At 35.5% G+C, this 72,089-nt stretch overlaps 1 protein-coding gene, 1 long non-coding RNA gene and 1 other non-coding gene across 3 annotated transcripts; 1 reads left to right on the top strand and 2 right to left on the bottom strand.

Annotated features, from left to right (window-relative positions):
• Nucleotides 1–31,000: 31,000 nt before the first annotated feature.
• On the bottom strand, nucleotides 31,001–31,130 carry MIR5030 (microRNA MIR5030). The gene has a single exon (NR_048811.1). It is a non-coding gene; the product is annotated as a microRNA MIR5030 (primary transcript).
• Nucleotides 31,131–31,895: 765 nt separating this feature from the next.
• On the top strand, nucleotides 31,896–57,463 carry LOC100795634 (uncharacterized). Its single transcript, XM_006576618.4, has 14 exons — nucleotides 31,896–31,973; nucleotides 32,084–32,400; nucleotides 33,215–33,292; nucleotides 34,636–34,793; nucleotides 47,425–47,488; nucleotides 53,036–53,103; nucleotides 53,740–53,998; nucleotides 54,184–54,318; nucleotides 54,450–54,556; nucleotides 54,631–54,681; nucleotides 54,787–54,870; nucleotides 55,666–55,829; nucleotides 56,430–56,579; nucleotides 57,085–57,463. The coding sequence occupies exons 2-13, from the start codon at nucleotides 32,088–32,090 to the stop codon at nucleotides 56,575–56,577; spliced, it is 1,629 nt and encodes a 542-aa protein (XP_006576681.1). The 5' UTR covers nucleotides 31,896–31,973; nucleotides 32,084–32,087; the 3' UTR covers nucleotides 56,578–56,579; nucleotides 57,085–57,463.
• A 997-nt stretch (nucleotides 57,464–58,460) lies between these two features.
• LOC102667291 (uncharacterized) lies at nucleotides 58,461–60,022 on the bottom strand. The gene is made up of 2 exons (XR_413556.4): nucleotides 58,995–60,022; nucleotides 58,461–58,745 (listed from the first exon to the last, which is right to left on the bottom strand). It is a non-coding gene; the product is annotated as an uncharacterized lncRNA (long non-coding RNA).
• Nucleotides 60,023–72,089: the final 12,067 nt, after the last annotated feature.

Below are 72,089 nucleotides of genomic sequence, written 5' to 3'. Positions count from 1 at the left end.
CTCTTTTCCCCTATTTGGAAACCTATAGGATAATATCTAGGGGTCTCTAATAACTACTCCCCAACAATTCATAACTCACAAGGCTGTTTTCTAGAGGTATCATCACTCAAGATAATAATATTGTGGCGGTATGGAATACCAGCGACAACACATTATAAAGAGAGAAAGCTCTAGACGAGGTTTCACTATTATCAAGCAAGTCAGAGACCTAGCATGATGATAGATTCACCTCCACTCCTTAAATTCCCATGAACCCGGGTATAGGGCCCCTTTTTTACTCAAACCCGTGGGTGCTTTAGAATGCAGTGTAAAGAATGCGAAATAGACAACAGTTATTTACATTTTACACAGTTTCAATAAATGCACACACAAAGTTTCACAAATCCACAATTCCTTAAAATAGGCCTAACTCACAAAAAGGTCCCCAGTGGAGTCGCCAGCTGTCGCAACGTGCCCTTCACGGGCGAGCGAGGGCGAGGCTCACGGGTGCGCCTCCCAAAGGAGGAAAGATGCGCGGAGTCGCCACCAACATTTATTTGTGGAAAACATCGGGAAAACCGAAGGAAACCGGTCAAAAAGAAAATTCTAAGTTCGGGAGTTGTATTTACGCTTGAGGAAGATATTAGCACCTCTTACGTTTGTCTCGAAAGACAACAACCTATTTTTAGAATTGTGGAATTGTGTTATCTTAACTTTTATTTCTTTTTATTTTTTGAGGTCGACAAAAGCGGGGCTTTTGCTCCTATGTACCCTCCTTTGGAGAGGAAATCAGACCTACGTAGTTCTTTCTTATGCGTGAATCAAGTGGTTCTTTTTACTTAAAAAGTGATCATTTTAAGGCGTTGGACCTTAAAAATGATCCATTTTACTTGGTAAGAAAACTGAGATGATAAACTTTCAAAACCCTATTTTTTGTGGACAAGCTTGACTAGGCGAGTTGATTTTAGCCTTAGTTTCACTTTAGTTATTAGTCAATTCAATTAAGAATGAGAAATCCCAAAGAGAAAACGTCCGATTGATCTTTCGCTTTTATTTTACTAAAAGGTATTTTTTGATTATTATATTATTATTTTACCTCTTTTTATTTCCAACGTGGTTACGGCACGACCGAACGGTCGGAATTCATTTTAACCAAAATTAACGGATGATACAATTCAAACGATCGGTGGAAATTTATTTTATTTTTAGATTAAGCGAGAAATGACTTAAATAAATGGCTTAAGCACGTCAAAAGGGGGTATAAAAAGCGAATGAAAACGAGAATAAAATACACAAAACAAATGTGGACCACCACGGGTACATAGAATGAATTGAAAAGCTTGGTTTGAGGTACTTACCCGTTGAAGACTGAAGAAAATGAAGAACGAACGATGAATCTTGAAGAACGGTCGAGAATCTTCGCGTAATTACTCACGGAAACATTACGGAAACGTTATGGAAGCGCCTCGGCTTGGATTTTCTTCACGGAACTAATTTTTCTCAGCTATTTCGAGAGAGAGAGAAGTGCCTAAGGGGCTGAACCCTTTTCTTCTTCACTTCATCCCCTATTTATAGCAAAATAGGGGAGAAGCTTGCCGCCCAGCTCGCCCAGGCGAGCAAGGTTGCTTCCTCCAGAAGCAACAGCCTTCTGGAGGAATCTTCTGGAGGGCCCAAGTGGGCCTGGTTGCTATTTGCATCCCCTTTTTTTACTAAATGCACCCCCCTTCTATTTTTTGTAATTCTTTTTCCGTAACGTTACGAAACTTTACGAATTTCGTAACGATACTTATTTTCCTTCTGTAAGGTTACGAATCCTTATGGATTATGTATTTACTCTTTTTTAGCTTTCGAAGAAGTTACGGAAACTTACGGATTGCGCAAAAACACCTCTTTTCGACTTCCGCCATATTACAGAATTTCACGGATCGCGCAACCCTGCTTCCTTTAGATTTCTAAGACATCTCGGGACTTCATTTATTGTGCAACAAAGGACGCCAAGTATCTCAAAGCGGCTAACCAAAGGTTGCATGTCATCAAGTAATAATCCCCGGACGAAATTAGGGTATGACACTTAGCCCTCGTACAAGAGGAAGAGAACCACCAGCTCCTTATCTACTTCACCAACCACATACTCCATGATGCCGAGAAGTGCTACCAAATGATAGAAAATGTGGCGCTAGCACTCATTACCTTAACCCGACGACTCACGCCCTACTTCCAGAGTTATCAAGTGGTAGTCAAAATGAACTACCCCATGAAACAAGTTTTGAGAAAGCTTGAACTTGCAGGAAGAATGTGGGGATGCAAAGCTTCATGATGAATCAACAATGATTCAAAGGTGTTTTGATGATAACAATGATGACAACAAAAGATGATGACAAAGGTGATGAACAAAAAGCTCAAAAGATCAAAGAACAACTCAAGTGAATCAAGAACAAGTCAAGAGTTCAAGAATCAAGAAGAATTCAAGACTCAAGAAGAAAGTCTACAATCAAGAATCAAGATTCAAGATCTCAAGAATCAAGATCAAGATTCAAGAATGAAGAAAAGACTCAATCAAGATAAGTATTAAAAAGTTTTTTCAAAACTTTGAATAGCACATGAGTTTTTGACAAAACCTTTACCAAAGAGTTTTTACTTTCTGGTAATCGATTACCATATTGTTGTAATCGATTACCAGTAGAAAAATGAGTTTGAAAAAGTTTTCAAACTGAATTTACAACGTTCCAAATATTTTCAAAAGGCTGTAATCGATTACAATGTTTTGTTAATCGATTACCAGTGTCCTTGAACGTTGAAATTCAAATTTAAAAATAAAGAGTCACATTGTTTCACTCAAAAGCTTTGTGTAAGCGATTACACTTATTTGGTAATCGATTACACTTATTTGGTAATCGATTACCAGTGTTTGTTTCTGAAAAATCTAAAGATGTAACTCTTCAAAAAGGTTTTGACTTTTTCAAATGGGTTTTAAGTTTTTCTAAAAGTTATAACTCTTCTAAATGGCCTTCTTGACCAGACATGAAGAGTCTATAAAAGCAAGGCTTTGTTTTGCATTTTCAATCAATCTTTCTAACAACAATCTTATACAATCCTTTATAAGCTTTCAATCTCTTTGAATCTCTTTGAACTTCTTCTTCTTCTTTGTACCAAAAGCTTTCTGAAGTTTTATGGTTTTCTAAACCTTGAAAACTTGTGTTATTCATGTTTTCATTCTCTTCTCCCTTTGCCAAAAAGAATTCGCCAAGGAATAACCGTCTGAATTCTTTTTGTGTCTCTCTTCTCTCTTTTCCAAAAGAACAAGGGACTAACCGCCTGAATTCTTTTGTGTCTCCCTTCTCCCTTGTCAAAGAATTCAAAACGACACAGTCTGAGAATTCTTTTGATTCTTCCCATTCCCTAATACAAAAGCGTTCAAAGGTTTAACCGCCTGAGAATTCTTTTGTATCCCCATTCACAAAGTATCAAAGGTTTAACAGCCTGAGATCTTTGTCTTAACACATTGGAGGATACATCCTTTGTGGTACAAGTAGAGGGTACATCTACTTAGGTTTGACTGAGAACAAGAGAGGGTACATCTCTTGTGGATCAGTTCTAGTGGAGGGTACATCCACTAGGTTCGAAGAGAACAAGGGAGGGTACATCCCTTGTGGATCTTTGCTTGTAAAAGGATTTTTACAAGGTTGAAAGAAATCTCAAGGATCGCAGGTCGCTTGGGGACTGGAGGTAGGCATGGGTTGTTGTCGAACCAGTATAAAAACTCTTGTGTGTTTGTTTCCTTCTTCCTTACTCTTTTACTTTCCGCTGTGCATTTAATTTCCGCTTTTACTTTCTGTTAAGTTTCTCTTCTACTCCTCATTCTCTTAACAATTTAGTAAAAGCCTTAAAAGAGTAATTTTTAATTAGTAAAGGTTTAGGAATAATTAATTCAACCCCCCTTCTTAATTATTCTGAGGCCACTCGATCCAACAGAATGGTGGCCTAGTTTGTCAAACTTTCAAAGTTCAACTTTTAGTAAGAACCACATGACCACATGAAGACACAATTCATGGCTAACTTTCTAGCTGAATTTGCTTTAAACGACACAACCACCCCAGACTGGTGGACCCATTATGTTAACGGTGCGTCCAATGTAAAAGGAAGCAAGGTAGGGATCATCCTTGAAGGCCCTGACAATATCACTCTAGAGCAAGCGCTCAATCTCAACTTTAAAGCCTCAAACAACTGGGCAGAGTACAAGGTTCTCATTGCAGGCCTGAAGCTAGCAAGAGAAGTCAAAGCTAAGAAGTTGCAACGTTACACAGACTCGCAACTTGGACAGGTTGCCAACACATACCAGACCAAGGAAATAGTGTTGCTTAAGTACTATCACATTGTGAAGTCTCTCATCGATAATTTTGAATGTTTCAAATTATATTACATCCCCAAGGTAGGCAATACTAGAGTAGACTTGCTCTCCAAGCTAGTCAACACCAAGAAGGCCGAGCACCTCATGACTATCATCCAAGAGACGCTCCAAACTTCCACCATAGATGCTGAGGAAATTATGTCTGGAGAAGAGGAGGACCCAAACTGGATGACCCCATACAAGAACTTCATAATTCGGGGGGTACTGCCACCAAACGAGGACGAAGCCCTACGCCTCACACAGAAGGCCAACTACTATGTCATTTTTGATGGTGAGATATTTAAAAGAGGGTTGACAACACCCCTACTCAAAATGCCTAAACAGTCAACAGGCAGACTACGTCATGAGAGAACATCATGAAGGGATCTGTGGTTTCCACACCGAAGGACGCTCCCTAGCCACCAAAGTGGTGCGAGCCAGCTACTACTAGCCAACACTCAGGACAGACATCCTCAACTTTACCATGAGGTGCAAACAATGCCAAGAGTTTGCAGACATCCCACGCACTCCTCCCGATAATCTTTATAGCCTGAGCTCCCCTTGGCCCTTCATCATGTGAGCAATGGACATATTGGGACCACTGCTAAAGGCCCTAAGAGAAATCAAATACTTACTAGTCGTCATTGACTACTTCACCAAGTGGATAGAAGCAATACCACTGCAGGAAATCATGACCAACGAGGTGGAAAAATTCACCTGGAAACATATCATTTGCAGGTATGACCTCCCATATACCATTGTCACGGACAACGACATTCAATTCAAAGCTCAAACTTACGAAGACTTCCTAACAAGGCTAGGCATCAAGCACCTAGTCACCTCTATCGAACATCCTCAAACTAATGGATAGACAGAGGCAGCTAACAAAGTCATCCTCAAGGCCCTACGTACTAGACTCGAAAGGTCTAAGTGCCTATGGAAAGAAGAATTCTACAACATACTCTAGGGTACCACTATTCACCCCAGACAACAACCAATGAAACTCCTTATCGACTCACATATGGCACAGACGTCATGATCCCAATTGAAGTCGGGGAACCATCGACAAGGAGACTATTGTTCCAGCAACAGCAAAATGAAGAAAATATGAGGGTGGAACTTGAAACCATTGAAAAATTCCAAGAAATAGTGAGGATTAAGGAAGAGGCTGCCAAACTCCAAGCAGTGAGAAGATATAATACAAAGGTTCAACCACGAACCTTTCAACCTGGCGAGAAAGCTTGGCCCCAACTAGGAAGGCCCATTCAGGGTCATAGCCAACCTTGACAATGGAGCATACAGACTATAAGAACTGGATGGCAAAACAATTCTTTCACATTTCTCTTATCAAGACAAGAGCATCCATAATCGTAGCTCCGAGGCTCTTGAAACCCAAGGTCAGCCCTTGGTAAGCCCTTCTTCTAGCACTATGTCTCCAATATGTGCCACATTATAAGAGGCACATATGCAAGAGCACAACATTATGTCTCCAGTACGTGTCACCTACGGTGAGTGACATGTGTGCACGAGCATACTACTAAGTCTCCAGTATATGTCACCTATGGCAAGTGACATATATGCACGAGTACACTACTATGTCTCTAGTACGTGTCACCCACGACAAGTGACATGTGTGCAAGAGCACACTATGAAGTCTCTGGTATATGTCACACACGGTGAGTGACATATATGCTCGACCACACTACTATGTCTCCAGTACATGTCACCCACAAGGAGTGACATATGCGCAAGAGCACACTATCATGACTTCAGTATATGACACCCACGACGAGTGACATATATACAAGAGCATATCGTTATGTCTATAGTACATGTTACCCACGACGAGTGACATGTGCTCATGAGCATACTACTACGTCTCCAGTACATGTCACCCACGACAAGTGACATGTACGCAAGAGCATACCACCATGTCTCCAGTACGAGCCAGTTTGTAAGAAACACGTACGCTAGAGCACACCCACACTGCCAAGACTATATATGCCACCCACGGCGAGTGACATATACGCAAAAGCATACCACCATGTCTATAGTGTGTGCCACCCACAGCGAGTGGCATGCATGCAAGAGCACAGTGCCCAAAACCCAAGTCAGACAATTTCCTGATCAATCCTCCAAAGGGCTCGCAAAACCTAAGGTTCGCCCTTAGTGAGTCCCACTGATTCACACCATGATATCTCCAGTATGTGCCACTTTGTAAGAGGCACGTATGCAAAAGTACGTCATTACGCCTCCAGTACATGCCACCCACGGCGAATGCCATGTATGCAAGAGCACAACACTTGCATTACACACAAGACTCATCAAAATCCAAGGCCCGTCTTTAGTAAGCCTCGACACAGCTCCGTAGGCTTGACAAAATCCAGGGCAAACACGTCCTTGGTCCAAGGCTCGACAAACCCAAGGTTCACCCTTGGAATACAAGTACATCAAAAACCCAAGGTCCGCCCTTGGTACACATTCCTCCAAAACCCAAGGTCTGCCCTTGGTGCATACTTCTACAAAACCCAAGGCACCCCTTTGGTCTGCTCACTTGTAGCAACTACAATGACCACCGTCCAAGGTCCAAGTTCATCAAGACAAACTACCACCACACTATTTGGCAAGACCTTTAATCAGATCAAAGTCATGCTTACTCCTCATAACCATCAGAGGAGTAGCTTTGTAAGTCAAGACGACCCACCACTAGATTGCATGACAAGACCTTCTATCAAGTGCAACTTATACTCATTCCTCATAACCATCAGAGAAAGAACTCTACAGGTCAAGCAATGTACCCCTTGACTAGTTGGCAAGACCTTCAATAGGGACAAGTCAAACATACTCCTAACAACCATCAGGGGAGAAGCTCCTCAAAACACATAAATGCCCCACCAGATGGGTGATAAGACTTTTAACCATGTTGAAATCAAACCTAAGATGGCTTCATGTCATTCTACTTTTTACAAGACCACCATGGACCTACCTTTACATCGATAAGGTCTTACTTCCTACGCTATCAAACATTCTACATCACAACGACTTATTCATACAACCACAAGTATGGAGCGTTCCAATGACAAAGGCGATATACATGACATACACACAAGGCATACATATATAATGAAAAATTCACCATCAAAGGAAAAGTTTGTGCATTGAAGAAAATTTAAAAATTGTCATAGTTACAGGGCCTATACGGCCAAATCCCAACAAAGAACAAAAAAGATAAAGACAAAGGCAACCTAGACACAGGCATCATTGCCTTGTTCTATAGCAGACTGGCCTTCATCAATGACCTCCTCCTCAGCAGCAATGTCTTTCTCATCAAGCAAGACACCATCCTTCAGATCCTTGAGGGGATCGAAGAAACCCAAGTCAAGATCCTTTGGAAAGAAATTAGGCTCCCTAACGGCTTTCCGAAATCCTTTAACATGCTGCTCCAAGACCTCTTTCTTGTACTAAAGCAGCTCTTCCTCAAGCTCCTTGTTGGCTTCCCTCCCCTTGGTATCCCGCAACTCAGACTCATTCAACTTGGACTCTGACTCCTTAAGTCAGGCCTTTAAATTAGTAACAACCTTGGCAAGCTCATCCCTCTCAACCGCCACACTCTCCACCTAGCCGCCTAGGTCCTTCTTCTCTACCTACAACTCCTTGCAGTGTTTGAAAATTTTATCATCATCCAACCAGGTGCGCAAAAACTTGGCCATTATACCACTAACTTTGGAAGATAATTGGCGATTTGACCTTACGGCCTCAACAAAAGCAACAGTGGCATTGGCCACCTTAGGGCGATCCATTCCTCAAAGAGTACGAGTAGCAGCCCTTCATTTGGCGACCTCCGCCTCCAAGGACGCCACCTTATGCACATAATCTTGGTGTCGCTATCCATTCTCCTCCAGAATTGCCAAACTCCTTTGGAGAAAGACTTTGGCAAAGTCAGTAGCATTCTACACCCCAGTTGACCTAATAAGATTCTTGTCAAAGGCTGACACAAAGTCAACCAAGGTCTTCTGCTCCAGCTTATAAGTTGCATCCCACAATGAGTCAGCATCACTAGAGGTGTACAAGTGATAAAGGGAGACGCGAGGGCGAGAGGACGTAGAAGGCGATTCCACGGCCACCAAAACAGTAAAGGGAGAAAGCATCGAAGCCGACGAGGAAGGAGGCAACATCGTATGAGCACCAGTTGTTGCCACACTGGCACTCAGCAAAGGTGTCACCACGGTAGGCGACGACCACAATAGAACCAACCAAAGTAGCTGGTAGGAAAACTTCAACATCAACCGATTGAAAATTTGAAATTTCTTGTCCAAATCACTTCCCACAAAGCCCAAACTTCATCTTTTTCCATTCTCTTGCATTTCAACCATTGAAATTTTGAAAAATCTTTCAAATGGTTGAACCATCAAAGAAGCGCAAAGGTTCTTCGAGTAGAAGCCAACGACACTCCAAGCCTCAGGATATTCCAATTCCTTCCTCCATGTCCTCCTCCTCATTGTTCTCATCAGAAGAACAATGTATACGATACACAAACCTATTCTCCTCTCGTTCTATCATTGACCCTAAGTTCATAGATATGGATTTCTTTTCTGATGAGAGTTTCGAATGCATTCAAGCATTTCAAAACTCAAATCTCATTCCCTTTATGTCTCTGAAATTGCCTGTGTATTCTGAATTGGTAAAAGTTTTTTATTTGAACCTTGAAATTCAAGAAAGTACCTTGATTTCAGAAGTTTATGGGATAAAGATGGTCATTGACCAATCCCTCTTCTATGATTTGACCCAATTATCTAGCGACGGTGTACCATTTGAAGGTACATTGGACAATGATTGGAAGTTTGATTTTTCTGTGCATGATGCCCGTCGGTTGGTTTGCACCAACCAAGCGGATATGACCGGAAGGCTTCTTGCCGGTTCATTGGCTCTTGAAAGCCGCATCCTTCATTATCTTATTGTTCGCATTTTACTTCCAAGATCTTCAAACCTTGCACAGGTTTCTGAAGAAGATCTTATTGTCATGTGGGCTTTTCATAACGACCGACAAATTGATTGGGCATACTTAGTCCGATATCGCATGCATAAGGCATTGCGATTAAATGCTCCTTTACCATATCCACATTTAGTCACTCTTTTCCTTCAACATTTCAACATCCCCTTGATTCTGAACCTTATGTTCCAATCAAGAGATCTTTCTTGATCGGTGCTGTTGTGGTTGCATCCTTTTGGTTACCGCAAAGAGCGTGATGGCTCTTGGGTAAAAAAGGGTACTCAACCAAATGATGATGAAGGACAATTACCGATTGAAGGAGACTCTTCTCTCCTTCAAAGTATTTTGGACAAGTTCGATGGACTCCAAACTTATGTTGGTGAAAGGTTTGATGCTTTGGAACAACAAGTGCACACACGATTCAACAAGATGGACTCAAGGATCACAAAGGTTGAAGAAGATGTCACCTTCATTCACACGTGCTTTGATCTACCACCACCATTGTCTTAGACTTTATTAATTTTTAGTATTATTAGTACTTTGATTTCTAGCCATGTATTTGGCTATATTATTATGACATTTGAACACTTAGTATTTCTTTTAATATTTGCTTAGTATGACTGAACATTTATGAATTATGTTATATGACTACATGGTTTGCATTTTAATTTGGTTTATTCATGTTTTTTTCATGATTGGTTTAGAATCTTTTATGTTTATTTTACAAAAAATGCTTTGTGTATGTTTTTTGAATTATGTATGTTTTATACACTTTGGCCTTTTTGATGTTGCCAAAGGGGGAGAGAAAAATGGGTATTTTAGAAATCAAGATATTATATTTTCAAAACTTTAAAATTAAGCATAAATTTAAAAAGAAAGGGAGAGAAAGGGATGAGTGAACAGTAGAACAAAATTTGTATGCATTCTCTTGATTTTAGGATTGACATCATTAAAAAGGGGGAGATTGTGGAAGCAATGTCTTCCAAGGTTATTTTGATGATGCCAAAGAATCAAGAGTTAAGCAAAGTTTCAAGCAAAGATTCAAGAATCAAGTTTCAAGTTTCAAGATTCAAGATTCAAGAATCAAGAATCAAGATTTAAGAATCAAGATTCAAGAAAAATCAAGATCAAGATTCAATAATCAAGAGAAGACTCAATCAAGATAAGTACTAAAAAGTTTTTCAAAACATTGAGTAGCAGATGAAGTTTTCACAAAATCTTTTACCAAAGAGTTTTACTCTCTGGTAATCGATTACCAGAAGGTAGTAATCGATTACCAGTAGCCAGCATTGTTTTTCAAACTGATTTACAAAGCTGTAATCGATTACCATAATCATGTAATCGATTACCAGTGTTTTAAAACGTTAAGATTTTCAAAATTCAAAATGAAGAGTCACATTTGTTGATGTGTAATCGATTATACCTTAATGGTAATCAATTACCAGTGACTGTTTTAGAAAAACTCATTTCCAAAAGTCACTATTCTTCAAGTGACTTGTTTCTGAAGATTCTTTCAAAAGTCATAACTTTTTAAGTAATTAGTTTTAAAGGAATTGCTAAGAGTTACAAGTTTTGACTTGAGTCATCAAGAAATTATAAATATGTGACCTTGGCATGAAACAAAAAAATGATTGAAAAATAATCATCTATCTTTCATACTATCTTTCAATCTTCTCTCAACATCATTCAATATATTTCAACTTTGTCTACAAAATTTTCTGATTCTTTTTCCTCTTCATCTTTCTAAAAGTTTTTGTTCAAAACTTTCTCTTCCAAGAAAAGTTCTTTGTTCAAAAACTTGTGTTATTCATCTTTTTCATTATCTTCTCCTTTTGACAAAAGAACGAAGGACTAACCGCCTGAATTCTTTTGTGTCTCTCTTCTCCCTTTCCAAGAGAATTCAAAGGACCCCACCTGAGAATTCTTTTGATTCTTCCCTTTCCCTTAAACAAATGATCTCAAAGGACTAACCGCCTGAGATATCTTTTGTTTCCCCTTTACAAAGATTCAAAGGACTAACCGCCTGAGAATTCTTTGTCCCAACACATTGGAGGGTACATCCTTTGTGGTACAAGTATAGGGTACATCTACTTGGGGATTGTTATACTGGGAACAAGAGAGGGTACATCTCTTGTGGATCAGTTCAAGTGGAGGGTACATCCACTTGGGTTTTCAAAGAGAACAAGGGAGGGTACATCCCTTGTGGATCTTTGGCTTGTAAAGGATTTTACAAGGTTGAAAGAAATCTCAAGAACCACAGGTTGCTTGGGGATTGGATATAGGCACGGGTTGTTTCCGAACCAATATAAAATTCTTGTGTTTGTCTTCTTCTTCCCTAGACTCTTTAATTTCCGTTGTGCACTTTAATTATCGCTTTTACTTTTGATTAAGTTTCTATTTTTGTTCTTTACTTTCTTAACTTAGTAGTAAAAGCCTAATTAAATCTAGTAACATTAAGAAGGATAAGTTTTTTAATTAGTAAAGGCTCATTAATAATTAATTCAACCCCCCTTCTTAATTATTCCGAGGCTACTTGATCCAACAAAGACTACTACTCCGGACACCAAACAATCTCCCTCAACACAAGACAAACTCTTTAAGCACTAGACAACCTCTTTCGCCCGCAAGCCGGCTCAGAGCTTAGGGGGCTTATGTATTGTCCAGGATCCAAAAAATACACGTGGCATCCTACATGGCACTTTGAGACACGTGTCAACCTTCCACGTCAGCCCTGCTATAGGAATATGGACATTCGACCCTCAACAGTCGGGCTCCCCAATAAACAAGTTACCTCTAACCTATTAATATTCAAATGTATTTGAATATCTTATCTATTGGAAGGTAATTAATCATCTATGAGGCTACACATTATCTAAAAGGTATGATTATCTTATACCTTTTATCTATAAGCAAATATTTATCTCTAACATTATCTATAAGCTCTCGACTATTAACTACAAGTCAGAAATTATCTGCAAATACTATAATAGTCGCTACAAACAAGGACCAACAGTCATGCTCCACTACTATAAATATAGGTTCCATTGAACCCTCTACACATCCCATCATCTCTCATTCGCTTACCCTTCAAGCTTAAGCATAGTTGCTCTCATAAGCATATTCCTCATAACTCACATTCTAACTTGAGTATCAGTGTCCTTTGTTTTGTAAGTCTCTCCCTCTTGTCCTCTCAACAAAGGTCATTCTTAAAGCCAACGTATGAAGTCTGGGACTGTACTCCAGCCAAGTCCCCCCTAATGTGTCACGGTTTCGAATTTTTGTAAGAACAAGTATAATTTGTTTTTGTTTGTCAAGAAAAAGTATAATTTGCTTTTTTTTTTTTTTGAAAAATAGCTTTCTATAAGAGTAAAGGGAGAAGAGAAACTTTGGAAGGTGGGTTTCTCTTTCTTCATTTTTTTTTCCAGAATTACTCGAATAGAAAGCATTGCTAATTGATTATACGTGCGTTGAATATATTTATAAAATGTGGATATTAATAAAATATTCTTTGATTTTGTTTGATGCTCAAGCTCTGCCATATGATGTAATGAAAATTGAGTTTCATTTTTAAGTTGTTTCTTATTATACAAGTCTGGTTTGATAACTTTATAAGTTGAGCTTACAGATTGAAAAGGCGACAAGCTTTAAGTAAATTTTACTTAAGTTTTCCAAATTTGAAAAGGATTGCAATGACAAAATGTAATAACAACACAAAAAAATACAATTTATTATGCATTTTCTCGTTTTCAAGTAGTGTCCCAAGTTGAGACATTTTTTTCCATTTATAAAAGGATAAATATTCATATGGGTCTCTAAAAGTATAAGATGACAATAGATTTGTCTTTGGTAGATAAAAAATTAAATTAAAATTTTGAATATGCAAAAAGTGCGACAAATTTATCTCATTATTAGATTTCATCCGTTAATTCAAACATTTGTGTCTTTGTGACACCTGTGGCCCTACTTGTAATACTAGAGAACGTTATGTGTGTTGTTTAATTGATGAGACTAATTTGTCAATGTATTACCAATGAACTAATTTGTCAGCTTTGAAAATTGTTAATTTTTTTTAGTTGTCTTTGGATTTAACAACTTGTTATTTTAATCTCTAAACTTAATCACTTGAACTTAGCTGAGTTTGTCATTTTGGTCCCTAGATTTATTTTTTATTTTTAATTAGATAACTCATTGCATAAATTATTAGCCTAGTCATTACCATATCCCCTTACTTCAATATCTCATATTTTTCACGTTCCTCTTCCATATTTTGAACTTCATCTTAACTTTTATATCCACCATTTGCATATAAAGTTCGACATTTATTCAAAAAACATTAATTTTAATAGGAAAATAACACAAAAACATCTTTAATACTATTTTTTTCATAAGAAACATTATCTAGTTTTTTAAAGAAGTTACGTGTTATTCAATTAAAATTTTCAAATAGTTTATTCAACACTCTCAAGTAATCATTACATTTAAAATTATTTGATGTCTATAAATAACTTGCGGTAGTAATTCATGGAAACATTTTTAGTTGATTACATGTTCTTATATGTTTGATCCTTTCATTTTGATTATTGAATGTGTGTCAATTGATCACATGGATCTTATATCACCCCTCCCACTTACAATTCCTATCCTTAAAACTTTTCACTCTCATAAATTAATTTCATATTTATAGTAAAACTTAAATGGTAGAATTGGTAAGCGGAAGATGAAAAATATGAGGAATAAAAAATAGAAATGAAAGAATATGACAATTTCTATGCTAATAATATACATAAAACATGGGACCTAAATGAAAATTTGAAAGTATTTTCATAAACCAAAATGTCAGTAAGTGATTAAGTTAAGGGACTAAAATAACAACAAATTGTTAAGTTTAAAGACTAAATTAAAAAAAATGTAACAATTTTTTAAACTGACAAATTAGTTCATTAACAATATGCTGACAAATTAGTCTCACCAAGTAAGCCTTACACGCAACATTCTTTTCTATGACAATTGGGTCCAAAGGTGTCACATAGGCACGAACGTTTGAGTTAACGTATAAAACTTAGCGGTAAGATAAAATTGTCACACTTTTTTCACATTCAAAAACTAAATGAATATTTACTCTTTATAAAAAAATTAAGACCAAAATGAATATTTACTCTATAAAAATTAAGACAAGTGTGTTTTGGTGAATACATAGACTAATTAAGAATCCATCTAACCAAGGAAATCTAATTCAATTGTTTGAGCAAGGTGTATGAATGTTGTAAACCCCCTGATATCGTATTCAATTCCTATGAATAAAAAAAGAATCTCGTCTAAAAGCAAAAATTAAATTTAAACAAGAGTTGATGTCAAAAGAAACATACATTTAAAGAATTGTTTGGGATAAATAATCATTTTTAGTTTTTAATTTTAAAATATTCTCTCTGTCCTATAACAATTATTGTGTAAAGAGAAAAAAATAAGTTCCAAAACCTAAGACAACAAATTTTGAGAGAAAGGGAGTACCACAATCATATGATATTAGCCATATAACATTTGAAGTAGGTTATATCTTCCCCAATTCATATAATACATTTTTTTTCTCTCTTTTTCTCCTTCACATTATTGATTACATCTTCTATTTTTTTTCCCATTTCCATTTCTTTCCTTTTTTTATACAATTTATTATACAAATAATATTTATCTATTCCATATTGAGGTTGCAAAATAGATTAGTGTTAGAGGTATATAGGTCTAAATTTTGCATGCTAGTCTATATAATCTATGTTTTGTCTAAAGATTTGAAAATGTAAGTTGATTTAAATGTGAATGTGAGTTATATTTTTCCTAATTGTTTAGAACGAAATGAATGCTTCACATTGATATTCACATATTTAAGTACATAATTTGTATACAAGTAAAGCTTTTTTTAATAGAGTAAAACCTAGATAAAAAAGAATATCGATAATTTCTAATTGATCCTACAATTATGGTAAATAGAAAAGTTTAAATGGTTATCCTAATTTTAGTAACTAGGACTAATAATGATTATAATAATTAAGGAAACAAATAAACAATAAAGACTAATAAATAATTATAATTAACATTTCTCCTTAGCTAGAGCATGCATGTCACATCATAGTTGTTAATACCATCATCGTGGCACGGAGTGATCGACCCCTCTAAAGTGGGATAAGGGATGGTTGGATGATCGCTATTTTAATGTTTCTTTATAGATGTCCAATAATGAATAAATGGGAAGGACCCCAAAAAAAGTTTAGGTTTGATATTAAAAAAAATCATTTTTACGTTTCCCATTCACCCACACACTGTCTTGGCTTCCTCCTACTTCAATGCTTCTCATTTCATTTCAGCTTCCCATTCTCAACAACACAACCTTGAATTTCAAGCACCAATTTATGAGCAATTCAACATTGAATTTCCATCAAGATTTGAAACTAGCTCCATCATTTTCTAGGTTGTGGCAACATAAACAATTTTTGTGGATAAAAGAAATGAAGAGTCCACACCACCACTCCGGTAGCTTACACCTTCCTCCCCATTTCTGACTTCAACAACAAAGGTACCCACATTGACATGGTGCACCTCCATTCTCGTCTCCACAATCCACTTCCACCCCTAACACCCAAAATTTGATCTGGGTTATAGTACATCTTTTGCGGCATAAAACTCTATTACAATTAGAAGAGAGAACACACACAAAGGGTCAAGGGTGTTGCATTATGGCTTTAACTTTTCCATTGTTCTCTCGCTTTGTCTATTACCCTTGGCTTCTATTGTCACAAAATGGTGACTATGGCTCACTTTGAAAGTTTGAATTAAAATGGTTTCAACTTATTTTCACTTTTCTTGGGGTCTTGCAGTAATAATGTCCAATTGTCCATTTTTTTTCTTTTGAGCAAAAGGGTAATATGCTACCATTGTTTACAATATTATTATATTACTTGTAATTGTATGAGGTGTTGTTGAAAATTGTTTGCATTCTAACAAATTGAGACCTTTTAGTCGAGACTTTAGAGTTATTTTTATAATTTCTTCCTTATTAACATGATTAGTTGTTGTGACTAAATTTTTTTATCAAATTATTTTTGTCATGTTTACAATGTTAGACATTAGCTTTTGGAATTAGCTAAGCCTATAACGGTGTGAGCAAATACTTCAACTTTGGCTTCTACTTCCATGTGCTACTTTTTTTTTTGTGTTTGGGTTTGTGAATTGACTAATTGATTTATCTTTTATAAGATGTTGTATAAAATACATTTATCAGGAAGTGAAAAAATAAAAAGAAAAACAAGAGGAAGAGTTAATAAAATCACAGTGAGGGGCTATTGATAAATTTGTTCTTAAAAATATAGGTTCTCACGAAAATTTAGATCAATCAAATGAAAATCATGTGAGTGAGACTATGAATGATGGAGTTATTGATTTAAATAGGCCTAATGATTTACCGAATGCATCTAATTATGAAAATTTTGACATTGATGAAGAATAACTAATTTCTCTTTCAGATTTTTATGATCCTAGAAATTGGGATAATTTGGATAACAAAGCAATAGACCATTTAGTTGAAAATGGGCCTATAAGAGAAATGAATCTTGTTTTTTCCCTAAGGATAACACTTCTAGGCATTTTTCATATGCTTACTATTATAGAAAATTAAGCAAATGTGAGACTAAAGATTGAAAATGGTTGGTTTACTCAAAACATGTTGACAAAATATATTGCTTTTGTTGTAAGTTGTTCAAATATGAAAGTAACAAAAGTTTTTTTTTAATCGAATGAGGGCTTTAGAGATTGGAGACACATTAGTGAGAGACTTAAACAACATGAGAATAGTTTTGAGCATATGAATAACATGAAAACTTGGAATGAATTGAGAGAAAGATTGGATAAGAATCAAACAATTGATAAAAACTTGCAAGAAGAAGTTATGAAAGAGAAAGAACGTTTGAGACAAGTTTTAGTTAGAATATATGCAATTGTGAAATGTGTTACTAGACATAATTTGGCATTTTGAGGATTAAGAGAAAAATTAGATTAAGATAATAATGGTAATTTCTTAGGATTAATTGAAAGGATTGTTGAATTCATTGTGATAATGCAAGATCATGTTAGGTGCATTCAAAATTGTCAAATTCATTATCATTATCTTAGGCATAAAATTTAAAATGAGTTGATATCTCTTTTGGCTCATAGTGTTAGAAGTTCCATCATAAAGATCATTAAAGAAGCAAACTATTTTTCTGCAACTCTAAATTTTATCCCTGATGTTAATCATCAAGAACAAATGACTCTAATAGTACAATGCATAAATATGTCAAATAATAAAATAAAAATTGAAAAGTACTTTTTAGAATTTTTAAAAGTGGATGACCCATTTGGATTAAGACATTTTAATGAATAACAAAATATGTTGAAGTCTCTTTATCTTAATGTTGATATTGTAAGGGGTTAGAGTTATGATAATGATTCTAATATGAAAGGAAAATACCAAGGAGTTCAAAAGCGTTTTCTTGAAATAAATCCTAGAGAATTATATATGCTTTGTGTTTGTCATAGTCGTAATCTTACTCTTAGTGATATGGTTCATTTTTGTGTTAAAGTTATTTCTCTTTTTTGGAGTTGTTCAACGCATATATTCATAATTTTCTATTTCTCTAAAAATATGAAAATTTTTGTTTGATAATGTTCCTAGTTTAACTATAAAATCTTTGCCCTATATTCGTTAGGAAAGTCAAATTAAAAGTGTTAAAACTATTAGATTTCAAGGTCATCAATTAAAATTGACTTTGTTGGAATTGTTTAAATCTTATGATGATGTCAAGTCAAAGAGTGAAACATAGAGTTTAGTTAATGTGATTGAGAGTTGAGTCTTTGCTTGGTATGGTTATTTGGTATGACATCTTATTTGCTATTAATATGTTGAGCGAGAAATTGCAATCTAAGTTTATGTGTATTAACAGTTTAATAAAGCAAATAAAAAGTGTTTTATTAGTTTTTGAAAAGTATAGAAATGAAGGTTTCACATCTAGTATGAATGTTACTAAAAGTGTTACACTTGAGATGGATGTAGAATTAGGATGAAAAAATTCAGTAAGCTAATGAGTCATTTAGAGTTAATTATTTTTTAGTTGTTGTAGACATGACAATTAATTATTTAAAGAATAGATTTAAGCAATTAAAAACAATTGAAACTATTTTTGGATTTTTGTTTGATTCAAAGAGGTTAAAGTAATTAGATGATAATAAATTGACAAAATGTTGTTCTTTAGTTCATTTTACCTTTTCTCATGGCAATTTATCATATCATATGTTGATTAAGAAGATTTTTTTTTTCTAAATTGAAAGTGTTGCAAATGACTTTGCCTGATAACTTAATGTCGTCATTGAAATTCTTGAGTTTGTCAAAATTGCATATTGTTATCCAAATGTGTCAATTACTTATAGAATATTATTAATTATGCATGTGATTGTAGCATCAGATGAAAGAAGTTTTTCAAAATTGAAATTAATAAAAGCTTAGCTGAGGTCATCAATGTTACAAGAAAGATTATTAATTGGTATGGCAATGTTATATATTGAAAAAGATATGTCAGAAAATATTGATGTTAATGTTATTATTAATGAATTTTCATCTTGAAATGCTCAAAGAAACAATTTTTATAATAATTTGTATATTTTGATTTGTAGGTGATAAGCAAGGCATCAATGATGGAAGATGGCATAGGAGTTGATTGAAGAAAAATTGTAAAACATAAAATATTAGCTATTTTTTAATGAAATTGTTTGCATTTTATTATTGGATATATATTTACATATTAAAATTTCTATACATAAGGGTCCTTCTCTATTATTTTTGCATGGGCCTACAAAATGTTAGGACTAGCCTTGCTAGTTGCAATATTAACACCTAACCAACTCAAATCATCATCTTTAAAAACCAACTCAATTTCAGCATTTTCTTCTTCTTTCAAATTTACAAATAATTACCCTTTTCTTTCATCAATGTCATTTAAAACAATGAGATCAATTACATCATGAGAATTAAAATGATCTACAAAATTATGGTTATACTTAACATAAACCAAGTCTTGAAACTTTTGGTGCTCAAGTATTCTTTGAGTGAATCTATAATAATTTGAAAAACCCCTCTTATACATTTACAACTCTTTGTGAACTTCGACTACAAACTCATCACTTTCACTAAGTTTGTTAGTGCATTTGGAGAAACCATCATCCACTTCATCATCTTTGTAAATGTTTGGATTGGTGTATTAAACCTAGGATTTAGATTATAATCTATTGCATGCTAATGGTGGTGAAGTTGGCAATCTCATTTTTTTTATCAATGATGACAAAGATATCCTTATACTTCTCTTCATTGTCATTGAAAGATCTTAAATTGTCTCCTTAGCTATATCCATTGCTTCATAAATGAAACTCATTACAGTTTTTAGATGATAACTCGTTGCATACAGATGGTGGTCAAGTTGACAATCTCATCTTTTTTATCAATGATGACAAAGATATCTTTATACTTATCTTTATTGTCATTGAAAGCTCTTAAATTGTCTCCTTAGCCCTATTCATTGCTTCATAAATAAAACCCATTATAATTTTTTCGTTATCCACCAATCTCAACACACCTACAATAGGTTCCATAACCTTGAAAGTGTACACAACATCATTCCAAAATGATGGAATGAGAACAACATTTATTGCTTTCTTTCCCTTAAGTTCTTTAGTTTCTTTTGAACTCATCCAATTGTTTGAAGTAAACATCCTTTTTAGATTGACCTTTTGCTTATACAATCTTTGCAAAATTAAGAAGGTGGTAGCAAATCTTGTAACTCCATGTCTCACCAATTCGATCTTGTTAGTGAATTTCTCCATGGTGTTCAAAGTCAATGTAAGGTTCTAAATGTAGCCTACAAGCTTGATATCTCTTTTGTATAACTCTTTTAACCTTTGTGATGTTTCCAATATCCTCTAATATCAACTCAAGGCAATATGTAGTATGTGGAGTCCAAAATATTTTTGGTCTTGTCACTTCTAAATTCTTACCTAAATATACCAAAATCAATAAACTTTGATGAGTAAAATAGAAATTAAAATTATAACTATAAAATTAAAAAATTCATTGAGAATAATTGGATTCTTACCCACCATTTCATTATTATTTCTATTTTTCATCACCACTTGAATCACATTCTTTTCTCCATACTACTACAAAAATTGCATTCCATGACAAAGAAATGATGATGGTTCCCAAAAATCAGCTTAAAATGTGTGTGCGATGACAATTTTGTAATATGATCAACTTCAACAATGACGGTTTTATGAAGACCATCTTAGAAAGTCACATTCAATGACGGTTAATTATATAACCGTCATAGAATGCTTAGAAATTATTTAACCCTATTTGTATCCCTATGTCTATCTCTCTCTCACCCACACACACATACACACTTTAATTTCTTTCTATCTCTTTCGCCTACTAGAATGATGTGTGCCGCAGGAACAAGGATTGCATCATCGTCATCCATGATCAAGCAAAAGGAGGAGAGTTGTAGCAACAAGGACCACATCGCTGTCATCTGTGACTACCACTCCAAGATCGAGTTGCGTCTTAAACTCCAAGATGCGTGCCTAGTCCACTGATTACTTCCCCACACATTTTGTTTAGGATTTTACTGAGTTGCTGCCTAGTCACATTTGTTGGCACTCACAGTCACTAGCAAGGAAAGAGTTGGGTGGAAAAAAGAAGGATGTGTAATTTTACGAATCGTTTACCTACAATGGTGTGGAATACTCCCTCTTTGACTCTATGTTTATCTACAAGGAAGGTGAACCTGAGCATTACATTGGTAAAAGTTTTCATTTTTTAGCCAAATCGAGTCATGGGGTACCCGATTACAAAATTAGGGTTTTCGTGTTTTTGTACTTGCAGCAAGGGCTGGGGTTCCCATGGAAGTGATGGGTTTGATGCTTGGAGAATTCATGGACGAGTACACCATTTGTGTGGTTGATGTCTTTGCAATGCCGCAGAGTGGCATGGTGTTTGTGTTGAAGTTGTTGATCATGTTTTTTAGACTAACATGCTTGACATGCTTAAATAAACCAAAAGGTGTTTTATTTATTATTTACTTATTTGTTTATTTTTATAATTTTATGTTGGATTTGTTTTATTAGTTCATTGATGTTGGATTTGTGTTGCAGACCAGAGATGGTTATTGGCTGGTACCATTCGCATCATCGATTTGGCTCTTTGATTTTGACATCAATACATAACAGGTTCAACTTCATTTTTTTTCTTTTTAATTGTTTTCTTTATTCATTCGTGTGTTTCTATATATTGTTTCTATATCTACCACTCAATTCAAAGGATTTGTGTGGTGGGCCATGTTGATGATTTTTTTTCTAGTTTTTGACATTATGGATTAGAGTTGAATGCTTTACTTTTGTCTATTTACGTGAATCTTGCAATGTGAATAGATTTCGCACTATTTTTATTCTCTCTAGTTTCTTATCTTTTTGTTGAACACTTGGAATTTGCTATCTCTCTCCAATGGAAGAATGGTATGGAATGTACAATAATGAAATAGTTTATGCCTCTATGGATACCTTGTTGAGATTAAAAGTGAAGAGAGCAACATAGCATCTAACTTAGCCAACTTGCTATATTGATCCTCAAACTATTATGTTGGATCGAGTGGCCTCAGAATAATTAAGAAGGGGGGGGGTTGAATTAATTATTCCTAAACCTTTACTAATTAAAAAATTACTCTTCTAATGCTTTTACTAAATTGTTAAGAGAATGAGGAGTAGAAGAGAAACTTAACAGAAAGTAAAAGCGGAAATTAAATGCTTAGCGAAAATTAAAAGAGTAGGGAAGAAGGAAACAAACACACAAGAGTTTTTATACTGGTTCGGCAACAACCCGTGCCTACATCCAGTCCCCAAGCAACCTGCGGTCCTTGAAATTTCTTTCAACCTTGTAAAAATCCTTTTACAAGCAAAGATCCACAAGGGATGTACCCTTCCTTGTTCTCTTTGAACCTAGTGGATGTACCCTCCACTAGAACTGATCCACAAGAGATGTACCCTCTCTTGTTCTCAGTCAAACCCAAGTAGATGTACCCTCTACTTATACCACAATGGATGTACCCTCCAATGTGTTAAGACAAAGATCTCAGGCTGTTAAACCTTTGATACTTTGTGAATGGGGATACAAAAGAATTCTCAGGCGGTTAGTCCTTTGAACACTTTTGTATAAGGGAATGGGAAGAATCAAAAGAATTCTTAGACTATGTCGTTTTGAATTCTTTGACAAGGGAGAAGGGAGACACAGGCGGTTAGTCCTTCGTTCTTTTGGAAAAGGGAGAAGAGAGACACAAAAAGAATTCAAGCGGTTAGTCCTTGGGGAATTCTTTTTGGCAAAGGGAGAAGAGAATGAAAAGATGAATAGCACAAGTTTTCAAGGTTTAGAAAACCAAAAAACTTCAGAAAGCTTTTGGTACAAAGAAGAAGAAGAATAAGTTCAAAGAGATTCAAGGCTTGTAAAGGATTGATTGAATAAGTGTAAACAGTGTTCAAGATTGAAAGAATGAATTAATTGAAAATGCAAAACAAAGTCTTGCTTTTATAGACTCTTCATGTCTGGTCAAGAAGACCATTTAGAAGAGTTATAACTTTTAGAAAAACTTAAAACCAATTTGAAAAAGTCAAAAACCATTTGAAGAGTTACATCTTTTGATTTATTCAGAAACAAACACTGGTAATCGATTACCAAATCAGTGTAATCGATTACACAAGGCTTTTATGTGAAAGGATGTGACTCTTCACATTTGAATTTGAATTTCAACGTTCAAAGGCATTGGTAATCGATTACCAAAACATTGTAATCGATTATAGCTTTTTGAAATTAATTGGAACGTTATAAATTCAATTTGAAAACTTTTTCAAAACAATTTTGCTACTGTTAATCGATTACAACAATCTGGTAATCGATTACCAGAGAGTAAAAACTCTTTGGTAAACATGTTTTGAGAAAAATCATGTGCTATTCAATTTTTGAGAAAAACTTTTCATACTTATCTTGATTGAGCCTTCTCTTGATTGTTGAATCTTGATCTTGATTCTTGAGATCTTGAACCTTGAATCTTGATTCTTGAGATCTTGATTCTTGACTCTAAACTTTCTTCTTGAGTCTTGAATTCTTCTTGATTTACTTGAGTTGTTCTATGATTGATCTTTGATTCACTTGAGTTATTCTTTGATTGATCTTTGAGCTTTTTGTCATCACCTTTGTCATCATCTTTTGTTATCATCATTGTTATCATCAAAACACCTTTGAATCACCTTTGATTCACCATGAAGCTTTGCTTCTACATATTACTTCTATGATATTTTCCTATTATCAATCTTATTGAAATTGCTAATATGGCTTTGATGTTAGACAAATGGCCTTAGTTATCTTAAGAAGAGGGGGTTGAATTAAGATAACAAGAACTATTCCCCAATTTAAAATTTTGCTCTCTCTTTTTAGATTAACAATGCACCCTTAACATGAATTACTCAAAAGGCAAAAGATAAATAGCAATAAATAAAAGAAGTTTAAGGGAAAAGAGAAATGCAAACTTGATTTACACTGGTTCGGTCACTTCTTGTGCCTACGCCCAGTCCTCAAGCAACCCACTTGAGATTTTCCACTCTCTTTGTAAAATCCTTTTACAAAGTCTGAATCACACAGGGACAACCCTTCCCTTGTGTTCCGGAATCCTTTACAACAAGAGACCCTCGGTCTCTTAACCCCTTTTCAAAAGTAAAAAGAAAAGAAGAAGAAATCTCTCTTGAAAGAGACAGATTGTACAATGAAGATCAATCACAATTCCTTATTTGAATATGCAAGTGTTTGAGCAAGGAATCATTGAGAGGATAAGACATTTCAATTTAGAAAAACTCTCTTAATCTTTTGAGAGGATAAAACTTTTTGGCAATCAAAAACTCTCTCTAAATTCGTGTTTCCAAGTCACATATAAATAGACCTTTGATGGCCATTCATAAACCATTTGAATAGATATGACTCTTGAAAGTTATTTTCTGAAAATCTCCTCTAGTAATCGATTACAATAATTGTGTAATCGATTACAGGCTTTATTATTTGAATTAAAACGTTTATTAACTGCTGGTAATCGATTACCAATATGGTGTAATCGATTACATAGTCTAAAATTTGAATTCAAATATTTAGTAGCTGTTGTAAAGCATTTTTGGCCACTGGTAATCGATTATATCCTCTGGTAATCGATTACCAGAGAGTAAATCTCTTGAAAAACACTTTTTAACATGCATTACTTGGCCAAACCTTTTGCTATATCAATTAGGAATTTCCTTCCTAATGTACTAGTGATCATCTTAATGTTTGTGTCTTGTATTCTTGAATCATTGTCTTGAATTTAAACTTGAAAAGCGCATTTGCATCATTTGCATCAAATCATCATGATCATCATCAAAACATCAAAGTCATTTGCTTCTACAATCTCCCCCTTTTTGATGATGACAATATAAGTCCTGAAATCAAGATTCAAGCAAGCAATGTATATATATAAAATTTGCGTTTACTCCCCCTATGTTTTGGAATTGATGATCACTTGATTTCTAACTTTTATCACTTGATTTCTAAGCTTTTTGATCATCATCAAAACACCAAAGATCTTTTACATTTGATTGTTTGCTGCCTTTTGGTCAATAAAGTTGATGCCTAAATGATATGCTCAGTTCCCCTTTGAACTAGATGACATGCAAAGTATTCTCCCTGCTAGCTTAGCAGAAAGAGTAATATTAAAGAGTTTGAATAAAATGAGGACTAAATCATACACCTAATTTAAATTAGGGCCAAAATTACCATCTAGATATGTTAATATTGGCCCTCTTTAGGCATTGATCCATGGGTTGAACTGACATTAATATTCCATAGTCATTAATTACAAGAACAATGAACTTGACGAGAAGATGTTGCTTAATCTTCACAAGAAGAAATGGACTAATGGTTTGTCACTTTGGCATTTTCATACAAATTCCAAAACTAATGAATAGACTATACAAGTAATTTAATGATTCATATTGTAAGGTAGATTGGTACCCATCTGATTACTCATACTTGTAAAATCCAGGCTTATATTTTGTTTTGTTTATGCTAGTTTTTAGATTTGAAAAATGGCCTAATATCTTTAGTAGATTAAATATTGATAGATCTCAATTAATTTGATGTTTTAAGAAATGTTGAACTTAGTTATCAAATATAACAAGTTTGATCAAGAGGAGGATGAGCTGTCTCCGAAAAAGCCTGCAATAGCAAATGTGGGAAGACAAGATGCAAAGAAGCACCTTGAAGAACATGTCTCAAATTTGATGTCTTCCAACATTGTTCAAACTCTTGGAATGATGCTTGCCACTATTGTCTTCTAAAGTCATTATTTTGGACATGGTGGTTTCTTTAGTTGTGGTAAAGAGACAATTTAAGTTATTACAATTATTGTTTCCTTATTCTTCTCACTATATTTGAAGGCACTAGACTAATATATTCTTTGGATGGGCTGAAAAGGTCAAGAAAGTAAAACTCATCACATAGTTTGTGCGGTGTCTCCCTCAGTATTACTGGGTATCTTTTTAATGTTATTTTTGGATTTTATCTTTTATAAAATTGTCTTTATCAAAACAAAATGTTAGTTATGTTTTAAAATACCATTAGAAATTGTTAACTAACTAAACAAATATTGGATTATCACAAAAATAAAATAAAATACTTAATTAACCACCTTAGATATATAGTCTCTAGATGCAAGGTCTAGATTAAGCTTCATATACAGATAATTAGATTACAGATGCAACATAATTAGATAGGTTTTGTAGCCACGCTGTGGTACTTTCTTGAAAGTTGCCCATATGAGATCAACTTGAAATATGTAACAATATATAAGATCATTAAACACTTTGCATTACACTTAGGGAGCACTTGGTAGATGAAAAGTTTTTACTTTCCTAGGAATCTTAGATGGGAAACTATGATTCCCATGTTTGATATGTAGTTAATAAAAAAATATTGTTAGGAAATTATGATTCCCGAGAATCAATTTTTTCTTACATCCCCGCAAATATATTCCTAAGGATGGGGCAAGAATCCAACTATCTCAAGTGGAGAGAAAATTTTAGTTACATATTTCACATAAATCTTTAATTCCCAAGAAACATATTAAGACTAACCAAACATATTTTACACATTTCCAAGAATCATGATTCTTAGGAATCAACTTTCCCAAAATCTCAGGAATAATGATTTCTGTGTAGGGGTTAGTAGGATTTCAAAAACCTACCCAAAACCGGCAAAACCGAAATAAAAAAGTGTTCTTGGGTTTGGGCGGGTTGTTGGTTTTTTCACATCTAGAAAACGGGTTAATGTATTTTTAGTTAGGTGGATGCGGGTTTAAATGTTTGAAACCATCGGTACCTAACCCATCCAAGTAGTATGATGATTTAGTGATAAAATTATTATTTTGTTGTTGTGTTGTAGTCTTGTAGAGAGTAAAGACTTGAGCCCAAACCTAGCCTAGTAGTCCTCAACCAACCCATACCATTAAGTGAATACTAGAAGCTACCCCCAATCTCACTCAAACCCTAATCCCTTTCAGTTTACTTCATTCCCACGTAAGAAGTTGCACTGCTCTCTAGAACCATAAGAACTAAGTTTAGTCATGCTCTGAAATTGTAATCGAAGAATGAAGATGGTGTGTTGTCGTTGGTGCCTTGCTTGAGTTGCCTCTCTTTGTTTGGGACCAAGTCTCATTCTGTTTGTGTCGCACTATCAATACGTCTTTTTTTTTCGATGTTTCATTCTTGGTTTTCTTTTTGGGTTTTGATTTTTGTGTTTCTTTCATTTTCAGACTCGAGAGAGGAGACCCTTTGTTTAAAGTTGTTGTTGTTGGACACCCCCAATCTTTGCATTTTTTATCCGATGCTTACTTTCTATTTGCTATTGCATAGTTGACTTGTGATTTTATTTCTTCATTTGTATTAGAACTTTATTCAGTGTTTTAATTTCTTTGCATTCTTAGTGTAACTGTGCTTTAATTTCTCTATGTTCTTAATGTCTTTGTATTCTTAATAAGCAATAGACCAAATAGAATTTTATTCAATAATTAATTTCATGAACAATATTTTTAAAGGGTGCAATACATTTATTATCTTTTTTAGTGGATTTGTAGCTAGTTATCTCACTTGATAGTTTTAGAACAAAAGCTTATTTCATATAATGATAATGATATCAGATTGAGATTCATATAATGTCGCAATATGATTTGTTTATTATATCCATGATTTGTTTTTTCAAATAATTATATCATGATGTTAAGTATAATAGAAATGTATGACAAATGCTATAATGAATATAAAAATTGAAATTGTAACAAGTATGTAGTTATCAAAATTTGAAAATAACTCAAACTTATTTAATTTTGAAGGGGAGTATTCATTAGATTGTATTCAAAGCAAGTCTTAAATCCCATGTGATTGACAAATTTTTCTAGTTTTTAATCCTTTAATAGTTAACCGTTAGAATCGATAGGAACTCGAGATACTTAATAAAAGCTATCATTATAAGATAGTAATACATATTGAACACACAATCATTCTAGTTAACTTTCTGATAATGGGAAAAATTACAATTACATTTGGGTTCAATTTCAATGCACATATATTAAAATATTATCAAATTTAATTTTTTGAAATTTGTGCAAAACTAGATGCAATTATTCTACTGCTTATATGGTTCTTTTTTTTTTTTTGTAACAACTATTGGTGTTGCTTCACTTAATTATCATATTGATTTTTCTATAAATTCTTATATTAAATTGAAACTATTTTTTGGTGTCCCTTTTAATTTTGCATTTATAAGTAGTTACTTATTGTTTTTAGTTGTTGCTATAATTATTTTCAATATAAGTAATATAATTAATAAATACTAAATCAAGTTGCATCATAAATAGATGGTAATTATTAACTAAGGTCTCTTCATTATTCAATGATGGAGTAGTCTGGTCAACAATTATCTAATCAACCTATAAATCAAGCCACGATAATAAATATCACCAATCTTGCTAATGCCATGCGAGATGGTGGAAGCATTATAGTTCATAACACTCAACCAGTTGTTGCTCCTAAAGTTGTAGTTCTCGAAAATAAAAAGAAACCAAACGCTAGCAGTAAACAAACAACCTTTATTGTTTGGAACTACTTCATAAAAAATCTTAATTATAATAATCTGATTGCATTGTGTAACCACCATGGTAAAGAATTTAGGTGTGATTCAAAGATAAATGGTACATCTAACCTTCTTATCCACATTACTCATTTATGTCCAAACTATCCCTATTCTGATGTCAATGATCCTACCCAAACAACCCTCACCTTTACAACTATAGAAAATAATACCCTTGTTGTTGCTAGCCAAAGATTTACTAAAAAGGCTTGTAAAAGGGTAGTTGTTATTATTGTCATTGTAGATAAACAATCATTTAGGGTTGTTGAGGGTGAGGGCTTTGAACAACTTTGTAGACAATTATAGCATCAATTCACTGTTCCATCAAGGTTTACAATTGTTAGAGATTGTTTTCAGGTGTATAAGGATGAAAAAATTAGGGTAAAGGCCTTTATGAAATCAAATTGTCCTAGGGTAGCCCTCACCACTAATTGTTGGACTTCTGTTCAGAACCTAAGTTATATGACATTCATTGCACACTTCATTGACGATAATTGGAAGTATAAAAAATGGATAATTATATTTTCATTAATGGCTAACCACAAAGGAGAGATGATATGGAAGAAAATTAAAGAGGTATTGAAGGAATGAGGACTCAGAAGTGTGTCCATAATCATGATTGACAATGCATCATCTAATGATGTTGCTGTGACATTTTTTAAGAAGAAATTGAAGATTATGGGTGGGTTAGTTATGGATGGTAAGTATTTCCATGTTAGGTGTTGTGCTCATATACTGAATTTGGTTATCAATAATGGTTTGAGAGATGTACACAATTCCATACCAACCATTAGGAATGTTGTTAGATTTGTAAGGTCTTCATCACATAGGTTAGGTTTAAAGAGTACATAGAGTTTTCAAATATTAAGTATAAGAAACCATGTGCCTTGATGTTCTACAAGGCGAAACCCCACATACCTCATGTTGGATGCTACTAAAATGTTCCAAGTTGCATTTGAGAAACTTGACAATTCAGAATCAAGCTATATTTGTTTTTTTTTGGGATGTTGGTCCCCTAACTGATGATGAGTAGAAGAATGCTCGAGCATTTATTTAGTTTTTGAAAATAATTTATGAGGCCACCAACTAGGGTCTTCTCCACATCATTGAATGTGAGTTTACACATTGCTTTAAGAATGTTTGTTTTCAATGTTGTATTTATTAATAATTTATTTTTAATGTGTTAGAGTGTCAAGCATGCTCAATAGGAGGACATGAAGAAGTTGGATATGCTTTTACATTTAGTCTAACACTCGATCACAATTAATGCTGTGACCGGTCTTATTTGACTTATTTGTGATTGCCTAACTGCCTTTCACTATTATAATTATTATTTTTATCATGTGAATTATGTTTATACACTTCAAATTTCTTATGTTGTAGACTATGTTTGATGAGAATGTTGATATGTGGCTGCATTTAATTGGTGTTTTGTCATCTTCTCAGCAATTGCAAGTTCATAGATGACAATTGAGGTTATTATGTCATAATTAGTGTTCAAATGTATAATGAATGTACTGGATTAATTATTAATTATTTGTATGGTTAACTTATTGTATACTTTCTTCATAGGTTTAGTATTTTAATATATGTAATTCTGATTAAGTTTATCATTTCCCCCTTTAAATGCATCTATTTCCATTAAAATTAACAAGTATTATTATAGCCACATAACTTATCAATTTTATATAATAATAATACTTGTCATTAGTTAATTCATTGTTTAAATGAATAATTTTCAAGGTTTAAAATTAAATTCTAATTAAAGTCAAAAGACTGATTATAGTTAAAATTGATAAGTGTATATAAATTTTTAGCATTTGGGCCATTATTATTATTTTGATTAAGTTTGTCGTTTGGGCCATTACAATTGACCAGCAGTAAATATTATTATTATTATTTTTTGTGGTGTTTTTTTATATAAAAATAAGTAAAATTCTTAAAAAAAATCTCAAAATTTTGTTTTCGGCCTAAAATCCTATTTCGGCCTAAAATGAGCCTAATCGAATGAACCCACTTGACCCAAAATGCAACCCACATGACTAGAAGTATCAAATGGGTCACGAAATGCTTTGGTTTGGATCATCTGGATTGATAGGTGGGACATGCTAGGTGCACCCAGCAATTAGGTGAATGGGCAAAATTGCCCTTGTATTAAAAAAATAATTCCTTTTTTCGGAAGAAGGTTCTTCCGGAGAAGCTACCAGAAGAAGGTTCTTTCAGTAGAACAAATTGTTCATCCGGAAAGTTTTCGGAAGAAGGTTCTTCCGGTAGAACAAATTGTTCTACTGGAAGAACCTTCTTCTGGAAACTTTCCGGAAGAACCTTCTTCTGGAAGAACAACAATTTGTTCTTCCGGAAGAACCTTCTTCCGGAAAGGTTCCGGAAGAAGGTTCTTCCGGAAAGCTTCCGAAAAAAGGTTCTTCCGGTAAAACACAAATTGTTCTTCACCGGAAGAAGGTTCTTCCGGTAGAACAAATTGTTCTATCAGAAGAACCTTCTTCCGGAGAAGTTATCGGAAGAACTTTTTCCGGTAGAACAAATTATTCTACCAGAAAAACCTTCTTCTGGAAACTTTTCGGAAGAACCTTCTTCTTGAAGAACAACAATTTGTTCTTCCGGAAGAACCTTCTTCTGGAAAGCTTCCGGAAGAAGGTTCTTCCGGAAAGCTTCCGGAAAAAGGTTCTTCCGGTAAAACACAAATTGTTCTTCCGGAAGAAGGTTCTTCCAGAAATCTTCCGGAAGAAGAAATTATTTTTTTTAATGCAAGGACAATTTTGCCCATTCACCTAATTGCTGAGTGCACCAGCAATGTTACTGGGTGCACCTAGCATGTCCCTTGATAGGTTTGGGGCTGATCTACTTAAACCCAACTGATGCTTAGCCCTATTCTTGGATTTAAAAAATTTTCTTCCCTACCAAATACTCTCCTAATGAAAAAGGGCTAAAAAAAATCTAAATCGAACATATATTTTAACTAGCTATCTAGTAACAAAACATATCAAGATATATAACAGAAATAATAATTATATTTAGATTTTATTTTTATATTTTCAACTAATTAAAAATTACTTTAGGAACAATTTTCAAAATAATTATTTAAAAAAATCAATAATTATATTATATATTACAAAAATTGTAGTCTGAAAAATAAAAATACAAAAACACCCTTCATTTTCCCTTTTAATTTTGAATTTATTAAAACATTCAATATTGTAGCTACTAGTAGACAGTGAATTCTCCGTGGCTAAGATCAGATCCCGTCTGAGAAGAAGAACTCCCTACACACATCATTGCTGGTGAGACCCTTCTTCTCTATTCCTCCAATTCCTTCTCCCAAAACCCTAATTTTAATTTTCCATTGCAATTCCCTCTCACACTAATTGTCTCAAAAACTTGGAACCAAAAGTGCAATGCTACCTGGGAGATTCTCGTTTTTCGGAGGCGGCGGGGATTCCGGCGCGGTGGTGGACAACGCCAATTCGTCACCATCAAAGGGTGGTGGAGACGAACTCGCTGTTGTTCAACCCACACTGAAGCTCGAGACGGATAGGCAGGTTTACCGGCCCGGCGATCCTGTGATTGTGACCATCCAGATCTCAAATCCCGCAAATGGGTACTCGTTTCTCATGGAAAGACTCGGTTTTGAGATCAGGGGCATCGAGAAATTGGACACTCAGTGGTTCGCCACGCAGAAGCTGATGCCCGGCTCGAAACAACGGAGAGGTTCGTTGCTGCAACAACTATCTGTATTGGAATTTGATAGCTTTCACTGTATTACATCAACAATTTAAATTCTTTGCATTCTCAGCGTAAAACACCGTCAACTGAATAGAAATCATAGTTGGTATGACCAAAAAGTAGTTATTGTAAAAGTCTATAAATTTATCATACGTAGTGGTTTATGGTTGGATGCCAGTGTAGAAACCTTTCATAGTTTGTATGACCTTTGAAGTAGTTATTGTAAAAGTCCATAAATTTATTATACATGCTAGTTTATGATTGGATGTCACTGTAGAAACCTTTCGTAGTTTGTATGACCATTGAAGCAGTTGTCGTAAAAGTCGATAAATAAATTTACCGTACATGGTGGTTTATGATTTGATGATAATGATTTGATGATAGTGTAGAAACCTTTAATACTGTTGTGCATGTACTATTTATTATTATTATTATTATTATTATTATTATTATTATTATTATTATTATTATTATTATTATTAGGGTTAAATACATTTTTGGTTTCTCAAAATATCTTAAAATTTAGTTTTAGTACCTATGAATTTTTTATGCATTTTAGTCCTTACCAAAAGTGATATGGTTTTCTTTTAGTCCTTCTTTAGGGATTGAAAACATGTGCTTCTATAATGTAGAGACTAAAAAATGTATTGAAGTTTTACAGGGAGTAAAACCGAATTTCAAGATATTTTGGGAGACCAAAAACATAATTTATGCTATTATTATTAATTTTTTTTGGGAGAAATTATTAGTATTATTTTTATCATTATTATGATTATAATATTGTTATTTATTATTTCAGGTGAGAATGCTTTTCTGGAGTGCTCAACACCAATCCTAATTGCAAACCAGATTCTTAATGCTGGCGCCAGCAAATCATGTATTTTCTCTTAATATTATCATTAAAGGATGCTGATTTTTTGATTAACCTTCTTCCTGTTAGTTAGCTCTTATATTTTCTCTTAATATTCTGAGTATGGGTGTGGAATTTTGAAATTGAAATTATTATGTTTTTCTTATGTTAGTGGGTGTACTTAAATGGATATTCCCCATTAGGAAATTTTAGGGGATGTAAAAACTGTTCCATTTACCTTTTTTTGGGGTGTGTAATACAATACTGAAAGTATTTTGCTTCACTTTTGGTTAGAGATAGCTGGAAGGCTGGTTTCACCCTATAATTTTTATTATAATTAGACCAAAACTTAAGATTTTGTGATAACATATTTGTGTGTTCAAAATTACTCTTCTCTTGCTTTCTTCAATTGTGAAGTTAGTTTTAATGGGTTATAAGACAGAACAACATCTGATGCTATATCCCCACAAAACTTCCATGCCTTCAGTAGTGCTGGTTGCAGCTAGTTAATAATATTATTATCATACATATAAACATGTTACATGAGTGAGGAATTGGGGATAGTGGGTTCAAATATATAAAATTTGAGAGGGCGGGGGGTGGAATATAAAAATGTAAGATATTTTCATGAAATTTTTTCAAAGTGCTGATGCAATTGGCTGGAGTTATGATCTTTGGTTTTGAGTTGCTGATGCAACTGAGTTAAATGTTTATCCTTTTTTTCAGAATTATAGATTGAAATTTTGAAGTTTGAATTTTACCAAAATGAAGTACGTTGTAGATTTGTTGGAGTCAGGACTTGGGAGATATGAACTGAAATATGTGAACATGATTTTTGTGGCCAGGTAAAGTAGCAGACAATTGGTGGGACTTTTTGATCTTGGGCTATTTTGGGACTAATTTCATTAATGAAATCATCTTAATCTTATTTGGGAGAGGTCTTTCTCACATTATTAGGACTTAACTGGGGTCTTCTAAAAATTGATATGAGAAGAGCAAGTGAGAACAAAGGAGAACTGAGAACCTTTAATGAAACCATCAAAGAAAGAGTTATGCAAAGATGTTAACCATTGATGTGACATATAAACTGATGGATAGATGAGTTGAAATTGGACAAACTGGGCAATTTGATCCAGAACTATTGATTATAGAGTTAAATAATCAATCCTCTTTTTTTTTTTTTTGTGGGGGTGGGGGTTTAAAATGTTCATTCTAATTTTATTCTCTTGACAACAAAACAGCAAATGGTTTTTTCTGGGTTGCCAGTATACTTGCTTGGTGATTACTAATTTGAATGCTTTAGAAGTGATCTCTTACAGTATATTTTATTTTGATTTAAGAAGGTTGATTATGTTGAGTGTTATTTGCAGATGTGGTGCGAACGCAGCTGCCTAGCATTATTCCACCATCTTACAAGGGTTCAAACATTCGCTATTTGTACTATATTAAAAGTGCATTAACTGGAGGGTGGATAATATATGAAAATGGGCAATCTCGTCTGGAGTCCAAAAATGATGTTACAGATTTGGTTGGTTTTGCAGTAACTTGCTCTGATTTATGCTGAAAAGTGTTTGCTTCATGTTATTTTCATGCTATGTTTTTGGAGATGCAATACATGAAAATAGGCAATCATTGTTGCCCCCATTCTAACAAATATAGAATTATAGCATGAGGTTGGTAGACCTGTGCAGTATCCGTGCTTCAAGTCCAAAGGGCTGTTGCATGAGCCATGAGGGCACTTGTTAGATATATAATATAAGAAACCATTCTTGTGCCTTCACCTAACACTGTAAACTTTTAGGAGAGTTGTATTATGACAAGCTATGATGGTGGTATATCTTTGTTTTTGTTTGTCTTGTTCTCAAAATGTGCTATGCTTTATTTTATTTTATTCAAGTAATCTTTTAAGTTATATTAGGGAGCTAATAATTGAAGAAAGGCTAGCTAAATCTTTTTGTTTGAAATGCATGGTTTGCAATCTTTTTAAGGAATTCTGTGGCAGTAATATGGCATCTTAATTCTTAAGGCACATGCATCTAAGCTGAGTGAAACAATTGTCCAGAGAAGGTGAACATGCTAATTGTTTATTTCTGGTTTATTGGTAATAAGAAGGCTGGTATGTGGTAAAAAGCAGGAAAAATTGTCTTAGGTGATGAATAAGTATTTTTAAAAGCACTTTCATAGAGTTTTGTGGGGTCGTACTTTTGTATTATAGACTAACAGTAATTGCTAGGGCTGTTCCTTATTTGTGTGTTCCTATTTTTCCCTTCCTTTTTAATTTGTGTAGTTGTTTTCTCGAATATATACTTCTGATTCTGGTATTCTTGGTTTACTATGGCTGTCTAATGTCTATATTTTAATGTGAGCTGAATACTAAAATGTCCTTATTCATTCTTATCTTTCTCTATTTAAAAGGCCATAGCGGCATAGGGCACATACTTCTCTCTCATCATCGAGGATAGAATAAGAATTCAATGGGGTGTAAGAATACTTGAACACCTAAAACCTTAGGATGAGTTATATTAAAAAAAACCCTTAGGATGAGTGATATTAAAAAAAACCCTTAGGATGAGTGATATCTAAACCAGAGCAGTCAATCATGCACAATAGTGCGCTGTAGAGAGGAGAGGTCTGAGTCTGTTTCAGGGTGCCCATGGTGTTATGTTGCGCCTGTTGGAAGTGTTATGGCCGTTGAAGGTATTATATTGAAACAGGAAAAACAATCCATATTGGCCTCCATTTTCTGAGTTTTCCAATCCTTTATTTTACTTTTTCGTGATTTTCCCTCCACTTTTGGCATTGGAAAACATTTATAGGGTTGAAACCCTGCATTTTCAGCAGAAAGCACTTAGAAGATGACCTTTGTTTCAAACCAAGCCGTTCGCCAAGCTTGGTGTTTTTCAGTACACCCATTGCTCACCCATGGGTATCTCTGTTCACAAAGGTCTCCTTTCCTGCCCTCTTTGTTCCAACTGCTTACCACTGCTCATCCATGAGTCTCTGTTCATGCAAGATTCTGTTCAATTTTAGTATTTGTGTTCTGTTCATCAGACTCATAGACACTCTTTGTTAAATTTTTGCTTGTGTTGTGTTCTTCGCAGTCACAGTTTTTTTTTTTTTTTTGTATCAGTGACTAATACATTCGTATAGTTCCCCAAGTAAGCATAAAGGAAGAGAGAGAGAGAAACAGGGAGAGGGTGAGAGAGAAACGGAACATGGGTGAGAAAGGAGCCAAGTCACAACTTCGATGGGAAGTGGTACAGCAAGCAATCACTGTGGAATGGGCCACCAAGGCGAAGGGACGCGGGAAAGAGTAACGGGAGGGATGCAACAGATGTGCACTCCTTTTACTTCACAAGATTCCCAGAGGAAATGGGGGAGAAGGATATGTGGATGAAGTTTAAGAAATGGGGAGACGTGAGGGAGGTTTTCATCGCAAAGCATAGAAATAGAGATGGTCGGAGGTATGGCTTTGTACGTTTCAAAGGAGTGAAGGAGGATGTGAAGCTACTTGAACAACAGCTGGATAGTATGGTTATCGGCGGCCTAAAACTCCATGCTAACCTACCAAAGCACGGAAAGGGGAGGATGAATGATGGTAAACCTAACTTAGAGGTGTAGTGTAATGTTGGAATGAACAAGGCCAGTACTGGAGGCGATGACAAGGATCATAGGAGGAAGGAGATGGCATACAAGGCAAGGGAAGCAGGGTCGTGGAACCAATACCCACAATAGCGGACAAAACCAACGACGTACGCAAGCGTAGTGGGGTCAGGTAATAGAAAGGTGGGGAGAAGGGGCGTGCATGGCTATGCGCATCATATGGCAACAACATCTTAATCATCATTGCAGCTGAGCACCCCCATGGAAAAGGCGAAGTGGCTCAATGATGCGTGGGTAGGGAGACTGAAAAAACTGTCGATGTTTGATAGACTAGAAGATGAGATCATGTGGGAGGGAGGATAGGAATTTAAACCAAAGTACCTTGGGGATGATATGGTCCTATTGTTGGGCCTTAATGATTCCAGAGTAGAAGGACTGTGCAGCAAGGATGCAGAAAATGGATGATCCTTGTTCCATTCGCTAGAGAAGTGGAACTTGGGTTTGTTTACTGGATATAGGTTGGCATGGATCATGTGCTGGGGAATCCCATTGCACGCATGGGATGTCGATAATATTTCGAAGATTGCGGCGACTGTAGAGGAAGTGGTGGAGGTGGAGGAATTATTGAGGCTTGATAGGGCAAGGGTGCTCATAAAAATTCCACGAAAACCTTCCATTCAGCACACGGTGGCAGCATTGATTAACGGGGAAGTCTTCACGATTCACTTGGTCGAGGAGACATGCTACTACCCATGTAGGCACAAATGCCTAACAGGGTGTTCACTTGGGTCCTTTGACGATGTCATCATCGGTGTGGTCTGAATATGCCTTGTTAGAGGCAAAGATTCGTCTAGAAAACCGACAACTTGACACCAATGGTGGAAACTAGACAGGAAAGGACATCGAGCAGTAGAAGACTGATGGACAAAGAAACATGCGTGGACACGGTGGCAGTATTGATTAACGGGGAAGTCTTCACGATTCACTTGGTCGAGGAGACATGCTACTACCCATGTAGGCACAAATGCCTAACAGGGTGTTCACTTGGGTCCTTTGACGATGTCATCATCGGTGTGGTCTGAATATGCCTTGTTAGAGGCAAAGATTCGTCTAGAAAACCGACAACTTGACACCAATGGTGGAAACTAGACAGGAAAGGACATCGAGCAGTAGAAGACTGATGGACAAAGAAACATGCGTGGACTGAAGGTCAATAACCTCTAGATCCTGCCGACAGCCACTCACTCAATTACTAACAGTCAAAAAAACGCAGCTGGTATAGCTGTGTCTCGAAGTCAAACATCGTCACCACAGACTACCTATGTTGAGAGGTTATCGAAAGACAGAACAGGTGGTAGCCAAGACATGGTGGCAGGTACGGATATGGTGGAAATAGGAAATGCAGCTGGAATAAGGGAAGAGGAAATGAACAACACTGTCAAGAGTGGAAGAAAGGGACTTGAAGTGGGCCCAGGGCCCATTCGCATCAGCAAATTTTGAATTAAAGTGGAGGGGATCACGTGTTGCACCACATGCAGAGGAGAGGGACAGGTCAGCCGGCTTTGCTAATGACACCAATGTGGAATCTCACATATAGCAAAATAATGATATTGGACCTAAAACAAATGGGCCTGCCCTTACCTGGAAGGTATATTCTAGACTATTGAAGAGACTAGAGGTTGTGAAATGCTTGAGTGCTAACCCACTCAGCTGATTTACATTTATATAGACTTACGGAGTAAATACAATGTGGAATTTACAAGAATATTAATGAAGTTCTAGTACCTATGTACATGCATGTGAATTCCTAGATACATGAATATGTGACTATCTAGGTACATTAATAACTATTCTTTGTTGGAACAACTACCCATACAATGTGTGTAATTCCATTCCAACACTCCCCCTCAAGCTGGAGCATATAAGTCAAAGCATCCAAGCTTGGTACAAATATTTTGAATTCTTGGTCCCCTTAGAGATTTTGTAAAGATGTTTGCTAGTTGATCATTAGAACTAACGAATTGAGTAATAACGTCCTTAGAAAGGACTTTCTCCCAGACAAAATGACAATCAATCTCAATATGTTTAGTTCTCTCATGGAATATTGGATTAGAAGCTATATGTAGGGCTGCTTGATTATCACAACAAAGTTTCATTTGTTGAGTATTTCCAAACTTCAATTCTTGAAGAAGTTGTTTAATCCAAATGAGCTCACATGTGGCTACAACTATAGCTTTATATTCAGCCTCTGCACTAGACCTTGCAACAACATTTTGCTTCTTACTCTTCCATGAGACAAGATTTCCTCCAATAGACACATAATATCCTAAAGTGGAACGCCTATCAATGGGTGATCCTACCTAATCTGCATCGCAAAATCCAACTATTTGAGTACTTCCTTTGTCTTCATAGAGTAGTCCTTGTCCTGGGGTCCTTTTAATGCATCCCAATGATGATTATGAGGAGATTGCATGAATTGACTCACCACTCCAACTGTAAAGGAAATATCTGGCCTTGTAATAGTGAGGTAGATAAGCTTCCCAACCAATCTCTGATATCTTTCAGGATCAGAATAAGGCTCCCCCTGATTGGGTAGCAATTTTTGATTTGGATCCATGGGACTATCAATTGGTCTACAATTTGACATACCGGTTTCTTTAAGTATGTCTAACGCATACTTCCTTTGTGAGATGATAATCCTATTTTTTGACTGAGCAACTTCAATTCCAAGAAAATATTTAAGTTTTCCTAAATCCTTAGTCTGAAAATGACTAAATAAATGTTCCTTCAGTTGAGCAATTTTTTCTTGGTCATTTCTTGTGATGACTATATCATCTACATAGACCACCAAGTAAACACATCTACTCGATGAGGTATGACAATAAAAAATTGAATGGTCTGCTACACTTCGTTTCATCCCAAAAGCCTGAACAACTGAGTTGAATTTTCCAAACCAAGCTTGTGAGGATTGTTTGAGTCCATAAAGAGACCTTCGAAGTTTGCGAACCAAGCTAGACTCCCCCTGAGCAACAAATCCCGGTGGTTGCTCCATATAAATCTCCTTTTCTAATTCCCCATGTAGGAATGCATTTTTAATATCCAACTGATACAGTGGCCAATGAAGGATGACAGCTATGGCAAGAAAGAGTCAAACAAAAGTAATTTTAGCCACAGGGGAGAAAGTATCTCAATAATCTAGGCCATAAATCTGGGTATAACCTTTGGTTACCAATCGAGCTTTGAGGCGATCAATCTGTCCATTGACCCTAACTTTTATAGCATATACCCATCAATAGCCAACAGGTTTTTTGCCTGGGGGAAGAGGAACCAGCTCCCAAGTACCATTATGCTCCAAAGCCTGCATTTCATCAATCATGGCTTGTCGCCATCCTGGATGATCAAGTGCTTCACAAAGATTTTTAGTAAGAGAAACATAAGATAAAGAGGAAACAAAAGAATGGTACGAAGAAGAGAGACGATGATAACTTAAGAAGTTATAAATAAGATAAGGATTACGTGTAGACCGAGTACCTTTCCTAAGAGCAATGGGCAAGTCAAGATTCTCTTCGGGTAGGTCCATGGTTGGGTTGTTCGCTGGAGTAGGAGATGATTCAACTGGTCTTTCATTACCTTCAAGTTCTGCGTCAGGAATTCGAGGACGACGTCAATATACGATGGGTTATCTTCGAGTCTGCTCAAGTGGAGGTCAGGAATATCTATGGTAGAATCTACAATTGACTCTGATTCCTGCAAAGAAGGTGATGGACCAAGATAGGGAATAGTAAAAACATCTTGAAGAGTATTGGACTCAACCATGGAGGGAGCAAAGTATGGTTTTTCTTCAAAAAAATGTTACATCTGCAGAGATAAAATAACGATTGTGAACAGGAGAGTGACATCGGTAACCTTTCTATAATTTGGAATATCCAAGGAAAGCACATTTGATGGCTCGAGCAGCAAGCTTATCAAGACCTGGAGACAAGTTATGAATGAAACAGGTGCATCCAAAAATATGTGGATCAACATGAAAAAATGGTTCTTTAGGAAACAAAATGGAATGTGGTATTTTATTTTTAACAGAGGAAGAAGGCATTTGATTTATAAAAAAATAGGCTGTCAAAACTGTATCACCCCAATGCCGGATAGGTACATTGGCATGAAGTAATAATGTCTGAGCAGTCTCAACAAGATGCCTATTCTTCCTTTCGGCAATGTCATTCTATTGAGGAGTATGAGGACAAGAAGATTGATGGAGAATGCCCTGTGCTGACAAAAAGGAAGAAATAGAAGAAGAAAAGTATTCTTTCGCATTATCACTCCTAAGGATCTTAATTGTCTTACCAAACTGAGTTTTAATTTCATTAACAAAAGAAGTGAGAATGGACAAAAATTTTAGATTGTTCTTCCATTAAGAAAACCCAAGTACATCGAGAAAATTCATCAATGAAAGTAACAAAATGTCTATAACCCATAGACGAAACACGACTAGGACCTCATATATCAGAGTGAATAACCGAAAAAGGGGAATCAACACGACTTTCAACATGCCTAAAAGAACGGACATGCTTTCCTAGTTGACATGACTCACAAAATAGGTCCTTTATTTTTTCAAGACTCGTAACCATTATTTTTAATTTAGATAAATGTGGGTGTCCCAAGCATTCATGAAGGAGCTTTGGTGAAGTGGCAGCACTACAAACCTAACAAAGATTAGGCTTGAGGTAGTAAAGACCATGAGATTCATGTCCTACGCCAATCGTCCGACCCGTACCACGTTCCTGTATGACAAAGGAGTTAGCATCAAATGTTACTGAACAATTACGAGAACGAGTAAGCTGACTAAGAGATGTTATATTGAAAGGACAACCAGGTATGAGCAAAACAAAGTTTAAAGACAAAGAAGTGGGTGATATATGGCCGATTCCTGTTGCTGCAACTCTAGAACTATTGACTAAAGTAATGAAATGAGGAATTTTAGAAGGAGAGAGGGATGAAAATAAAGAACTATTACCAGCAATGTGATCAGAAGCACCCGAATCAATTATCCATGGACTTTGATTATTACCAGATTGGGAAATGCAGGCAGTGGAATTATGACCACTTATAGCAGATGATGTTTGAGATTCCTTGGCAGCTTTTAGTTGGAGATACTCTTGATAGTCAGCCTCCGAAAACTTTTTCTCAGATGTTTCAGAATTTGAAATATTCACCGATTTTTTGGGGAATCCGTAAATAGAATATTTAGTGTCTTGTGTGTGGCTCATTCTCTTACAGTAAGAACATTGAGGGCGACCTCCTCTTCCAGCTTGTCCTCCTTGGTTTTCACGACCACCTCATCCCCCTCGATTAGATACCATGGTAGAAGTTTCAATACTGTTAACTGAATTTTCTCCTATTTTTGGCGAGGACACTTGAAGGAGCCGGGTAATTAAATTCTCTAGAGAAGAAACTTCTTGGCCAGTTAAGACTTGGTCACGAATATGATCAAAATCTGGATGCATCCCACGTAGTACCAACACCATATATAGATTATCAAGTTTCGTCTTTATGTCTTCAAGTTTATCGGCTTCCAATGATAATTTTAACTCCACGTAGTACCAACACCATATATAGATCAAAATCATGTCATGATCAGTTTGTTTAAGAGTGACCAATTTCTAAGCAGCGTCATACAATTGTTGAATGTCATTAGCAAAAACACTTTGTGCGTTTTTCCAGAAAGAATAACAAGTTTTGAAGGCTCTGAAATTTGTCAATGTAGTTGGCTCAATAGACTGCCACAAGAGAGCACAAAGTTGATAATCAAGTTTCTTCCATTGCTCGCATTTGTCTTCTGAAATCTTTTCTAAGGATTGCTCTAGATGTTCATGATAACCTTGGCCAAGAAACCAAAGTTCAACAGAGGTTGACCATGCTAAATAATTTTTTCCATTCAATTTTTCTGAAGTGATTGTTGGTGTTCCAGAGATAGAGAAGGCAGGACCATCAGTTTTCTGAGAGTCTAAAGCCATTTCAGCACTTGTCAAAGAGTTGTCTAATCGAAGAACTGATCACCTAGGAAGGAAGAGGAGAGGCTGGCGATTAGATCTGGGCGACCGTGCAGTGATTACAATGGCTGGAAGGTGGCGCGTGGGTGACACGCGTTGTCACAGTCAAGAGCGTGTGGAGGCGCGTGGATAGGATTCTGGTGATGCGACTTCGGTGGCTGGCCGATCGGCGGTTTCTAAGTGGTTATCCGACGGCGGTGGATAGTGGGCAGGTCGGTGGAAGGGACTTTTGGATATTGAGGTTGCTGTTTGGACAAAGGGACAAAGATGGGACTTTAGGTTCTGCTGACCAGATGCAAAAACCTTTAAAGAACAAACAAGGTGGCTCTAGATACCATATTGAAGAGACTAGAGGTTGTGAAATGCTTGAGTGCTAACCTACTCAACTGATCTATATTTATATAGACTTAGGGATTAAATACAATGTGAAATTTACCAGAATATTAATGAAGTTCTAGTACCTATGTACATGCATGTGAATTCCGAGATACATGAATATGTGACTATCTAGGTACATTAATAACTATTCTTTGTTGGAACAACTACCCATACAATGTGTGTAATTCCAACACAGACATACATGGTGTAGAAAGCAAAAAGACAACTCAAATGCCACTGAGCCCGAATATGGAAATGAGGATGGAATAAATAGCGTAGAAATAAGCCAACCCATTGATGAGTCAAGCCAATTTGAGACTCCCCCAATTATATCGAAGGTCAGTGGATTGAAGGAACTAATTGATTGGGAAGAACAGAGTAGTGAAAGGTTGGACTCGAGGGTTTTAACAAAAAATAAAAGCCCAACAACATTGGAGCATACCAAACAAGTAGTAATGTGTTGGGACTTAGCCAAGAGAACAGGCTTTCAGACTAGGAAAGAAGTGTAGTGGCTGTGGCTTTATCTACCTAGAAGGGATATGGATTGCAGATGGTGTTAGAGTTTGTATTGTGAATATATACCGGCCAAGTGATGTGGGTATGAAGAGAAATCTGTGGGATCAAATCAGAACTCTAAGAAATTTCAATTTGGGAGGCTTATGGTGTATTCTAGGTGACTTTAACAGCATAAGAACAACATCTGAAAGAATGGGCACCAGTCAAAGACAACAAGATGAGAGGAATATCAAGGAGTTTAATGATTGGATTGCTGACTTAGAAGTTGATGATGTGCCTTGTATGGGGAGAAAATATACTTGGTATGGACCAAATGGGTCAGCTAAGAGTAGGCTTGACAGAATTCTAGTCTCTGCAGATTGGTTTGATAAATGGCAAGGCAACACTCAGTTCATCTTGGAAGGGAACTTCTTAGACCATTGCACTATCTTGTTGTCATCCTCATTTGTGGATTGGGGACTGAAACCTTTTCGAGTTCTGGACTGTTGGTTCCATGATAAGTCGTTTAGAAAAGTGGCCAGTGAATGGTGGTCAACAAATTCCATAAGGGGCTGGGGTGGTTTTGTGCTAAAAGAAAAAATAAAGGGCCTCAAACAAAGATTGAAAATCTGGAACAAAGAGCAATTTGGTGACATTCAGAGGAAGATGACAAGGACTGAGAGGGAGCTGAACTTGCTGGAAAAAGAAGGAGACGAAAGACAATTGAGTACTCAAGAAATTAGACTGAAGAAGCAGCTGCATGAAGAATTATTGGTGGCAGCCATCTCTCATGAATCCTTGCTTTGACAGAAGTCAAGGACCAAATGGCTTAAAGAAGGGGACTGCAACTCCTGCTTCTTCCACCTCTTAGTAAATGGGAACCGAAGATCCTAGCAGGGTAAAAAAAGAAGAGGTCTGTCAGTTCTACATGAAGAGATTTTCGGAGGTGGAGGGGGTTAGACCAATGCTGGATGGGGTCAGATTTCAGACAATTAACCAGCAGCAAAACGAATATCTGGTAGAGAGGTTTCATGAGAAAGAAATAAGAGACGCAGTGTGGGAATTCGGGAGTGACAAGTGCCCTAGACTGGATGGTTTAAACTTCAAATTTATTAAAGAGTTCTGGGATGTAATTAAACCTGATCTGTTCCACTTCTTGGATGAATTTTATGTAAATGGACAATTTCCGAAGGGAACCAATGCCTTGTTCATTGCATTGATCCCCAAAGTGCAGGATCCACAAAACCTCAACCAATATAGGCCTATTTCATTAATAGGCAGTATCTATAAGATTGTGGCCAAGTTGTTAGCAAGGAGATTGAAGAAGACACTGCTAGGTATTATTGATGAGCGCCAATCTGCATTTTTTGAAGGCTGACACATGCTTCATAGTGTGCTTATTGCAAATGAAGTGGTAGAGGAAGCGAAAAGAGGTAATAAGAGCTGTTTGATGTTCAAAGCCGTGTATGAGAAGGCCTACGATTTAGTGATTTAGGACTTTTTTGGTGTATATGCTCAGGAGAATGGGATTCTGTTCTAAGTGGGTTACTTGGATTGTAGGCTGCCTTAACTCAGCCTCTATCTCGGTATTGATCAATAGGAGCCCGTCAGCTGAACTCATCCCCCAAAAGGGACTTAGACAAGGGGACCCATTAGCCCTACTTCTATTTAATATTGTGGCAGAGGGCCTAACAGGTCTGATGAGAGAAGTGTTGCATGACACCCAGTTTAAGGGATTCATGGTTGGAAGAAATTTGGTGGAGATCAACATTCTTCAGTATGTAGACGATACGATTTTCTTCGGGGAAGCGTCAATGGAAAACGTAAGAGCCATTAAAGTGATGCTAAGGAGTTTTGAGCTGGTTTCAGGGCTAAAAATAAACTTTGCAAAAAGTCATTTTGGGGCGATAGGGATGTCATTGCAGTGGATGAGGAACGTTGCATCATATCTAAACTGCAGCTTGCTACCTGTACCTTTCTAATATGTGGGTGTTCCGATAGGGGCAAATCTAAGAAGTTGTGTGGCTTGGGATTCCATTATCAAAAAGTGTGAGAGAAAATTGACGAAATGGAAGCAAAAACATCTTTCTTTTTGGGGAAGGGTGACTTTGATAAAGTCTGCCCTGAATTCAATTCCTATTTATTTTCTTTCATTTTTCAGGATCCCAAAGAAGGCAGTCGACAAGCTGGTGAAGTTGCAAAGGTGTTTCCTCTGGGGTGGAGGAGTAGAGCAGAAGAAAATCGCTTGGATAAGTTGGGAATTAGTATGTCTATCAAAGGAGAAGGGAGGTTTGGGAATTAGGGATTTGAACAAATTTAATTGCACTCTTCTAGGAAAATGGAGATGGAACTTGTTTAATCATCAAGAAGAATTGTGGGCTAGAATGTTGGACTCAAAGTATGGGGGACGGAGGAGTTTGGATGTAGAAAGGAGGAATTCTGCTGAATCTGTGTGGTGGAAGGACCTTCGTGATATGTGCCGTGGGTCAGGGGAGGATAGCTGGTTTAAATCCCGTATAAGATGGAGTGTGGGATGTGGTTCAAAAGTCAGATTCTGAGATGGGTGGAACAATAATGTGATTCCGTTAATGATAAAATATCCTAGGCTTTACCTAAATTCGAACCAGCACAACACATACATTCAGCAGATGGGGAGCAGTGTAGAGGGAGCATGGGGATGGTCTCTGCTGTGGAGAAGATTACTGTTTGAAGCTGAGATAGGTATGAGTGCAATTTTTTTGGAAGAAATCCAAGGAGTCACCATAAATGCCCACCAACTAGACAAGTGGGTGTGGCTGAATGATCCAAGTGGGATATATACTGTCCGTAGTGCACACAACCTGCTGGACAATGACTCAAGAGATGAGAATCTGGATGGGGCATTTAAAGACATATGAAAGTTAAAAATCCCGAGCAAAGCTGCCTTTTTTGCGTGGAGACTGATACGGGACGGATTGCCCACTAGGTCCAACTTGTGTAGGAGAAATGTGGACATAAAGGACAGAATGTGCCCATTCTGCAGGGATAAGGAAGAGGAGGCAGCTCATTTATTTTTCAGCTGTCCTAAAATTCAACTGATTTGGTGGGAATCATTATCTTGGGGAAATTAGGATTAGGTGTTGGGTGGATTTACGAAATCTCGATAGTCAGATTTCTGGTTCCTTAATGCCTGCTAGGTAGTGTGTATTAGGGAACCATACTTCTGCTTGGGAGAGTATTGACATGTATATATATCAGTACCACTGGTACTGTTTTATCATATTAATATATACTATTATTTTTTTCTAATAAAAAAACAGAGTTTTGTCCTTTATTATACCATCTTCCTTTTTGATGATGATTGTGTTTTGTTATTACTTTTGATTAGTAATTATGACTGCGCCTTTAATTTTAGATAACTCTTTAGTTTTGAGCTCTTAAGTGTGTGTGGTATAAACTATTTGTCTTGTACGTATAACCTTTGGTATAGTGGACATCTCACTTTAATGTTTTTGGGGTTGGCTGATCTGTGTCATTATCTGGGTTTGATAACATTGATGTGTACTTCCTTTTTTGGATATTTTTATTTCAATCTTTTAACATGTACTGGTTTGCCTATTTTTAGATTTTTAAGTTTGTTAACTTTCATTTCTGCAGGAAGTTCGTATTCCATTACAAATATGGATAAACCAAAAAAGTAGTGGCTTTCCAATAGATGATGGTTAGTTTGGTTAACTTTCTTTCTATTTTATTTCCGTTCTAAACCTGTTGTAATGGTTTCTGACTTCTTCTATCGAGGTCTACATAGATTTTCTGGTTATAAAGGAGTATGTGAAGATGTTCTTCTGTACAAAGTAAAATTGCTTTCCGTTTAAAAGAAAAAAAAATACTTTTAAAATTTTGAATGCTGATGTGGAACAAATATAGCTTATGCTATAGATGGATATGTGGAAGATTTAGCTTTTCTAATAGGTCCTGTAGTTCTATTTTTGCTGCTTTTTAGCTGTAGATTCTGAAATTTGTTGCTCATGTTTACATGATGACCTAAGAAGCTATTATGTGTGTTGAATATCCTTGTAATTTAGCCATGTTTGGTAACTTAGTTGGTAGCCTTTTTTTCAGAAGGCAACAGTGCATTGTCACTGTCATAGTCTCTCTCCTCCCTCTCTCTCTTTTGTACTCTCTATATATATGTACCTATTTGAATTCAAGCAATAACAGAAAAAGCCTTTTACTTTGGTCCTTCAACTTGGCATCAGAGCGGGTTGCCGCCGTCCGCCGCCGCGTCGTCCGCCGTCCGCCGCCGCCGGCCGCCGCCATCTCCGGCGGTTTTCTCCGGCGAGACCAGGGTTCAGATCGCCTCGAGAAGCGCGACCCAACCCTGCAACTCGCGCCGCCTTCCGTCGTCGCACGCGCCTCCACGCGCCGTTTCTTCTTCTCGCGACTTCCGGCGCGTGCAGCTCACGCGCCACCGTGCCAGCGTCGGAAGCTGCCACTTCCGGTCTTGGCAGCTTCGTCGTCACTTCCTGGGTCTGTTTCAGGCTTCACCTCCCGCTTCCGGCAAGCCATTTGGTCTGCTCTTGAGTGTCTTCCTCTCTTGGGTGTTAGGGTTTGCTGTTTGGCTCTTAAATGGCCTCCTCTGGACCTGTTTTTTCGTTTTCCGGGACTCCAACTATCACTACTGCAAAGCTGAACTGGAAAAACTATCCTTCGTGGTCTGCTTCCGTGGAGTTGTGGTTCCTTGGTCAAGGACACCATGACCACTTGGAGAAAACCTCGGATTCTGTTTCAGTTGATAAAAGACCTGAATGGGAGAAGCTTGACTATCAACTATGTGCCGTGTTATGGCAATCAGTTGAGCCGGATATCTTGGAGATCCTCCGATCATTTAAATCGTGTCGCTCCTTTTGGAAGAAAGCCCAGGAAATCTTTGCCAATGATATCCAAAGCTTGTTTGATGCTACCATGAAGGTTACAGCCCTCAAGCAAACCAGTCATGACATGATTGCTCATGTGGGTAAGGCTCGGGCTGCCGTGGAAGAACTGAGAAAGTTCCTTGTAGCTGATTCATTGGAAGAAGTGAATAGGAAGCTTGACAAGTTCTACATGGTTCTTATTTTGAGGAGCTTACATTCAGACTTTGATCATGTGCGTGATCAAGTACTTGCTGGGGACCAGATTCCATCAATGGATTCCCTCATCACTAGACTTCTCCGCGTGCCTCATTTATTGAAGGATGAGAATCCTACTGATGGAGTGGAGACGTCAGCCATGGTTGCGTCTCGAGGGAGAGGAAGCGGCCGCAACAGTAGAGGAGGTCGCAGTGGAAGGGGCGGACGTCCTCATTGCACCTATTGCAAGAGGATAGGTCACACCCAAGAGACTTGCTATTCATTACATGGGTTTCCTGACAAGGTCGCACAAGTTTCTAAATCAGAGAAAGCAGAGTCCAGATTCTCTGATGAGGAGTATCAGGAGTATTTGAAGCTCAAATCCGAGAAGCCCAGCAATCAAGCACAACCCTCGTCCGTACCATGTTTTTCAACAGCGTGTATCTCTCAATCCATTGAAGGTCACAGCCCTTGGATACTCGACTCAGGTGCCTCTGATCATATTTCTGGTAATAAGTCCTCCTTCTCATCCTTTTCTCTTCCAAAAATTCCTCACCTTGTTACTGTAGCTAATGGATCCAAGGTAGCTTCTCAAGGAAGTGGTCAAGTTTCATTGTCTCCCTCTTTGAAATTAAATTCTGTTTTATTTCTTCCCCAGTGTCCCTATAATCTAATCTCATTAAGTCAATTAACTCGTTCGTTAAATTGTTCAGTAACCTTTACTGCCAATTCTTTTGTTATTCAGGAACATGGGACGGGGCGACTGATTGGAGAAGGACATGAATCACGAGGGCTTTATTACTTGGAATCCAGTCCACCTGGGTCTTGTTTTGCTACCTCTAGACCCAAACTTTTGCATGATCGTCTGGGTCACCCAAGTTTACCTAAATTGAAGATTATGGTTCCTAGTCTTAAGAATCTTAGAGTCTTAGATTGTGAGTCTTGTCAACTAGGAAAACATGTCAGGTCGTCATTTCCTCAAACTGTACAAAGATGTGACTCGGCTTTTTCTACCATACATTCTGATATTTGGGGACCAAGTCGTGTCACATCTTTTGGTTTTCGATATTTTGTAACCTTTATTGATGAATTCTCCAGATGTACTTGGGTTTATTTAATGAAAGACAGATCTGAACTTTTGCCTATATTTGTGTCATTCTACAATGAGATTGAGAATCAATTTGGAAAAACAATCAAAATTTTCAGAAGTGATAATGCTAAAGAGTATTTCTCTCATGATCTTTCTTCTTTTTTGTCTTCCAAAGGTATTATACATCAGTCCACATGTCCACACACACCACAACAAAATGGTATAGCAGAAAGGAAGAATAGACATCTTCTTGAAACTGCACGTTCCCTAATGCTAAATTCAAATGTTCCTACACATCATTGGGGAGATGCCGTGCTTACTGCTTGTTTCCTAATCAATAGGATGCCCTCTTCTTCTCTTGAAAACCAAATCCCTCACTCAATTGTCTTTCCTCATGATCCACTATTCCATGTCTCTCCTAAAGTGTTTGGTTGTACTTGTTTTGTTCATGATTTGTCTCCTGGTTTAGACAAACTTTCTGCAAGGTCAGTCAAATGCGTCTTTTTGGGTTATTCTCGTCTTCAAAAAGGTTACAAATGCTACTCTCCCACCATGAGACGGTACTATATGTCTGCAGATGTCACCTTTTTTGAAGACACACCCTTCTTCTCATCCTCCGTGGACCACTCTTCGTCTCTCCAGGAGGTTCTTCCTATCTCTTCTCCTTGTCCTCTAGATAACTCAGACCATAATGTCCGTGTTGTCCCAAATTCACCTGAAGTTATCTCTCCACCTTCGGTTACCGATCCACCCAGGACAAGACAGATTGGATCTCCAGTACCTGAAGCCTCTTCTCGTGATCCTCGTTCTTCTTCAACCAGTCCTCCACTCATGGATCCTTCCTCATCCTCCACTTCTCCTTCTCATTCTGACTCACATTGGCCCATTGCCATCAGGAAAGGTACTCGTTCTACTCGCAATCCTCATCCTATTTATAATTTCTTAAGTTATCACCGTTTGTCTCCTTCATATAGTTCTTTTGTTTTCTCCTTGTCTTCCCTTACTGTTCCTTCCACTGTTCGTGAGGCACTTGATCATCCTGGCTGGAGACAAGCTATGGTTGATGAAATGCAGGCTCTTGAAAATAATGGTACTTGGGAGCTCGTTCCTCTCCCTCCTGGTAAGACGACTGTGGGTTGCAGATGGGTTTACACTGTTAAAGTTGGACCCAATGGTAAGGTTGATCGGCTTAAGGCTCGCTTGGTAGCTAAGGGCTACACACAGGTATATGGCATTGATTACGGTGATACTTTCTCTCCTGTAGCCAAGCTCACCACCGTTCGTTTGTTTCTTGCTATGGCGGCCATCCGTCATTGGCCCCTTCATCAGCTTGATATTAAGAATGCCTTCCTCCATGGTGATCTTGAGGAGGATATTTATATGGAGCAACCACCTGGGTTTGTTGCTCAGGGGGAGTATGACCTTGTGTGTAAGCTTCGTCGATCTCTTTATGGGTTGAAACAATCTCCTCGAGCATGGTTTGGTAAATTTAGTCATGTTGTTCAAATGTTTGGACTAAAACGAAGTGAAGCTGATCACTCTGTATTTTACTATCATACATCTCCTGGAAAATGTGTCTATCTAATGGTCTATGTTGATGATATAGTGATTACAGGGAATGATACTACTAAGATTGTCCAGCTGAAAGAGCACTTATTCAGTCATTTCCAGACCAAAGATCTGGGATCTTTGAAGTATTTCCTTGGTATTGAAGTGGCTCAATCAGGAGATGGTATTGTGATTTCTCAGAGGAAGTATGCTCTGGATATTTTAGAAGAAACAGGTATGCAGAACTGTAGACCTGTTGAAAGCCCTATGGATCCTAATTTGAAGCTCATGGCAGATCAAAGTGAAGCTTATCCTGACCCCGAGAGATATAGGAGGCTTGTGGGAAAACTCATTTACCTTACCATTACTAGACCTGATATCTCCTTTGCTGTGGGAGTGGTTAGCCAATTTATGCAGAATCCTCATTTGGACCATTGGAATGCTGTCATGCGTATTCTGAGGTATGTTAAGAAAGCTCCTGGACAAGGGTTGTTGTATGAAGACAAGGGTAGTACGCAACTATCAGGATATTGTGATGCTGATTGGGCTGGATGTCCCATGGATAGGAGATCTACATCAGGTTATTGTGTTTTCATTGGAGGAAATCTAATCTCTTGGAAAAGCAAGAAACAAACTGTTGTCGCTCGGTCTAGTGCAGAAGCTGAGTATCGATCTATGGCTATCGTTACATGTGAGCTCATGTGGATCAAACAATTTCTTCAAGAATTGAGGTTTTGTGAAGAGTTGCAAATGAAGTTGTATTGTGATAATCAGGCTGCTCTTCATATTGCCTCAAACCCAGTCTTCCATGAGAGGACCAAACATATAGAGATTGATTGTCATTTCATTCGAGAGAAGCTTCTGTCCAAGGAGATTGTCACTGAGTTCATTGGTTCTAATGATCAGCCAGCGGATATTTTGACTAAGTCCTTAAGAGGACCCAAGATTCAGACTATATGTACCAAGCTTGGTGCATATGATTTATATGCTCCAGCTTGAGGGGGAGTGTTGAATATCCTTGTAATTTAGCCATGTTTGGTAACTTAGTTGGTAGCCTTTTTTTCAGAAGGCAACAGTGCATTGTCACTGTCATAGTCTCTCTCCTCCCTCTCTCTCTTTTGTACTCTCTATATATATGTACCTATTTGAATTCAAGCAATAACAGAAAAAGCCTTTTACTTTGGTCCTTCAACTATGTGAAACCATTGAAATTATAAATATATGTTGTATCAATTTGTCATTCTCTTTGGTATGAGCCCATGACATTGGCATTTATTCAAATTCAACCTGACAATTTGCAACACAAAAAGAATGATCTGTCTGGGAAGCAAACTTTGATAGAACCAGCTATCGTTGGGGAATTTACTTGTTTATTAAAATTGATTGCATATATCACTATTAAGTTTCTTATTTTTTTGCACCTATACATGTTTATTTCATGTAGCATCAAATTTTTTTAGTCATCTTAATTTTCGTTGAACATTATAAGTAATATATCCATGTGTTTATATGTTTTCAGATATTGTTCCCTTAACTAGTGTACAACTGGATTTATTTTGGAAAGAGATGGATGGAGATGCTGATTGGGTATGCTATTGGTGATATTTTTTAATTGGGTAAACTAAACTTATCTGTGTTTTAGCCTATATTCGATTGCTATCTATTGTTTTAATAATGCCTTCATCTGTTTTTAATTTTAAAATGTTCTGTCTTTGCAAAATGTGAAATCGGTTGAAAAATTACATTTTAAAATGGATTTAGAATTGTAGATTGGATTTTGGTTAAAATCACACAATGATCTTTCATTCTAAAGTAATATGAAATCTGCTCATTTTTAGAAGTTTAGATGCTGTCCTTTCCCATCTTCTATTTATACGTGTTATGTACCCTTCATTGATTGTAGCTAACTAACTACTGATTATAATTTATAACTAACTAAACTAGCTAATGGGTTATCTAACAATACTCAACTACTAATGGGTTAACTAATAATACTCCCCCCTCTTGGGAATCTAAATCTATTTCTTATTCTCCCCATTCCATTGTCCAAAGAATCAATGCTGGTTACTAATTAAACAGTACAAAACTTTTTTTCAAATTCTTTTTTTTGGAATTATATATCTCATTTCTGGTTGTATGTTAAGCTATCTTTTGGCATTTCACTTATTCCATGCTGTTCTTTTTCATGTACTCAAGATATAAAATGAAATCATTTTTATACAGGTTAGAGCAAATGACATGTATGATGGAGTTGAGGAGGGCTATGACAGCTCAAGAGATGATATCTCATCTGTTTCTTCTTATAATCCCATGAGAGAGAGTCTAAACAGAGGCTTTGGAAGTTCACTGTCATTGCGATCTTCTTCTGCAAGATCATTGACCAGGGATGTTTCTACTTTAGAAGGTTTCCGAACAAGTTTATCTTCAAATATGGCACTTCCTAGGCTGTCTGTTGCTGAAGTGTTGTCTGATTCTGGTGCTGGTGAGCAAATTAAACTATACCTTGGTGTCGGTTTATGTGTGAAACTGCTAATTTTTTCTTGTAGAAATATATTTCTGAAACAGTATCCAGTTGTGTTGGTTTATTAGTGTCTGATTGATAGGAGTCATTATTTACTTTTTGCTTTGAAATCAAGTATTTGCTATGCTAATTCATTTAGAAAACAGATGTCTTGTCAACCCAGAAGTCATTTGCAATTGTCTCCCCAAATGAGCAACAGAAGCTGCGGAAGACATTTTCTGCAGAAGATGATGTGGGAGTATCCTCTTCGCCTGAAGCTGGGGCTGTAGAATCTATATCATGTAAATTGATGCATTTTCTTCTCTCCTAAAATGATTTTATGTGCTTCAGACACATTGGATATTGTACTCAAAATTTTTTTAAAATAATTTACATTCCATGTAAGCTAATTTTATGCAGACATTTTCTGCAGCAGAAGGCTTTATTAGAGGAAGGTCTTACAATATCCGACTTGATGATCAAGTTTTGCTTAAATTTTCCCCTAAAAATTCCGACTCAACTTATTACTTCAGTGATATGGTAAGGATAATCAAGTCGAGTTTGATACATGGTGTACATAAGAAGTCTATTCACCAGCAACTTTCTTGTTACAGATAGGTGGCACTCTCACTTTCTTTCATGAAGGAGCTAGGAGATGCCTTGAGGTGACTGCCCTTGTCATCTGTTGAGAGTTAAACTAATAGTTAACAAATCAATTTTTGGGGGTGATACTCTGGAAGTGAATTTATTATAGTAGTTATTATTTTCAGATCTCAATAACATTGGAAACTTCGGAAACTATAAATCGGCGATTTGTCCACCATTCTAGAAGGAATTCGCCTACAATCACTAAGGTATTTTCTATTTCTTTTACCTCTCACTACTCCTTTTAAACTTTTACTGACTGGTTGAATAAAAAACCTAGCATTCGTTAAATCCATTTAGATTAAGGTCTTTGTTAATGGTTCTCCTAAAGTTTGCTTTGGTCTTAATCTACCTCTTTTCATGAGACTATCTTTGATTTTATTCACTTCATTGGTCTAAACCTTTCCTGACCACCTTGGTGATTTTGTATCATCTTCTCTTTGATAGATGCTGTTCCTACTTTCTCCTAAATACATTTGTTCCTACTAATATCATTCTTGTATGTCTATTCATCCACCTCCACATTCTTATCTGCTACTTTTATTTGTTTTTGTTCCTGTTGGCACTTTACTTCCCAGCTTTTGCTACCATGAGCATTGCTAGTCTTGTAGCTGTTGATAGAGTTTTGCTTCAAGTTTTATAGGTACTTTGTGGCCACAAATTACACTTGAAGCATTTCCCTATTTCATCCTATACTTGGTTTATATAGCCACACTAAGCTATGCAGCAATTGATATATAATACATAGCCCTAAAAGCCCCTTATCACTAATATCTACAATATGTTATTCAGAATTAATGATGTAGATCTGGTTTACTGGTGCCTTTTGATTAACCATAATGCATGATTATTCAATGGCCAATCTCTGATTGACTTTTTTAAAGACTTGCTTTTAAATTGTCTGTCTGCAATACTCAAGAGAAAAAGAAATGGGATCATATGTATTTCAAAATGTTATTAATGGCCTCTGATTCTGACAATTGTGGTCTCAACTGTGCTTTTAGGTTCAGAGTGATCATCATGAGGTTGTTGCAGATTTGGTGCAGACAAGCTTTCTTTTTTCTATCCCCATGGATGGTCCAATGTCCTTCTCAACTCAACATGTATCTGTGCAGTGGGTTCTCCGCTTTGAATTTTTCACAACTCCAAAGCATGTAGATTGGAAAAAGTATGAGTTTTGACCACCTCTTCTACTCATATTCAGCTCCACCTGCTTTTTGGTTGATCTTTACATGAGAGCAACTCATTCTACACTCCACACTCCACACACGTGCCATCTTTGGCTGCACCCTACCCATTTTTTAATTCATAGCCCAACTATTGTTTACTTTTAAGATTTTTTTTTTCAATTTTTATTCTGAAGACTATCCATGGCATACATGCACCTTTCTTTTTGCTAGGACCATTTGTCATTTTATACTACTTGTGGATGTACTATAGCCTTCTTAATCTTTGGTTTTTAATATTCAACCATATATTTATTCAAGGCATGGCAAAGATCAGCCTTTAGTTTTCATTGACATTTATCCTACACAACACAAACCTTAATTCTTGTGATATTATGGTGAATAATATCTTCAAGAATTTGGTTTTTAACCAAGTCCAGTGATGTCATGTGATCCATGTAGTGGACCTTGCCTAGTGGCACAAGCTATTGTTGTATTACAAATCATGATTCCTGCTTCAAATGTAAAAAATAGGTTTCATGGAAATTGGAATCCTTAAGTGACATTGGTCATTTAAATTTGTACGATTTTTTGAACCACAGGTATGAGCATCCTCTTCTAATTGAGGGAAGGGAAAAAACGGAGTGGGTTCTTCCAATTACTGTACATGCTCCACCACCAAGAGCTCCTGCTTCTGGTACAAGAAGTGATAAACTTTTCTCTTTGGATCCTATGTGGGTACACAATTGAAGGTATTATGAATCTTTGATTTACATTGAACTAGCTCCATTAACTGTACATGTTAATTAGTGTTGAATATATGAAACTATCACATCAAATACTTAGACTATCTTAGATTATTCTTTGGTTTTACTTTTTTATCTTAGGATTGGTTACCATTTTTTCTAATCTCATGATTACTTTCCTTAATTAAATAGGATTATGATTAGTATAAATGAAGGTTAATATTCCAAGTTTTATACACAAGTACTTTTTAAAACATTAAATAGAATTAAGTCAACTTAAATCTCTTAATATTTAGTGTTATTTTCTTTTCCACATCTTCCTAAAACTCCACAGTTTCAATAATTAGCCCTGATATTATGTCAATTGTTGTTCAATTCTTGAGTTTCAATTCCCCAATCCGTTAAACATCATCCTATGTACTTTCTTTTGTTTTTTATTTGGTTATCACTTGATTGCCATTGTGATTGATATTTAATCAGAACTGGTTTTGATTTTGATTTGTTTTTGCAGTTAAATTAAACTGAAGATGAAATGTGTGGAACCGACCATTGTAGCCTTTTCAATTTACCCCAAGCTTCAATTCCTCAATGTACAAAATATCCACAGAATAGCAGCCAGTGAAATGTCAGAAGGATCATTTGTAGCATATCAAAATTCGGTCAATTTGTCGTAATCGGTTACCTGAAATTTGGCACAGGTCTTTTGAGTACAGTATTTCTTTTCATTTCATGTTTTCTTGGTGTCGGGTGATTTATGTCCCATAGTTCATCCAATTAATTTATTTTGTTTCATTTTTTTTATAACTCAAAAAGGGTTTTTAGTAGATTGTATGAATCTTTACTAAATCATTTATTAGAGATAGAGGCGTAAAAGCTGGTATCTTAGATTTGATTTCTGTCTCTTGGACATCTTGGATCAACTATGTTAACTTTACCTTTACACTTAATTTCTTTTACATTTTTTTTCATTCTTTTGTGATGTTTAATGTAATCAATACTACCCAATATTCTCCTCTAGAAACCGTCAATACTAATCGAGTAGATTATGTTTAGAGGGTTAGCTTATACCGGATAAATTCGAATTTTTTTTATAATAAGGTGCACTTTGCATATTAAAATATAGAATTTAAACTGCTGATGAAAATAAATGTTATTATTATTGAATCAGAATCTTATAAAATAAAAGCACTTGTATAATAAACATATACTAGTTATTATAGGGATTCGCTCCATTGATTTTGTCTTAATATTTTCCTTTTGGAAACTTGAAAATGTATGACTAAATGACTTGATGAAATAAAAAAATGACAAATTGCTTAATGTGGACTTGGGAATTATGAATGATCAGGTAAAAAAAAAGATGTCTGGGAATTAAGATTGAAAATCTTTAAGTAGCACGAGAAAGAGTTTTCGTTGCTGTGAAGTTTAAGTGACTGAATAGTTCTTGTGAAGAAATTGCAGCTAATTCATCTTCAAATGTAACAGGAAAAATTTACCCCGAAAGCCCAAGGGGATTTTAATATTCATTAATTAACCCGTAACAAACAGATTACATCAGATTCGGAGCCAGACTGAGAGGACAAATCAGCACGCACTCCAGGGTGGAGGTGAATAAAAAAGCATACATACAATCAGAGTCTAAAGAAAGGCCAAATTTAGCCAAAACACCTTTCTAAGGTCTTGTAGCAAATAAGATACATTATGTTTTTGGTTTTCAAACTTTTATGATTTTGGTTCTTTAACTTTTTAAAGATTAGTCTTCATTTCTAAACTTTTTCTCTGCTCATTGTTCTAGTCTTTTTCATTTATTTGACCGTTAAATGATGATATAATTATTATTATTATATGTTTTTTGGCAACTAAAAACGCCGAAAATTGAAGAACTCATTTAAAAAATCTACGGAACTATAACTGAAACCAGATGAATGAGATACTTCTTGTTCACATAATCATTAAACATGCTAAATTTGTGAGAACTGAAGAAGCAACTGCTCAAAGAAGGATCTAGATCTGAAACCATACCCAAACATAACCAAACAATAGCACTTGCACCATCTCTTCAGCATGCCGCCGCCACCCAAGCCACCACCACCGTCATGCCGCCATAGCCACCAAACCCAACCATTGTGATCAGCACCCATCACCGTCAAGGAGCGACCCAACCCAAACACCCTGCACAAGGGAAAGATTCAGTGTGGATGTTGATTTTAGATGAGTTTCAAATTGTGCTATCGACATGAACGTAGAAGGTGATGCTTCAATTGTTATTGTGAGGGATCTGGAAATTTTCATGGTTAACAACATGACTTCAAGATTGGTCGGAAAAGCCGCTAAAATATGTTTAAGATCTTTTAAATAAATTACCCAAACAATTTCTAGCAGTTTTTAAGACGAAAAAGAAAATTGAAGACCAAGACCGACCTTTGAAAAGTTAAGGGATCCAAACCATAAAAGCTAAATAGGTTGGCGGGACCAAAAACATAATTTACTTTATAAATATGCCCAATGTTTTCAAACACCAAAGGCATTTATGTGAGACCGTTTTCAATATTTATTATGTATAAATTGTAAAGGATTAGTTGGTAACCCGTGTTATGCACGTTTATTTATATTCTGAAACAATAATTTTGGCGAAGATATTTAAAAATTTCATTCTTTAATCTTGTGTATCATATATTATTATACAATTAATCCAACTTAATAAACTTTTGTTTTAGTATAGAACATGCATTCACGTTGGGTTGCAATATTAGTATGAGTAGTGTCGTGCAATTGACTGAAAACACTTTAAATATGTAAGTCTGGTTCGCTTTTTGTACATGGGTGGGGTATCCCTGCTTCTAGTTGTTTTTTTTTTTTGTTTTTTTTGTTTTAAAACCTCCATACCTTTGAAATTGAGTTCAAATTACAATTTATTTCTTTAAATTCAAATACGAAGCCGCGCACATGGAAATCAAGTAGCTTTTATTAAGCTTTCGTTTCAGTTTAGTAGTGAGCTCATTTTTTTTGTACATGTTTTGTTGTTGTTGTAAAAGAGTAGTGTTCTCAATTACAAGTGGGTTACATGAACTCATAAATTTAGATGAAAGGTCCAAATAAATTAACTCAAGACAATTAAAGACAAAAAAAATAGAAAATGAACGATAAAAAAATTAGTTCAGTAAAAAAAATTAAAGTAAAAACAATACAATCATTAATATTTTCCTTTAATAGTAATAAATACCACAAACTTTAAGAGAAAAACACACCTATATTAATGCCATTTGCATTTGGTGAGAAATATGAGTTGCATGAATTAAGTGTATGTGGATTTTCTTCCAGCACCGTGTAAAATTCTTGTGCACCCAACAAATCATGTGAAGTGATAAAATTGTCCTCACTTAAAATTTTAAAACAAGTCTCCTCCTCCCTACACCCAATCCATCTTGTGCTTGTGCCTGTTGTTTCAATCTTCGTTGTTCCTCGTTTGCGCTTTGCTGCCAGTTCCCTCTATTCATCCCTCTCGTCGCGCTGCGCTGTCAATCCCGCCTCCCGATGTCGTCGTTGCTGTGAGTCCCCTCGTTTGAGTTTATTTTGTCTCTGTTGATAGAAAATGGAAATCCGTAGCATCCTAACGAATTGACAATCCATATAATCCATATAATCCATATGATTTATGCGGATTCTCAATCCATATAATTGTTTATTTTATTTTATTTTATTGTTTCATAATAAATTATTATTTGAATTAATTTTTTAAATTTTTTTCTTATTTTATTATTTTATAAATAACTATTGTGGTTTATTTTAAAATTTTATTTATTTGATTAATTATATTTATTTATTTAAGTTGTTTTTTAATAATTAATTAATTTAATAAATAATTTATTTATGAATTTTTTTATTTAAAAACCAATGTATAAATTTTAATGTTATTTAATTTTTTAAAAAATAAATAATTTAATTAATTTTTATATTTAAAATAGTTATTTATAAAAATTTTAAATAACAAAAATTCCAATTTTTTTATAACAGTATATTGTAGAATTTAGTTAAACAAGAAAAGGTAATATTGTATATGACAAATATTTTTTTATTGATATACTCGTATATATATTATTACATTAATAGTATTAAATATTTATATAAATAGTGTTTGGAAGTATAAAAATAAATAATTTCTTCATTTATTTATAAATATTTAAAACTATAAAATACTTATTTGTAAAATAATGAAGTAGTCATTTATTAGAAATAAAAAAGAAAATTGTACTTAGATTTTGATCATATATTTTAGTTTACTAGAATTAGTGATGTGAAGTATAAAAATTTAAAAAAATAATTTCTATATTATATAAAAGTATTAAAATAGTTACTTAAAAAATAATAAAATATGTATTTATGAATTATTAAATAGTAATTTATAAAATATTTTAAATTAAATTCTAGTTTGATTTTCATGATATATTTTAGTTTGTTACGTTAATCATTTAATTTTAATTTAAATGTTCTCATTACCTTTGTTAAAATATACTACATTGTATAATACAATAGGGTTTTAGAAGATTTATTAGTGAATTTGTCAATTAGTTTTTGATTAATAGAATGACAACAATTTTGTAACGGATATATGAAAGTCAACTATTATTTGAATGATGACATTAATTGTTATTACTATTTAAATTTGTAGATTATGGTTAGAACCAGAGGATTGTGTTTGGATTTAGGCAGAGTTTTAGGAAGAGCCTTAGGGAGACATGTTAGTGGTGATGCGGAAGAAGCCCCTTAGCGTTGAAGGCCAACAACATCTGCACGTAGACAACGGTCAGTTGCAGCTATTGCTGAGGATGTTGACCATGTGGATAATCCAGCTAACGAGGTTCATGAGTAGCCTCAAGAGCCAGTTATGAATCATGTTGGTTCTGATATAAAGGGTTTTCTAGGTGGACCCCATGATACATTAGTGTTGACGTCATATGTTGATCATGTGGCAGCTAGAGTTTGGGCAAGAGCAGTAGTTATTTGTTGAATTATATAATATTTGAATAACTATTAATCATTTTACTTGAACTAATTAATTTTAATTTTTTTTCAAGAACGTATTGACTTGAAGTTGGCCTCTCATGGGAGAAAGATAGAGAAATTCAGAAGGCTTGCACCTAAGATTGAAGGCATAATGATTGCTACTGGATTAAGTTCTCTGATTACATGTTCGTTGGACACTGGTGACAAGGGACTTTTATATGCTTTTGTGGAGAGGTGGCACAAATGAACTAGTAGTTTCCATCTACAGATAGGAGAGGTGACTATAACCCTCGATGATGTGGCGTCCTTATTACATCTACCCATTACAGGTGCCTTCCATACCTTCAATGCTCTTGATGTAGACCAACATGTGGAGTTGTTAGTGAAGTTGCTTGAAGTGAGTGCAAAAGAAGCAAAAAATGAGATATTTCAATGCAGAGGGGCATATGTTTGCCTAGCCTGGTTGCGAGACTTTTATCCTAGCAAATGTGACGTAAGACAGTGGACCATAGTAGCTCGAGCATATTTATTGCATCTAGTAGGTTGCACACTCTTTGCTAACAAGAGTGCCACACACATCAATGTGGTATTCTTGGACACATTTTGTGACCTCAGCCAATCTGGAAGCTATTCATGGGGAGCGACTACACTGGTCCATATGTATGACAATTTGAATGATGCGTCAAAGTGTACGACAAAACATCTTGCAGGATATATCACTCTGTTACATGTAATTATAACTTATTTTACCTCCAATTATTAATTTTATACTTTATATTTACTATTGATCATAACATTTATTTGTTTTTTTTAAATATGTGCAGTGTTGGATCTATAAGCATTTCCCTACAATTGCTTCCATTTTTGCTGATGAGGATTATCATGAGAGGAAACCACGTGCTTGTCGATGGAAGTTTGGGAAGGCATTACTAGTATCAACGTATCATAAGCGCTTGGATAGATTGACGCCATATGTTGTGTGCTGGATTCCTTATGGTGACCACCGTTCATTTAGAGAATTTGAGCTCATCTCATTATTTTCTGGACATATCAAATGGGGTTCATGTATCGTTAGACACCAACCATAGAGGGTAGTGCAATAGTTTGGTTATGTGTAGACCATTCCTCCATACTATGCTGCTCCATCCTTATCTATAGAGGAGATTGACGATAAATGACTCCAATTTTTAGAATACCTTGCATCGGTTGGACAAATTTGTAGTGCTCCTAGACAGTGTGCAGCAGACTCCATGGAGTGGTTCTATAGGATATCTCACTCCTTCATGAGTTCGATATAGCCTGGGGAGCCTCCTAGACATCCACCCATGGTGCATGATGATGCATTTATTGTACTAGATCCTCCTTAGCAGCCCATCAAGGCAACATCTATGCCAAAACTGCTTGACTTGTAGATGTTAATGTAGAGATGCCTCAACATGCAGTGGTATAACATTATTTCTATTCACTATTAGTGATTTTTTGTGTCAAGCTTCCAATAATTATTTTTTACTTTGTTGTCAATGTCGTAGGACGCCTGCCAAGATAGTAGAAAGTTTGGAACACGTGATCAACATAAGGATGGTCATTGTTGGAATTGAAGCATACACTTTGACTGAGCACTACCTAAGATTAGCCAGGGATGTCACTGAGCAACATAATATTTATGTTCGGTCCAGACAAAGGAGGGATACACAGGACACATGAAGATAGTTAGGATTGATTAAGTAGTATAGGATATATGGATGCAATATGATTGAGCAGTTTTTAATATTTCTATTATTTGACAAACTACGTATGTTATCACTATGGTTTTAATTTGAGTTTATGGAGTATTTGACTATTAAGTTCTTAGGCTAAATAGATTACGTTAAACCCTAAACCCTAAGTCATGACCACTAAAACATGCAATGTAAACCCTAAGCCATAAACACTAAAGACTAAACCCAAGACAATAAACCCTAAACCCTTCCCCTAACCTAAGTACAACCTAAACCATAAACCCTCAACCCTAGCCTAACTAAGCCCTAAATACTAAACCCTAAACACTAAGTCACATGTATACCATAAAATAACTTAACCATAAACTCTAACAACTAAACCATAAACCATAAACCCTAAATCACGTAAACCATAAACCCTACAAATATTTCTTCCTTTTATGTTTGGTAAAGCTGCATTTTTTCACCTCTGAATATTTGAATAGTTGATGGATACGTAAAAGAAGTAATTATATGAATGTCAATTGAAAGACACGTTAATTACCATATTGCATGCATTATCCATGTTGTGACAACTATGTAAGTTACAAACATTGTCTAAACAATAACAAGGTTCAATCTTCTCCTAAATGAACACTGTTTGATCAACCTCATCAAATTGGTATACTAATGCATTCTACTAATATAAGGAGTAGGCCACTGTTTTGCATGATAATGACAATGTGTTGACCATAACATAGTTGTTAGCGACAATGGACAAACATCTCTTAGAAATACCTATTACATAGGCACATACACATTCAAATGTTCACAACACATTTTATAATTAAAATAATTAACAAATAGGATTATCATTGTTTTACTTGAACAAAATGATTGCTATACACATAACCAATACATATAACGCGATGTACATAACTATCTCTCGGTAGTTGACTTCTAAGAGGAAAAAACACCATGCTTTGTTGGAGAGAAAGAGAAACAAGGATGACATTATGCCTTGATGGAATCACATAACCCATGTCGGTTACATTATTCCACTTATCCCTAGAAACCTGCACGTAACAATATTAATTAGTATTATTTACAGAAAATTAATCCATGAAAACGTAACTGAAAACTTATATACCATGGATAATCCATCAGCAAGTAGCGACCGTTTTAACTCCTCATATCTGTCTATGCCACCAAGCATGTGCATATATACTCATCAGACCATTTTGCAAGTTCTTTCAGTAAATGGTTACGAACCAAAAATCATGAATCTTCACCCATACCTAATAAGCCAACAATTGTACGATATCCACAATTACCATAAGCTTTCACATCAACAATATTTTCAATGAAATCATGAATGCATGGATGAAATTGATCCAACATGGGCATCTTCCTCTTTGGTTTCAGTTGTTCAAATAATGATGCAACTCGTCTGGATGAAATTGCATAGAATGTAATGCATCCACATACTTCTAGTAAGACAGTCACACTTTGTTGATCTTGGATGTTTGGTCATTTGTTTCTTTTGAGCACCTTTTGTTTTCACCATTTTAGGAGGAGCACACATAGAATTTAGATCAGGGTAGGCAATTTCCCAAAGTTTACTCTCTATAGTCACTTTGCCACATACATCAAGCTCTTCAAACCGCTTGGATATGGCTTCCATCTCTTCGGTTATGTTGACTTCATACTCAAATAAAACCTTGGTATGAAAAACTTAGCCTCCCCCAACAACATATCTAGCTAGCTCACATGTATATGGAAGATCGTGAGTAGTTCTCATTATACCTCCACAAAAAAAAACTTTCAATGCTAGCATAATTTACACACTCAAATTCAACAACAATCTGGTTTAACGCATACCTTGATACCATGCCAAGTAGTTTTTTGTATAAGGTAACTTTAAGAACATGTCCAACCACATGTGTACTTGTCTCAAAAGATGCTTAATTTCAGTGTGTTGCAGAGTGATCATGTTGTTCATGGCTTCCCAAATACTACATAGGTCTCCAATGTTATTCTGTAGTAGTCTCTTTAAGGACCAATGTGCAAACTCAACCCTGCATTTGAAAAACACAAACAAGTAAACAAAAACAATTATTTTTATCCAATAGACCCTAAACCATAACATCAATATATATTTACAATTTTCATACCTGTCAGTTGTTGTGTTTCCTAGATGCATCACCTTATTAATCTAGGCTTTAACAAGTCTTTCTTTATGGGGAATCAACCATGTTTGCTTTACATAGTCAACAAACATTGGCCATGGGGAGCAAGCAATTTCAAACTTCATAAGGCAACCATCGAACTCTTACTTAGAAGGAAAATCCACCAAACTCTCCCATGCTTCCATGACATAATCCCATGCATTTTTTTGACCCACAAGGGTTTTACATTTTGCCTTCACATTCTTATCAATATGAAACCGACACAACAAATTGGTTGACTCAGGTAAAACAATTTTCATTGCATTTATCAATCCTAAATCTCTATTGGTAATAATAACTCTAGGGATTGGATCACGTCTTAGAAAAATACCTTGAAACCATTCCAGAGCCCAAACAACATTTTTTTAGACGTTCTCCCTCCAAATAGGCAAATGTAGCTAAAAATGTCATCTCAATTGATGTCACACCAACAATGTCAAGTAACGAAAGTCTGTATCTATTTGTTTTGTAGGTACTATCTATGAGAAATACCAAATTACATGCTTTGGTTAATTTCAATGCATCAGGATGACTCCAAAAATATATCACGTACAACATCTTCATCCTTCAGTCTATGCTAATGAATATACTGATCCCGTTCAACATTAGTTGTTGCATATCAGTATTACTGCCTCTTATAGAAGAACGCTATGCATATCTTGCATTACATACTTGCTTCATTTTTGTAGAAATGTTGACATTGTACTCCTTCAATGTTAGAAGAATATGTTTTGGTTTGACCATTGACTTTGTTATATCACAAATAATAATCTTCTCATCCTTAGTCAGTCGACCTGCATATGGATGTCCAACTAATGACTTAGCCAATGCATGATTATGACTCTCACATATTAACTTCACCATCCAACTTTCACCTCCTAACACTGGCTTCACTCGCAGCTTAAAGGGACACCTACATTTTTTACTGCTAGTAACCATTCGTACTAAATCTTTCCTGTATGCCCTATATTTCCCACTCCTTTCACAACCAATTAAAACATGAGGTCCTTCCTCTATTTCTAGTATCTGTGTCTGACATCATAATCATCACCACAAAACCAATATCATACGCAACAAAGTGAGCCCAATGCAAAACATCATCATGGGTAGCAAACACCTATAAAAGGGATAATGTTTAGTATTTAAGGGACATTCATTTACTTACTTTAACAAAATACAAAATCATATCAATACCTGAGAAGTATTGAAGACATTAGGACAATCAATATTTTCAAACACATCAGGTTCCTATCCATTTTCTTCATTCATATTAACTTCTTCAGATATTATGATGTCATATATCCGCTGATCTTTGTCCATCTTAACAAAACATTAAAAAAAATTCAATGACAAACTAATGACCCCTAATGACAACATACATGATTCTAATTATTAATAAATAAATCTATTTATTTTAAAAAACTTCCATGTTAATTTTTTTTATGTCTTCTACACTACATAACTATGTCGATATATCAATAAATATATTTTTTTAACATACACTATCACATAATTTTATTATTTTTTACTGCATTTAATAATATAATACATTGAAATTGATAAGCATATATATTAAAATTTAGACTTGCATAAACTAATATATGACACAATTTTATTATTATTATTTTTACTTGCATAAAGTAGTTAACGTAATAATGTATACACAAATATTATAAAGGTTTAATTACTCATCCAGTTCTTGCTATAGAAAAAAATATCAATTCTTTTTTTTTATTACCTTTTAGTCTTTGCTACAAAAAAATATGTAAAATAATTAGCTACAACTTACTTATAAATTGTCAATTTTTTTTATTTCAAATTATCTTGTGATAAATTAGTTACAGATTACTTGCTACTATTTTTATAGTTAATTTTAATTCATAATATTAATCATATTTTGATTAATATGACTAAAAGGGAATCAAAAAAGTATAGGATTAAAAAGACCTTTTTCAAACTATAAGGACTAAAAGATAATTAAAATAAAAATTATAAGGGCTAAAAAATCAATTTTAAACTAAAAAGGATTGAAAGAGAATTAAAATATAAATTATAAGGACTATAAATATCACTTTTAAAGTATAGGGACTAAAAGATACAAATTATCAAATTATAGGGAGCAAATGATTAATTAAACATATTATACAATATATAACAAAATTTATAAAAAAACAATAAAAATATTTGTTTTTTCAATTTTTTAAAATATTTTTAGGTTATACAAATTGATAATCCATATAAGTTATACAGATTGACAATCCGTAAGTTTCATACGGATTGACAATTCGTAAGAACCACATCAATTTTGTGGACCCTGGACAATATATTTTCTTTTTGAAACTAGGGGTGTACCTTTAGTTATTCTTTCAAAGACTCAAGGTCTAATTCCGCTCTTTTGCTGCATCTCCAATATTGCATCCCTCTTCAATCTCTGATGTAACACCCTATTTTTTGTAAAATAAATTAAAAATTATTTTATATTTAAAAATGAATAGAGTTTTATAAAAATTATGAGGTTTTTATGATTAAATAAATAAGAAGAAGTAACTTTATTAATTAAAATAACGGTTTGAAGGAAATTAAAAAAAGACATTTTATTTATTCATTTGATAGGAAATAAAATAGAGTTCATGCTTATAAAATAATTAAAATAAAAAATAAAGTAAATAATAAGCTGATAGTACCCTAACTATAGATACAAATATATTAGGTTAGTTTTCAGATTGACAATATACCTTTATGTTTTCTCTTTCTCTCAAATTCATTTTCCCTTCTCTCTCTCCCAAAACCTTTTATTTTTCCCGTATATGCTCAAACCTGTCCCAAATCATCATATATAACCGCTAATCATGAAAATCACACTTACTCCTCAAAAGGAATATATTTTTATAACAAACTGAGTAATTTTCACTGAATGATTCTATTAACAAATAAATGTTTAAAGATGAGACATAAAATTCATTCTCGATTGTAAGTTCTTTTCAATCAAACAAGCAAGTTCATAGTTTTTAACTTATCAAAGAATTGTTTAATACTTAATACATATAATAATAATAATTTCGATAAAGATATCCATAGATAATTATAGTGGTATCATATAACGGTTTGTAAGATAATTTGTAAGTATATTTTATGATAGTGTTTTAGATTAAAAAGTGAATTTCGATAAATATTATACTTCGATAGTAATTTCAATAGTAACCAGAAATAGAGATTGGAAAAGTAAAAGTTTCAAGAAGAAATGGGGATTGAAAAAAGTAAAGGGTTTAGCATGATGCATTAAAGTAAAGAGACATGAATCCATAAAAGGTAAGAATGAATACATACATGATAACCTTTTGAACCAATAGCCAATTTTGATATAAGGCGTTATCGGTATTTGAGGAGTTAAGTAATACAATTCAATCCACCAAAAATTGGTAGTATTATAAACTTCTAATACTAATGGTTGAATTCTATGATTTCAACACGTTTACAATCATATTCCTAATTATAAATATACAGATATAATATTATTTGATGTATGTGAAATTATAAAACTACCCTATACAAAAACTAGTCTAAGTGAACTAAAATACAAGGGTTAAAAAATCCTACATTACTAGGGTACCCTCCCTACACTATGAAGCCCTAAATACAAGGCCCAAAAATAATAAAACCTTAATCTAATATGTACAAAGATAAGTGGGCTCATATTTAGCCCATGGGTCCGAAATCTACCCTAAGGCTCATGAGAACCCTAGGGTCTTCTCTTGCATCTCTGGCCCAATCTTTTTGGAGTCTTCTATCCAATGCCCTTGGGGGTAGGATTGCATCAATGTCCTCCTTGGACAACTTTACAGCAGCAACCCAAACAACACCTGTCCAGGCTGGGGGGCTTGACAAGCTTGACAGACCTGCAACTGTTGCATTTGTGGAAGTTACCACTCTAGACACCGGATGACACTTGTCCATGCTTGGGGGCACAATGAACTTGCAACCCTCCCACTTGTCAAGGCTTCTACCCTCGACATCAGACAATCTCTTTTGCCCACAAGCTGGCTTAGAGCTTGGGGGCCTTAAGTATTGTTCTTATGAAAATCTGGAGCTATGACATGTCAGGGTGGACATGGCCAAAGTGGGCTCTAGGACTTCGCATGTCAACTTTGAGGGTAGCCCTTGTTGAGAGGACAGGAGAAGGGACCTGCAAAATAAAGGACTTTGACGCTCAAGTAAGAATATGAGTTAGTAGAAATAAGCAAGTATATGAGTGTGATAGCAAGTATTCGTAAGCTCGAGTATGAGCGAATGTGTGTAGAGGGTTTGATGGAACCTGATATTTATAGGAGTGGAGTGTAATTGCGGGTCCTTGTTGGTAAGGGCTGTTATAGCCTTTGTAGATAATTCCCGACTTGTAGATAATAGCCAAGAGCTTGTAGATAATGCTAAAGATAAACTGTAGCTTATAGATAAAAATTAGAAGATAATCGTACCTTATAGATAATGTGTGACTTTGTAGATAATTAATTACCTGCCAATAGATAAAGATATTCAAATATATTTGAATATCAATAGGTTAGAGATAACCTGCTAATTGGGGAGCCTGCCTGCTAAGGGTCGAGCGTCTGCACTCTTGTAGCAGGGTGGTCACGTGTCTTAGAGTGCCATGTAGGATGTCACGTGTATTTTGTGGGTCCTGGACAATACAAGTACTGTCTAGGGTCCACAAGTTACACATGTCATCCTACACGGCAATCCAATACATGCGTCATCCCTGGCATAGGAGCACGGATGTCTCACCCTTAGTAGCCGGGCTCCCAAATCGATAGGTTATCTCTAACCACTTCATTATTTGAATAAGTTGCAACCTCCTTATCATGTGGCAGGTATTCAATTATCTATAAGCTACAATTATCTACTAGCTATTACCTACAAGCTAGTAATTATCTGCTAGGGTTGTTACAACACTGTAATAGCCCTTACAAACAAAGACCCGTAGCTCCCACTCCACTCTATAAGTACCAGGTTCTATCTCACCCTTTTCATCAATCAGTTCTTACCTAACTCATGTACTTGAGCATCAGAGTCCTTTGTTTGGCAGGTCCCCCCTCTTGTCCTCTTAACAAAAGATATTCTTAGTCTGACATGCGAGATTATGGAGCCTACCTTAGCCACGTTCATCCTAATGTAGGACAACTCCAGATTTTAGTAAGTACACCTGTTCTGATGTGAAATAATATGGTAAATATGTTTTTCAAATTTAATCCTCCAACATAAATATTTGACCAAAAGTTAGTGTCCTCTATTTCCAACCATTATAACAATTTCTTTCTTCAACCAATTCGTTCAGCAATAAAATTTCTCTTCCTTTCCTTAAATCTCAACCAATTTCTTTCCTCTTCATGTTCCCACTACACGAAAAGTACGGTTTTTAATGGCAATTCTTTTGCCTTCTGGCAGGGAAAATAACCACTAATATATTTACTGGCTATTTAGTTTCAACCAGTGTACCTGGGGTTGGTAAAGATAATACTGACATTTGCGATAAGTGCTGGTAAAAGCTTGTTTTATTGTCAGCAAAAGTTAAATACTTATAGCGGCAATATCGTGGCTATTTGAATGGCAACTAAAAATTTTCCAGCACATTCATTACCTCCCAGTTTCAGCGGTTGCTAGCCAACATAAAAACTAGAAAAAACTAATATATAAACTAACATCTAACATGATTTGGAAGAAAAAAATATCTAATTTATATGACTGAGTTAGGTTACATGGTATCCAAAATCAAAAGAAAAACTGAATTAACAAACTGGAATAAGATAAGATACACACATTCTATAAGAAATTGACTAGTTTTTTTAACCAGAGAAATTGCATAATTATTTCATAATGTGCTTATAAGTCTATAGCTACAATTTAATAACCATAATTATTAATCAACTACCACGTTGTTCGAGCAGAGAACTTCGTGTCATTGGTTGTGGTTCATGGAAAGGTCGTTGTGTAGCAATTCAGTGACAACCATGAAAAAGGCGTTTAAAAAAATAGCAAGTCATAAAGCATGTGACATTAAAAGAAACATAAAAAATTCTCGGTTGTCCCAACACTACTACAAAATGTAGATTTAACATCGATAAGTTAACATCGGTATTTGATAAAATTGATGTTAACAAAAACACGGTGGCATAATGGTAAATAACGTGACTTTCTTAACATCGGTTTTTCAAATAACCGATGTTAACACAATAGGTTAACATCGGTTTTTAAAAAACCGATGTTAACATCACTTCGATAACGTCCATTTTTCGAAAATCCGATGTTGGAAAATGATAAGTTAACATCGGTTTTTCAATTTTTTAAGAAAACCGATGTTAATGTTAACATCACTTCCTTAACATAAGTTTTTTGAACAAACCTATGTTGGTAAATTATAAGTTAACATCAATTTTTTTTTAAGAAAACCAATGTTAATGTAAACAACACTCTGTTAACATCGGGTTTTCCAAAAAACCCGATGTTAATGAACTCAATTTTTTAAAATATTATTGACTCTACACCCTAATTCACTCACGTCTCTACTGCAGCATTGGTGTCGTCCATGTCATCGT

Source organism: Glycine max, chromosome 3 (assembly GCF_000004515.6).
Source record: "Glycine max cultivar Williams 82 chromosome 3, Glycine_max_v4.0, whole genome shotgun sequence".
NCBI classification, from domain to species: Eukaryota; Viridiplantae; Streptophyta; class Magnoliopsida; order Fabales; family Fabaceae; genus Glycine; species Glycine max.
Note: the sequence above shows the minus strand (reverse complement) of the source record. Positions and strands in the feature narration are given on the sequence as shown.

What these genes read in the sequence shown, in the direction of transcription:
- LOC100795634 (XM_006576618.4), top strand. Translation starts at nt 32,088, where the DNA reads ATGCTACCTGGGAGATTCTCGTTTTTCGGAGGCGGCGGGGATTCCGGC. An exon ending in TGCTGGCGCCAGCAAATCAT is followed by an intron (nt 33,293 to 34,635) that starts GTATTTTCTCTT and finishes TGTTATTTGCAG; the next exon opens with ATGTGGTGCGAACGCAGCTG. An exon ending in TGGATGGAGATGCTGATTGG is followed by an intron (nt 53,104 to 53,739) that starts GTATGCTATTGG and finishes ATTTTTATACAG; the next exon opens with GTTAGAGCAAATGACATGTA.